Here is a 72,089-nt window from a genome sequence, read left to right as displayed (position 1 = left end):
AAAGGATGAGTCACAGTTGCAGTCCTTTTGAGGATTTGTCAATTGCTATAACAGGTTCCTGCCAAACTCGTCTACTGTGCTCTACCCCTTGAACTCATTACTACAGATTGGGAAGAAATGGCATTGTACAGATCAGTCTGAGGTGGCTTTCCAAAAGATAAAAAAAGTGGTGTCGTCAGACACTACGAACACATAATGATGCACATTGTCCAGCGAATCTTGCCTTATGGTGTAGGTACTGTGATGTCATATATTATGAATGATGGAAGCAAGCACCCCATAGACCTTGCATCTAGGTTCCTTCCTGCTGCAGAAAAAAATTATGCACAGACTGACAGAGTGGCTTTGGTAAGAGGAGTAGAACGTTTTAACCAGTACTTGTATGGGACAGATTTTACTGTCGCTACTGGTCATCAATCACTAGTGTCCATTTTTAATCCACAGAAGGGCATTCCACAAACAGCAACAGCCTGAATGTAGAGATGGGCTGTTCTGGGAGAACACAATGATAAGATCGAATTCAAGTGGACAATGTATGATGGAAATGCTGATGGATTGTCCTGTTTACCCTTGGAAAAGGAAACTCCTGAAGAATTTACAATACAGGACACTCCTCAGGATCTCAGAAGGAAAATGAAGGACAAACAGCTGAGACAAATTGAAAGCTCCTCAAGCAAGGAGGTTCAATTTCACTCCTAGACTAGCAGTCCTGGTGAGGGACGACAGAGGTGATCAAAGTAAGTACTTAGAAAAGTTAAGAACAGAACTGGTCCACTCTTCTACATAGTGGACATTGTGCCTGGTGTCATCTGGAGATGACACACAGATCAGTTGAGGACAGTAGAGTCAATCATTAGAGAAGAAGGTGTCCAAAGCTGTCAGAACCACTTCCTACAGTCCCAGAGTCAGCTCCTACAACCACCATGAATGAGGCCCCAGAACCTGAGATTGTTTCACAGTCACACATGTTACCTGCTAAGCAAAGTAATCCCCTTGTCAGGAAAGACATTATCCCAGAAGAGTAAGAAAGCCTCCATGGTGATTAAATCTTCAGGCCTGAATGGAACAATTTAAAATTTACTCGGCTGTAGATGTCTATATAGACATTGGATTATGTAGTATATATATATATATATGTTGAGATGATCTCTACTGTACATTGAGTTGGAGTTTATAGCTAAGCAGGGAGGAGTGTTGCATATTTAATATTTCAGTAATATTTGAATAATGTAAATATACTGTTTCATTAAGCATTCTTATTTGTTTATGTAATTCATTGTGGCTTGTATGCAAAAATATGTGAATTGTATATGTCATTACACCACCATGTCTTATGTGCATGCCTTGCTTAAAGTAAATATGAAACTAAAACGACCATTCCCAGTGTCATGTTTCTTTTCAATGAGCTTTATGTTTTGGAGTTATGAAACATAACATTGTTGTAAATAACTCAGAAGTTATTTTAAATTTATTCATTGTGTTTTTAGAAATTGAATTGTCAGTATTCTGTTTGGAGTAGCTCTGCAATTTTGTTGTCTTGAGCAATGACAATAAAGCTCTAAATAAATTACAATGCTTTTTCTCCACAACTCGGCTGCTGCGTTTTCTACATTAAATAGTGACAGCACTTCATTGTTTCAAGACACTTTGGGATGTATTGAAGTTATGAATGGCATTGAAAATAACATTTGTAGGAGGAGCACGTGCTCAAATTCTTCTGAAAGCAGTGAAGCTTACGTGTGAGTGCAGTCTTCATGAGTTGTATGTTTTTTACAATGCTTATCACTGATAGATAACTGCAATACCACCAATGCAAGGTCACAGTGAGCATACGTTATTATCAAAGAATGCATTTCAGGATTGCTTCTGGCAACTTTCACTACTTTTGCATTTCCAAATCAGCAACATTGTTGAGACTTGAAATTCTGATGAGGGGCACAAATTTTTAACCAGTAGCATAGTCTGTGGATTCCTCATTGAGAATAACTTCCCTGTCATTTGAATAAGTAAGAGAAGGCAATGAAACTTTAGAGTGCATGTGCTGATTGTGCTATATCATTATTAAATCACTAGGATTTTCTTATCAAGTTATTGGTATCTTTGAAATCTGATGTGCGGAGTTAATCTACCACTTCCAGAGAAAGCAAACCTTGCAGACTTACTAAAAATAATATCACTTTTTTATTACTGGGTTCTTTGTGGCACTGGTGTGTATTAGTCTACATAATATTGCTAACCTGCTGCTTTGCTATGCACAACACAGGTGTCTGCTTCAACAACTTCCATGTGACTCTTTGCAAATAACGTAGCCTCAGAACAGTTGCTAATTGGCTCTCTCTTGTGGAATCATAAGATCACTGCTGCCATTTAACAGTACTTGTTGCCAGAATTTTGGTGTACTGCTATCCCGATATACAGCAGAATGCATTCATGTTTCTGGCATGTCACTGCTACTGGGAACATGCCTTGTTTCAAAGTTTAGCAGATGCTTTAAAACTTCAGACCACAAAAGACAACTTCATTTTGTGCCTTATGCTTCAAAAACAGTAGACTAAGAATTAATGCCAGGTTACTGCTATTGGGATTTTAAGGCATTCATTGAAATTGCTACATGCTCCAGTGAATTTTTCTGCTAAACTTCAATGCATCATATGCTGAATGTCTCTTCAGTACAGAGATGAGGAGAAATTTCTTCAGCCAGAGCATGGTGAACCTGTGGAATTTGTCAGACTGGATTTTTTTTGGGTAGATGATTTGTTTACACTTAAATGACTTTGGCCACCAGACTTCTATTTTAACTGTTTGACAAAGGACTGTGGATTGAGCCCACCACAATGGGCTTCCTAGAAGGTGTAAATACCAGATGCTTCTGGCACCTGATGCTGTAGTTTCGAAGACAGTATTATCTATACATTATAAATATTAGCAACACACATCAAAGTTGCTGGTGAACGCAGCAGGCCAGGCAGCATCTCTAGGAAGAGGTACAGTCGACGTTTCGGGCCGAGACCCTTCGTCAGGACTAACTGAAGGAAGAGTTATTAAGAGATTTGAAAGTGGAAGGGGAAGGGGGAGATCCAAAAGATAGGAGAAGACAGGAGGGGGAGGGATGGAGCCAAGAGCTGGACAGGTGATTGGAAAAGGGGATATGAGAGGATCATGGGACAGGAGGTCCGGGGTGAAAGACAAGGGGGGTGGGGAACCCAGAGGATGGGCAAGGGGTATAGTCAGAGGGACAGAGGGACAGAGGGAGAAAAGGGAGAGTGAAAGAAAGAATGTGTGTATAAAAATAAATAACAGATGGGGTACGAGGGGGAGGTGGGGCATTAGCGGAAGTTAGAGAAGTCAATGTTCATGCCATCAGGTTGGAGACTACCCAGACAGAATATAAGGTGTTGTTCCTCCAACCTGAGTGTGGCTTCATCTTTACAGTAGAGGAGGCCATGGATAGACATGTCAGAATGGGAATGGGATGTGGAATTAAAATGTGTGGTCACTGGGAGATCCTGCTTTCTCTGGTGGACAGAGCGTAGGTGTTCAGCAAAGCTGTCTCCCAGTCTGTGTCGGGTCTCGCCAATATCTAGAAGGCCACATCGGGAGCACCGGACGCAGTATATCACCCCAGCCGACTCACAGGTGAAGTGTCGCCTCACCTGGAAGGACTGTTTGGGGCCTTGAATGGTGGTAAGGGAGGAAGTGTAAGGGCATGTGTAACACTTGTTCTGCTTACAGTCCACTTACAGTCCTTCCAGGTGAGGCGACACTTCACCTGTGAGTCGGCTGGGGTGATATACTGCGTCCGGTGCTCCCGATGTGGCCTTCTATATATTGGCGAGATCCGATGCAGACTGGGAGACCGCTTTGCTGAACACCTACGCTCTGTCCACCAGAGAAAGCAGGATCTCCCAGTGGCCACACATTTTATTTCCACATCCCATTCCCATTCTGACATGTCTATCCACGGCCTCCTCTACTGTAAAGATGAAGCCACACTCAGGTTGGAGGAACAACGCCTTATATTCCGCCTGGGTAGCCTCCAACCTGATGGCATGAACATCGACTTCTCTCATTTCTGCTAATGCCCCACCTCCCCCTCGTACCCCATCTGTTATTTATTTAAAAACACACATTCTTTCTCTCACTTTCCTTTTTCTCCCTCTGTCCCTCTGACTATACCCCTTGCCCATCCTCTGGGTTCCCCCCCCCACCTTGTCTTTCTCCCCAGACCTCCTGTCCCATGATCCTCTCATATCCCCTTTGCCAATCACCTGTCCAGCTCTTGGCTCCATCCCTCCCCCTCCTGTCTTCTCCTATCATTTTGGATCTCCCCCTCCCCCTCCAACTTTCAAATCTCTTACTAACTCTTCCTTCAGTTAGTCCTGACGAAGGGTCTCGGCCTGAAACGTCGACTGTACCTCTTCCTATAGATGCTGCCTGGCCTGCTGCGTTCACCAGCAACTTTGATGTGTGTTGCTTGAATTCCCAGCATCTACAGAATTCCTGTTGTTTGCGATTATAAATATTAATTGTCTTCTATGTTGGCACGTAAAATGCTAAATAAATGTATTGTGGATTGAACTGAAGGCTGTGGATACCAACCCAGACATGTTGGCGTCGGAAGGAAAGTATGAAACCCGAAGGTGTGATATTTTGTATGTAACTTCAAAAGGAAGCATTGTCTATGCATTGTCTGTAACTTCTAAGTAGCGATTGCCTTTGTGTTTAGCGTATAAATATCGAGCCCACATTGAGCTAACAGACCTTTCTGCGGAAAACGTCTCCGTCTGTAAGATGCCTGCTGTACCTTGTTGTGTCAAATAAAGAAGCTTCTTTGTATCTACCAGTGACCCTGTCTCTTCGGTGATTTCATCCACGCTACAATAGAATTCGCGCTGTAGATGATGGTGGACGCCAAGTCATTGAGAATATTAAAAGCGGAGGTTGATAGGTACTTAATTATTAAAGGTGTCACAGTTTCTAAGGAAAAGACAGGATAGGTTTGAGAGGGAAAATAAACAGAACATAGAACATAGAATAGTACAGCACAGTACAAGCCCTTCAGCCCACAATGTTGTGCCGACCCTCAAACCCTGCCTCCCATATAAGCCCCCACCTTAGATTCCTCCATATACCTGTCTAGTAGTGTCTTAAACTTCACTAGTGTATCTTCCTCCACCACTGACTCAGGCAGTGCATTCCACGCACCAACCACTCTCTGAGTAAAAAACCTTCCTCTAATATCCCCCTTGAACTTCCCACCCCTTACCTTAAAGCCATGTCCTCTTGTATTGAGCAGTGGTGCCCTGGGGAAGAGGAGCTGGCTATCCACTCTATCTATTCCTCTTATTATCTTGTACACCTCTATCATGTCTCCTCTCATCCTCCTTCTCTCCAAAGAGTAAAGCCCTAGCTCCCTTAATCTCTGATCATAATGCATACTTTGTAAACCAGGCAGCATCCTGGTAAATCTCCTCTGTACCCTTTCCAATGCTTCCACGTCCTTCCTATAGTGAGGTGACCAGAACTGGACACAGTACTCCAAGTGTGGCCTAACCGGAGTTTTATAGAGCTGCATCATTACATCACGACTCTTAAACTCTATCCCTCGACTTATGAAAGCTAACACCCCATAAGCTTTCTTTTTTTTTAATTTTATTTTTATTTGGATAAGGAATTCACAATTATCATGTACTTTTTTCACACATATAACCTTTTCCATTTTTTTATATGTATAAAACTACAATTATTTATACATTCTTAAGTACACATTGAGATGATATAAAAGGAAAATAAACATTTAAATAGATAATTATGTACTGTGGTAAATCTAACCTATTAGGCTAAGTAATGAAATTAGTTGTTAAGAAAAATGGTAATAATAGTTTCCATACAACCCTTCTGGACCATTTCCACTGGTCCAAAATGTTGTATACAAGCCTATATACCAACCATTGTAGGTGTTTATATCCCAATTTGTTCGTGCTTGTTCCTGCCCGCAGACATAATTATCCAATCCCTATGTACTTATTTACTTAATTTTTTCATTTTTTTTATCCCTTTCCCAAATCTTTCCCTTTACTTGTGTTAATTCTCTATTTTCCAAAAAAAAACAAACATTTAGACTAGGGGTGCTTACGTTAGCAATATTACTGTGTTGATGAGAAGAGCAATATAAATCATTAGGAGAGTCATCTAAAGTCTGCTCGCATTGGGGTTATATATTCAATCCATTTATTCCAGATTTGATAAAATGTTTCTTTCTGAGTTCTCAGGGAGTAAGTCAACTTTGCCATTTTAAATATTTCCAAGATAATTTCGTACCAATCTTCTAATGTAGGTGGTATTGGATTTAGCCATTTTCTAGTGATTGATTTCTTACTTGCCGCTAAGAGGGCCTGCAGCAACTTTATATCTTCCTTCTGTTCAAGGAACAATACATGCCCTAAATAGAGCGTCTCAAAGTTCAGAGGTATCTGGGACCTAAGTACCTTAACTAATGTTCTATGAATACCTTCCCAAAATAGACTTAATTTAGGGCAATCCCAGAAAATATGAAAATGATTTGCCTCCTTGGAGCCGCACCTTCTCCAACACATCACATTTGTATCTTTATATTTTTCCTGATATGGGGTCTTGAAGTATCTTATAATGTTTTTCCAACAATGTTCTCTCCAAGTCAAAGAATTAGTCGAGGACCATTGAAAGCTGTAGATTTTCCCCCAAGCCTCCTCTGAAAGTACCAACCCCGCTTCTTTCTCCCACTTCTCTTTAATATACAGTGTATTTACATTTTTAGCATGGGAGAGTGCATTATATAGGCGAGAAACTGATTTACTAGGTATTGAACTGCAAGCCGAATTCAGAATCTTGAAAAATTCTAATTCTACTGTTGATAGGTCTGTATATCTACAACTCTGGTTAACATAGTTTCGTATTTGAAGGTACCTAAAAAAGTCATTATGTTCTAGGCCATGTTTGTCCTGCAGGATTTGGAAACTTTGTAATACTCTTTTATCTATAAATGAGAGGTAGGTTGTAAGACCTTTCTTTATCCATAGCTCAAATCTTTTATCTCCTCTGTTGGGAAGGAATTCGGTATCATATGCACACCATCTAAAGAGTTTTAACATGTTATTAATTCCACATGAATTAACCACCTTCTGCCATACTTTTAATGTAAGATTTATCCAAGCATTATTAAATTTTTCCAACTGGGCCATCAATCCTTTGTCAGCTATTGAGGCCTGAAGAGGAAAACTGTCAACTAATCCAAATTCTATTTCCTTCCATCTAGCCTTATATTCCCTATTACACCAATATAACAGAGGGGTTATCTGCGAGGCATAAAAATAATTTCTCAGGCAAGGAAGAACCATACCTCCTCCTTCCTTCCCTAACTGTAAGGTGTTATATCGAATTCTAGGTTTCCTTCCTTGCCAAATGAAGCGGGAAATCCATTTGTCCCATTCCCTGAATTGATTATCATCCACCTCCACTGGTAGAGTACGGAAAAGATATAATAACTGAGGAAGAATATTCATTTTTATAGTATTTATCCTTGAATTTAAACTTAAAAAGGGGATAAGATTCCATCTATGCATATCTGCTTTTATCTCTGAGATTAATGGCCCATAATTTACCTGTGACAGTGTTGAAAGATCCTTCGGTAGGGTTATTCCTAAATATTTTAATGATTTAGCTTCCCACTTAAGATCGTATGTATCCTGCAATTTTTTGGATGGTGTATAATTTAGGGACATAACCTGCGTTTTCTTTACATTTATTTTATAACCTGATATTTTCCCAAAGTCATCCAACAGTGTAAACAATCCTATAAATGATTTTTCTGGTTCACTCAGATAGACCAAAACATCATCTGTGAATAACGCCACTTTCTGTTCAATCCCTGCCACCTTGATACCTTTTACGATTTCGCTCTGTCTTATTAGTTGGGCAAGTGGTTCAATATATAGCGCAAAAAGGAGAGGAGAAATTGGGCATCCCTGTTTAGTGCCTCTCTCTAAAATGAAGGAGTCAGAGAGGTCCCCATTTATCTTAATTCGGGCTGTAGGGCTGTCATATAGAGTCTGAATTACTTTAATAAACCTTTCTTGAAAGCCGAATCTTCCTAACACTCTGTATAGGAATGCCCAACTAACTGAATCAAAAGCTTTCTCAGCGTCCAATCCTACTACCATTGTCTCTGTCTCGTTCTTATTAACCTGTTCTAATATGTGCAGAGTTCTCCTTATGTTGTCCTGTGTTTGTCTTTGTTGAATAAATCCAGTCTGGTCTAAATGGATTAGGCCAGGTAAAAGCTTTTCCAATCTGCGCGCTAATATAGATGTAAATAGTTTGTAATCTAAATTAAGAACACTAATTTGCCGATAATTGCCACATTCTAGTTTATCTTTACCTTCTTTAGGAATAACTGAAATAATCGCTTCTCTCCAGGAAGGTGGAGTTTCTCCTCTCTGCAAGATCCAATTAAAGGTGTTAAGTAGTAATGGGGCTAACTGTGTCTTCAGGGACTTGTACCACTCTGAGATAAACCCATCAGAACCCGGGGACTTTCCAGCCTTTAACCTAGAGATGGCCACGTTCAGTTCTTTGACAGTTACTGGTTCTAATAAACTTTCAAGTTTAGGTAGATCTAAAAAATTCAATACACTGTCTATATAGGGCTCATTGGGGGCCCGGGGTTGGGAGTACGGCTCTCGATAATATGTTTCAAAACTCTCTTGAATTTTCCCTATTGTACTCTCCACAAGCTCTGTCTTTGGATTCTTTATTTTATGAATTGTATTGTCTGCTTGTTGTTTTCGTAATTTATATGCTAATAATCTAGCTGATTTACCTCCTACTTCATAATTCTTTTGTCTCAGGTAAAGAAAATTTCTTTGAGTTTCCAACGTATAAATATCATCAATTTCACTTTGCAATTTCCTAATTTCCTGTTTTCGATTTGAATTACTTTTGTTGCTATCTACAACTTGAAGTCGTTTTAATTTTCCTTGAAGGTCTGCTAATTTTTGTGCATTGATTTTTTTCATGTGAGTAGTAATGGAAATAATTTTCCCTCTCAGTACAGTTTTCAATGTATCCCATAAAATCACTGGTGATGTTTCTCCCGTGTCATTAAGGTCTAGATATTCTTTGATTTCTCCCCTTAATCTCTCCATTACTTTCGGGTTATTGAGTATATGTGAGTTTAGCCTCCATAGTATTTTCCTCATTTTCCTTTCCAGGATTAGAGACATAGAGACTGGGCTATGATCCGACAGATCAATTGTTGCAATATTACAGTTTTTTATCCTGAGTCTATCTGTATTAAAGATAAAGAAATAGTCTATCCTTGAATAGGCTGAATGAGGGAAAGAGTAATATTATAATCTTTACTAGTAGGGTGTAATTCCCTCCAGACATCTATAATTCCCAACTCCTCCATCAATGAATTCACTTTCCGAGTCAGAGGTTTATTCTGAGTAACTATTCTTGAAGAATCTAATATAGGATTTAATCTAATATTAAAATCCCCTCCACAAATTACTACCCCTCGAGAACTGACCATTAGGTCAAAAATGTGTCTATAAAATGACCATTCACTACCTGGAGGAGCATAAACATTCAGCAATGTTATTTCTGTACCTTCTATTCTTCCTGTGATTTTTACAAACCGTCCTTCTTTGTCTCTAGTCTCTGAAATATGTTCATAATTAAGAGTACTTGATATTAAAGTAGCTACCCCTCTTTTGTGACTCAATTTATATGATGAATAAAATATATGCTTAAAGCCCATTTTTAAAAATTTTCCATGTTCAGATTGGCTCAAATGTGTTTCCTGGAGAAAAGCTATTTGTGCCCTCTCTTTTTTCAATTTAGACATAATCTTATTTCTTTTAATTGGATTCAAAACCCCATTAACATTATACGAAATTATTTTTACCAATTCAGTTTGCATTTTTCTCTAGTAGAAAAAAAGCACTCTCCTTTTCTAACCAAACAGTAAGCAATCCCTTCTCAACAGTAAACCAAGACATATAACCACACCCTAGACATTTCTGAACGTATAACATTTGAAAATTTTTCCCGACTTCCCACAGTGAGGCCTGAGCACCGACCCGCCTCAGTTCAGAGGGATAACCTCTATCTTCACCCTGTGTTAGAGGGCCCTCAGCAGTTTGAATAATCATAGAGAATTTTCTCCTATTTATGTCTCGACCATATTGCTATCATTCAAGTTATTCCGCCTAGTTTATTTTCAGTTACCAGTTTTCATTTTACTTTTAAGTCCAATTTACTCTTTTCAGTCATTTCTCTTAATTAATCTGTATTCTCTGTACATTCGCGTCTGAATATTTGCAGCTTTTCCTTGTAGTTTGACACTCTGGTTCGAGTGGAGCGTCCTCGCCCCACTAACTGCCACGACTTCTGCCGAATCCTCTCCAGTAGCGACTCCGGTTGGGTGATAACTTTAATAGGTAGTCCCCGGTCCACCAGGTCCAACGTTGCCTCCTCCACCGTAGCGTAAGTTTTTGTCCCTTCGTCGTAAAAGACTCTCAGCCGAGCTGGATACAGGGTCTGGAATCTGATGTTGTTTTCCTTCAGGACTCTTCGTGTTTCCGTATATTCCTTCCTTCTGGCAAGAATCCCCGGTGCGTAGTCGTGGTCTAAACTGATTTTGCAGTTGTTCCATATGAAACCTTTCTTTTGCCATGCTCTTTAAAGCACCTCTTCCTTTGTTCTGTAACTGAGAAATCTGATCAGAATCGATCTGGGCTGGGCGCCTGCCGGAGGCTGTGGTGCCAACGCGCGGTGAGCCCTTTCTATCTGTAGGTCTTTTGCGGCCGGTATATCAAGGTTCTCTCTAAGCAGCTTCTCCACGAAGGAAATCATCAATCCGGGTTTACCTTCGATTCCTTCGGGAACTCCGTAGATCCTCACATTTTCCCTTCTCGAGCGGCCTTCTTGATCTATTAGTTTCCACTGGAGCTGGTCTTGTAGCTTCAGCATTTCTGCTATCACTTCCTCGGCGTTTTGTAGCTTCTCTTCAATTCCAACAATCCTCGCTTCGGCTTCATCTATCCGCGAGTTAGTTTTTACTATTTCTCCTTTAATATCTTCCAGCTGTTTGCTGTTATCTTGTCGGAACTCACGAATCTTTCCGAGAATCAAAGACAGAGTCACCGATTCCCCCTCATTATCTCCGTCCTGGCTTGCCGTGGGGGAGCTAGGCTCGTCGCCTTGCTGCATCTCTTTATGTTTATCAGCCTTCGAAGCGGACTTTTTATTCTTGTTCTTAGACATCATCCTTGCCCCTTTTATTAATATAGTTATGCAATATTAAGTATTTGTCTAAATTCGATTTTGGGGCAGTTTACCTTCTTTTTTGTCGAGAGACCTTTTCCTTACGCCACCATTCCCTTGATGACCGGGAAGTCCCCCCCCCATAAGCTTTCTTAACTACCCTATCCACCTGTGAGGCAACTTTCAGGGATCTGTGGACATGTACCCCGAGATCCCTCTGCTCCTCCACACTACCAAGTATCCTGCCATTTATTTTGTAAGTGGCCTTGGAGTTTGTCCTTCCAAAGTGTACCACCTCACACTTCTCCGGGTTGAACTCCATCTGCCACTTCTCAGCCCACTTCTGCATCCTATCAATGTCTCTCTGCAATCTTTGACAATCCTCTACACTATCTACAACACCACCAACCTTTATGTCGTCTGCAAACTTGCCAACCCACCCTTCTACCCCGACATCCAGGCCATGATTGAATGGTAGAGTGGGTTTGATGGGCTGAATGGCCTAATTCTGCTCCTATGTCTTTTGTTCTTATGATCTTATAATCCGTAAAGTCATTCCTTGTATCACAGGTGGAAGGGATACGAAACTCTGGACATAGTAAAAATGTAATTGGCAAAAATACGAAAATTGACATGTGGAAAGCATTGAGTGCTTGGGTGTAGTGGAAGGCAGGTTCAATTGTAGTTTCAGTGCGAGAGTGCCTATTGCTTTTAAATTCATAATGCAATGGCCTTGTTAGATGGTAAGATGGATATCAATGAAGAAAAACTTATCCATTTATTGCAACGCAGTTCCCTAATCTGTGTTTGGTCACTCCAGTTCAGCAGAGTCATCACTAACATGGAATGCAATAGACTAGAAACTTTTAAAATTATTGATTGCAATCCATCCATACTGGGAGCTTTGTTCTTTGAATTCACTTTTTATCTTTTTTCATGTATACATTAACCCTGTCTTAAATCCACTACAATTGCATTGCAGATAAACTTAGATGGATTGTTCAGGACCCATATGGTGGGAAAGGATGATGTAAAGGAGAAGCATACTGCCTTCTGCAGTTGTATGAGGAAGTACTGTAAGAAGGAAAATGGTTGTGGGGGAGATGAAAAAATAGGCCAGGGAGTTGTAAAAAATAACAGTCTATTCAGAATGGTGATTGGAGTGTGTCATTTTGTTGAAAAGGATGGAAATTCTCTTTTTATTGAATTGACTGTACATTTTTTTAACTTCATATTTCCTTTCAACCACATTTGTTCTTTGCCTTCAAACAGTGTTTTTGCTTTTCTTATCAAGCATTTGCATTCTTCCTTATCATTCACATCTGCACCACTTATATACTTTCATATACTACATACTATTTATATACTACATACTTCCCTCATTCCTGAACTCTTAGTTGTTCCCCTCGCCCCTCATTCAAGCATGGGGTCTCAGGAGTCCAATTTTTTTTCTCCCTTTTCATGGAATTGTTGCTCCACATTATTATTTGCCAATATTGTCAACTCATTGTTACTTTTGACAGTGACAAACATCTGTTTCATATTCTATGGAAACAATGGTCCTAGTGAAAGGAAATTCTGCTACAGAGATATGGCTAACACAGAGCATATTCTAACAATGGTATGATGGATGAAAATACTGTGGAAGTTGACAAATGCAGAGGATTTTCATCTGTGGGAAGACCTAAAGACAAAAGAAACGAACAAAAGTAGGAATTTCTGTTCCTTGTCTGCTCGTCAATAATATTCTGATTGATCTCATATCTCATCACCACTTTCTGTATTGTTTGATTCTCTTAATATCTAATCTTTTACTTCAATATTCTCAGTACCTGAGCCTCCGCAGCCTTTTTGGGTGGAGAATTTCAGAGATTTACTACCCTAAGAGACATTGGAGTGTAACACAGATATCGAAAATCGACAGGTAAATGGTGCCAATACTCGTTCATAAAAGAATAAAGAATGAGAATAAATTGTAGCTCATAGTGATTCTCCTGCTAATGCATCAGTCAAAATGCTTCAGGAAAAATCAGGCAGAATCATACGTGAAAGAGAGAGGAATTTTGAAGTTTACAGGAGTTTTCCCATGAAGAAACTGTGCATGAAATCAATGCAGCATGAACTGAAGCAGGGCTGAAGGCTATGAATCCAAGTGCACTCAATTTCCTGATTGTTAAGTGAAGGAAAAAAGAACTAGTCAACAATCACTAATTAAATGCGACAGCATGGTAGTGTAATGCTACTACAGTGCCGGTGACCCTGGTTCAATTCTCGTTGTCTGTAAGGAGTTTGTATGTACTCCCCTCTAGCTGCTCTGGCCTCCTTCCACATCCCAAAGATACATGGGTTAGTAGGTTAATGGGTCACATGGATTTAATTGGGTGGCATGACTTGTTGGGTCAGAGGCCCTGTTACAGTGCTGTATATCTAAATAAAGAATAAAAAGAAAAAGAAATTGGCTATGCTTTAATGTTATACAAGAATTTGATCTATAGATGCAAGTGTAAACCTTGAAAATTTGAAGTTCAAAATAAATTTATTATCAAAGTACATATATGTCACAATATATAACCCTGCGATTCATTTTCTTGTGGCATACTCAATAAATTTAATGACCATATTAGAACCAATGAATGGCTGCTTCAACTGGGCATACAACCACTGTGCAAAAGCCAACAAACTGAAAGTAGAGAAAGAAAGAAGAATAAATAAATAAATAAATAAATAGACAACAAATATTGAGAACATGAGATAAAGAGTCCTTGAAAGTAAGTCCATGGGTTGTGGGAATATTTCAGTGATGGGGCAAGTGAAGTTGGGTCTTTTGTTCAAGAGCCTGATGGCTGAGGGATTAAAACTGTTCCTGACCCCGGTGGTGTGAGTGTTGAGGCTCCTGTAACTTTTTCCTGATGGTAGCAATGGGAAGAGAGCATGACTTGGGTGGTGAAGGTCCTTCGTGATGGATGCAGCTTTCCTGCAATAGTGCTCCATGTAGCTGTACTCAGTGGTGGAGAGGCTTTACGAACGATGGTCTGAGCAGTATCCAGTATTGTTTTTGAGCGTTTTTCCATTCAAGGGCTTTGGTGATCCATATGAAGTTGTGATGCAACCTGTCAAAATACTCACTGCACACATCTATGGAAATTTGTCGAAGTTTTAGATGTCATGCTGAAATTTCACAAACTCCTAAGGAAGTAAAGGCACTGTTGTGCTTTTTTTAAAATAAATGTACTTGTGTGCTTAGGAACTTAGGAGGGTTAATGGCATCTACCAGTGACTCTTTTGCTTACATCTTCGGAAACAGCTCTATTTCCATCTTTAATACCTTTATTTTTCCCTTTCAGGGTTCTTTTGAAGACCCTGACTTGAAGTTACACACTGACTCTGGTTCTTTGCGGGAATGGGACCCGCTCTCTGCGTTCCATAAATAGCTGTGTTTGGTGTGCCAAAGGCTCAGCCTTAGAGTCTGGCTCAAATTTGGAAGCCTAGGATCTTGGGGTTCTGGAGACGAGCGGATAGAGGGTCGGTGTTACGACAGGAGACCCGTGTGTCATTGGGGGAGTCAGGATATACGCTGTGTGCTTGGAGACCTGGGATCTTTGCGATCTTCAGGCACAGAGCTCAAAAATAGTGACATAAAGGACTTTTAACATCTTAAACCAGTGAGTTGTTTGTTATGTCTCCCCACTCGCTGGGAAAATGAAGACATCTCTTTCTCCCTTATTAGGAAGAGAGAACCTAGGGCATGTCGCATCCCAGGTGAAATGCGAAGCCTTTGGGATAACTGCAAGTCTGTATCTTTGCTCTTGCTTTGCTGATGCTTGCGTGCTCGGTGGCAATGCTGATGCTTGCTTTGTTTTTGCTGGTGGGCTGAGGGGGGACGTGTTGCTCGCTGTTGCTTACGCGCGGGAGGTGGGGGGGCACTGGGGGGAGGACTTTGGGGGTCTAACATTTAAATGTCATTCATCCTTTGGGGCACTTCTCTGTTTTCATGGATGGTTGTGAAGAAAAAGCATTTCAGGATGCATATTGTATACATTTCTCTGACATTAAATTTGACCTTTGAACCTTTGACGTGGTAGGCCCAGGACAGGTCCGCTGAAATGCTAACTCTGAGGTATTTAAAGCTGCTGACTCTCCACCTCTGATCCACTGATGAGGATCGGCTGACAGACCTCTGGTTTCCTCTCCCTGACGTCAATATTCAGCTACTTGGTATCACTGATGTTGTGGCATCTCTCAGCCAGATTTTCAATCTCCCTCCTGTATGCTGATTTGTCACCACCTTTGATTTGGCTTATGACAGTGTTGTTGTCAGCAAGCTTGAATGCGGCATTGGAGCTGTGCTTAGCTGCACAGTCAAAAGTGTAAAGTGAGAAGAGCAGGGGGCTAAGTACACAGACTTGTGATGCACCTGTACTGATGGAGATTGTGGAGGAGAGGTTGTTGCCAGTCCAGACTGTCTGGGATCTGCAAGTGAAGGAATCGAGAATCCAGTTGCACAAGGAGGTATTGAGGCAAAGGTTTTGAAGCTTATTGATTAGTTTTAAGGGGACAATAGTATTGATGGCCAAGCAGTAGTCGATAAGGAACATCCAGATGTGTGAACCCTTGCTGCCTAGATGTTCCAGGATTGAGTGAAGACACATCTGCTGTGGACCTGTTGTGCCTGTAGGCAAATTGGAGCTGTCCAAGTTGCCTCCGAGGCAGGAGTTGATATGCATTGTCACCAGACTTCCAAAACCCTTCACCACGGTGGATGTAAGTGCTACTGGACAATAGTAATTGAGGCAAGTTACCAAGTTCTTCTTAGGCACCGGTATAAGTGAAGTCTTCCTGAAGCAGGTGAATACCTCAGACTGCTGTAGTGAACACGTAAAGATCACAGTGAACACTCCAGCCCGTTGATCAGCACAGGTCTTTGGTACTTGGCCAGGTACAGTAGCCCGTCTGGGCCGGATTCTTTCCATGGGGTTGCACCATCCTGAAGAATGCTTGCTGGTCGGCCCTCATGGACTAACGTCACAGGAGCATCGGGGACTGTGGGAGTCTGTGATGGTTCCTCAATGTTTTGACAGTGAAAGTGAGCATAGAAGGCATTGGGCTTATTTGGAAGTGGAGCTCTGTTGTTACCTATGTCACTTGATTTCACTTTATAAGAGGTGACAACATTCAAGCCCTGGCACAACTGTTGAGCATCCTTCATTGATTCAAGCTTAGTCCAGAATTGCCACTTCGCCTGTGAGATGGCTTTCTGGAGATCGTATCTGAACCCCTTGTAAGTTTCTTGCTTGCCAGACTTGAATGCCTCTGATACGGCCCTTAGCAGATTGTGGACCTCATGGTCCATCCAGGGCTTCTGGTTGGGAAAGATGCTGAATGATTTTGTGGTGCCATGCTTCTCTATAACCGTATTGATACAGTACATGACCTAAAGACACAAGAGGCTACAGAAGCTCTAATCAGGAACAAGAAACACGCTGCCAAAGGAATTCAGTGGATTGTGCAGCATCTGCAGGGTAAAGGGAATAGCTGACATTTTGGATTGAAACCCTACACTTAAAGTGGGGAGGGAACGTAGCCAGTATAAAGAGGAAAGGGAGAGGAGTGAGACAAGGGCCAGTAGATGATTGGTGGACCAAGGAAGGCTGAGGGCTGATGGGCAGAAGGCGCAACATGAAGGAAGAGTAGAGTTGGGAGATAGAGACAGTTGGAGGAGGACAAAGGAAGTGAAGGGTCAGATGGATCCAGGTAGCAGAGGGGAGCGTGAAGTTAGAGATAGAAGCTGGAGGGTGATAAGCAGGGACATGAAGGAACCATTAAGAGAGAGATAAAGGGCAGACAGAACCAGATGGTGGTGGGAATCTAGGGGGTAAAGTGCATGCACAGTAGATGGATGGAACCAGGAGAGGAGACGAGGTGGAAATGCCTGAATGAGGGCTGAGAAGGGAGGAACGGTAATTGGATCAAAAATGAGATGATCAGAAGATGTTCAAAGAGAGAGAGAGTGAGAGATAGAGAGAGATAGAAAGATAGATGGAGAGAGAGCTAGGGGAACACAAGAGGCAAGGGTTACCTGAAACTGGAAAATTCATTGTTCATACCACAGGGTATAAACTACCCAGGTAGAATACAAAGTCATATTCTTCTATTTTGCATTGGACCTCATTCTAGCAGTGGAGAAGGTGAGGATGAGCAGGTCAGTGCACGAATGGGAAGGGAGTTGAAACGGCATGCAACCAGAAGCTTGGAACAACCATTGTGGACAATCTGCTGTTGCCGTTAACCCAGTTGCCTTGTCTGTGCTTGATCTTGCCAATGTGGAGAAGGCCACATCAAGGGTACCAAGTGCAGCACATGAAACTGGAGGAGGTGAACATGAATTTTTACTTCACCTGGAAGAGTTGGTGAGGTTCCTGAGTGGCGAAGAGAGTGGAGCACAGGGGACAAGTGTTGTATCTCCTGTGGTTGCAGGGGTAAGTTCCATGGGATGGGGTGAGTAGTGATGAGCTGACTATGGAATCAAGGAGTGAGTTGTCTCTATGGTAGGCTGAAAGGGATGGGGAAGGAAAGATGTGGGCAGCGTTAGGAATGATTAAGCTGGTAGAAATGATTAAGTAAATTCAAAGTAAGTTTATTATCAAAGCCATATTCAACTTTGTGATTTATTTTCTCAGGGGCATACTCAATAAGTCCATAATAGATGTGGAAATTATTAGGATGAAATTTGAGAACACTATCTCAATTCTATTGCTTTTGTATAGAACCAGCATAGACTTGACGGACGGAGTGGCCTCTTTCTGTTTCACATATGTACTGCTAGTGCCACTAAAAAGTTCGCCTTCAACACCTCAGTTGCAAAGCGTCATGGCCTGGACCAGATTACCTCTTGGTTTCAAAAACACCAGAATAAAGTCTTGGATTGGTTTCAGTTATTCTCTTCAATCATGGTTAATGAATTATACTGAGCATAATCCCTTTGGTCTATTTCTAATTTTGTCTGCATTCACATACTCCAAGGGGAGTGAAGATTGATGTTGTGTTGTAAGAAATTCTGATGGTTCACAAATTAGAATGTCCAGGATTATTTCTCCACTTTTCTTTTACTTTTGTGCTAAATTTGTTTTCAGAAATTTTTCAAGTGTGCAGCAGATTCAGAAATTTTCCACCCCACCCCAGTGTGGAAGACTGCCAGGGGCTGATGACATTAACCAGATCCATGCAGAAGGTAGATGTTCCATTGTATCAGAGCAGCTAATCCAAAATCTATATTTGCTCTTCACTCTCTGCACTTCACCTCAGCTGAACATAACAATTCCACACTCTTGTAGCAGAAACTGGAGCCATTTAAATAAATCTAGGAAAAACCATCCAGGATGAAAGCTGTTTCCTTCAAAATCTTGCATTTGCCATATTTGTTGTTAGCAGATATAAATATAACCTTGGCAGAATCTCAATTTTGGTGAACTGTATATTTTCTCATTCCTGATTGCTAGTCAGTTTGAAAGCTTTATCCTGTCGCAGTGGTCCAATTTAGGAGGGAATCATGTCTGTTGTAAAGTTTTCACAATCTTAGAATTGTTCCCACATAGGGTACTGTGATAAACAGTATTAGTTCAGAGGCAGTTTATTGAAAATGGGAAAAGCTTGTGGGAATCAAGTGACAGTAATCAACACTGACATCCCGTAAGCCTGCCTTGAATCCAGCTGCATTCTTAGTGAAATGAATCACATGCTTGATACTAACTGTTTCCTGTTGCTAAATGGAAAGCATTTTAGAAGTATAATTAAGAGACTCGCTTAGGATTCCAACAAAGATTATGAGATGTAGGACTGGAGCCTTTGGTTTACTGAAACTCATGAGGCAGATTGTAGTGCCTTTTCATGACACAAGTTATTAACTGTTTAAATATTTGTCATTTCTCCTTCATCTCAGTCACAGCTGAAATATTATTCCTTTTGTTAACTGATCCAGACTTGTTTTCCATAAACTGAGTGAAACTTTCTCCAGGTTCACTGACAACTCTATCAAAGCAAACTTTTGAAATGAAATCATCAGAGCCTAATGCTGGAGTGGTGGCAATTCAAGCTCCAACCCAAGGGAATGCCAAACACAGATATTCCTGAAATAAGAAACAGCAATGTTTCCAAAGCCAGGAGAAAAAAATGTAGAAAATTGCTGTGTTCATAATTTTCATAGTTGCCCTGCAGACTCTTTGAACTTCATTTGAGAAAACACATTTCAAGAGTTATTTTGAGATTTGGCTCTGAACAATTGCAAAACTGGAAGCTTTTGAGCCATGTAAACTGGTAGACCATGTCATATAACATGGAGAAAGGCAGAATGAATGGAGTATGCTGCTAAGCAGGTTAATATGAGTTGAAGGCTGACTGCTCCTCACTACAGAATTGTATGCTTAGGTAGTAAGTGAAGCATAGGTGAAACGTAATGTAGTGTTGTGATGATGATCAAAATCACAAGATATATATTTTCTTTGGTATTTTTAAAGGATTGCATTCTGAAGATTTAACAAGCATTGCTCACTGTACCCAAATGAAAACACAAAATGCAGCATTTGAGGAATGAGTCTGGGCCTGGTTGATAAAAATGTGGTCGATCAGGCTGACAGGTGGCTTCTCTGGGTAGCTTCTGTGCACTATAGAAGTGCAAAAATGCTGGAAACCAGATACATGACCCTACAGGATCCAGTGAACCTCTAGACTTATCATTGAAGCAAGGAGTGATCAATAGCTTACCCAGCTGTGAGGCTCCTCAGCATTTTATCAGCAATACTTGGCCCATTCATCTGAAGGAAGCCGCTAGCCTTCATTAAATAAAAGTAAGATCAGTTAAGTCTTTGTTTATTTCTGTAAATTTTACTATATGTTAATGTTTTAATTAACAGCAGCTTAATGTGTTTTAAAATAAATTAATTGCTTTGATTTTTAAACTTAAAATGCAGGCCAACTTTGATCAAACATATGTATTGGAGACACTTAGCTTAAAAATGGTCTACTTTATAATTGAAACCAACATTTACTATGATTAGATTAGATTCAACTTTATTGTCATTGTGCCGAGTACAGATACAAAGCCAATGAAATGCATTTAGCATCTGACCAGAAATGCAAAGAATATGGGTGTTGATGTGGGTTGTAGAATAAGCCAGCTTCATCTTGAGTGCTAGCCTCCCCACTGTTGTGGACATTTTCAAAAGGCTTTGCCTCAAAAAGGCAGCATTCATCATTAAGGACCCTCACCAAAAAGGGCATGCTCTTTTCCCATAACCATCATCAAGGAGAAGATTCAGGAGCTTGAAGACACAGAGTCAATGTCTTAGGAACAGCTTCATCCTCTCTACCATCAGATTTCTGAACAGTTCATGAAGTCATGAACAATAACTCGCAATATGGCTCTTTCTGCATTATCTATTTTTTATAAATTCTTATTGTAACTTATAGGAATTTTGTACTGCTTCTGCAAAACAACAAATTTCATGACGTGTCCGTGATAATAAATCCAATTCTGAGTCTACTACTTTCTAACTGGGGCACATAGTAACCATTGTAAGTACAATTCCATGACATAACCTGCTGTATTACAGAGACTGCACTGTTATCATTTCAGCTTTCTCTTTCCATGGATGCTGTCTGACCTGCTGAGGTATCCCAGCATTTTCTGTTTTTATTTCAGTTCTCCAGCATCTGCATTCTTTGATTTTCATCAACCATCCTCATGAATTTTATTCTGGCATTGAACAGCACTGAAGTTGTCTCCAGTATTTTCTTATATACTGATCTATTACTCACTCATTTGATGAATCATTTTCTATCACAGAGATGATCATAAGATAATCCTCCCACTGTTGGAGTTTTCGGGCACTACGCTGATGTAAGTTAGTAAATTAATTTGTTACTGTCACATATACTGAGATACAGTGAAAACCTTGTCTCGCATACTGTTCCCATCTGGAGTAATAATTATTTTGTTCTCCTTTACACTTGTGTACAGGAAATGACATTAAAAAATCTTGAATCTTTACCGAGGCACCAAGAAATGCAGGCAGGGTTCATGGAGGGGTGGCTGGTTTCTGTGATGTGCTGCACGGTGCCCACAGCTCTCTGCGGCTTTGTGCAGTCGTGGGCAGAGCAGTTCTGATACCAAGCTGTGATGCATCCAGATGGAATGCTTTCCGTATTGTGTCTGTGTTGCCCTTAAGGCATTTATTTGACTTTGTTAGGCCTACGTTTTAAATGATTTGTTTGTAACTGTTTTCAAGTTAAAGTTCAAGGTTGATAACTATGTTACAGTTTAACAAAGGTAAGTTCATTGTCTATGGTATATCGCGGCATGCGATGACATCATCTCCGGTTTGGCCGCGTCTTATGTGTAACGTCCGGTTCAGGAAGGTGTAGAGGCGGGTGCCATGCGCGTGGCATGATCGTGAAGAGTTCCGTTTCTACCCACAAAGAAACATTATAGAAGCAATGCCGTAAGTTCATAAGAATGTATTTGAAGTAAAAATATTAACGCGGTTTCCGTTAAGGAAGCGGCGGTTGGGGCGGCGCGCGTGCTGGCTTTTCAATTTCAAACGCGGGGTCGGCTAGAGCCCGATGGTGGTTTGACGCGAGCCCCTCGCCCATTACTGGGGGCGGCTGGAGACATTCGCTAAAAGAAGAGAGCATGTGTGGTCTCCAGAATGAAACAGATGCTGTATATGTTTGTATATTTTCATCAACAGTTTTCACCATATGATGTTAATGTGGAAGAGCGAACAGTAAATAGTTAACCTTACTACGACTCTGTCTTCATTGGCTCTGGTTTAACTTGGTGTTTAGTCAGAGTTTCAACACACTGCACGAGAACACTACAGCATCAATAAAAATTGGTGAGGGTTGACATGAACGTGCCAAATTTCTTTAGCCTTACGAGGAAGTAGACGTGCTGGTGAGTTTTCTTGGTAGTGGCAACAACATGGTTGGATTAGGACAGACTACTGGCAATGTTCACTCCCAGAAACTCGAAGCTGTCAACCTCCTTGACCTCGTCACTGTTGATGTAGGCAGGAACATGTGTAACGCTCCCCTTCCCGTTGTTAAGGGACAGCTCTTTTGTTTTGTTAACATTGAGGGAAAGGTTGCAGCCATGGCATCAGGTCATGAGGTTATCTCCTTCCCATTTCTCTGACTCATTAGTACTTGAGTTGCAGCCTGCTACTGAAATATCATCTGCAATCTTGTAAATGGAGTTAGGGCAGTGCCTGGCCATGCAGTCATAGGTGTATAGAGAATAGAGTAGGGCATCTGAGGACACAGACTGTGGGGCACCAGTGTTCAGGATAATCATGGCAGAGGTCTTGCTGCCTATCTTTACTTATTGTGGTCTGTTGATCAGGAAGTCAAGGATTCAACTGCAAAGGAAGGTGCTGAGTCCCAGGTCTAGGAGTTTAGAGATGAGGTTACTTGGAATTAAAGAATTGAAGATTGAGCTGTAACTAATAAACAACAGTCTAACATAATTTACTGTCCAGATGCTCCAGAGATAAGTGTAGGGCCAGGGAGTTGGCATTCTCTGTAGACCTGTTTTCGTGGTAAGCAAGTTGCATTGAGTCTGCTGTTTTGGAGGCTGGAGTTGAGGCGTGCCATGACTAGCCTCTCAGAGCGATGGTTGATGTGGTTCACGATGGTTGATGTGAGAGCCTTCGGATGTAGCCATTCAGGCACATAGCCTTTTCTTTCCCTTAGGTACCAGGATAATAGTGGTCTTCCTAAAGTTGGTGGGAACCTCAATTTGAAGCAGGAAGAGTTTTAAAATGTCTGCAAATACCGCCACCATTCGCTCTGTGCAGAATCTAAGGTCACTGCTAAGAACACTATCTGGGCCAGATGTTTGCTGCAGGTTTTCGATCCAGAAGACTGCTCTTACATCTGTAATAGGGGCTGTGTGTTCAGGTGCATTATCAGGGTGGATGGTAACCTACTGATCACCTTCTGTTCAAAACATGCATAGAATGAGTGAAGCTTGTCGAGAAGGGTGTCATCAATGCTCCCTGATTTTGTTTTTTAGCCCGTGATAGAACGTGAGCCCTGCCACAACTGGTAGCTGGTTAGGGGACTCAATTTTGAAATGGTACTGTCTTTTGGTATCCCTGATAGCATTATGGAGGTCCTATCTTGATTTATTTTAAAGGACAGGGTCATATGATTTGAATGCTTAAGTCTTCAGAAGACAGTGGATCTCTCAGTTCATTGATGGTTTCCAGTTTGGGAGGACCCAGATTGTTCACAGTCCACAGTACACAGTCCTCAACACCTTTGCCGATGAAATCTGTAATGGTTGTGACATACTCATATAGACTGACTGCTGAGTTGTTGGACATGGACCAGTCCAGAAAATCAAAGCAATTGCATAAAAACTCATCTATTTCCTCATACCAGTACTATATGACATTCGTGCTAGATCCCTACATTTCAACTTCTGTTTGTATGTAGAGATTAGGAGCACAGTCTGGTGGTCAGATGTACCAAAGTGTGGGCAGGGATGATTGTGTAGCATGTTTAATGGTGACTGGGCCCCAGGTGGAGCAGGAGTTACGTTTTTTTAAACTCCAAAAGATAAAACTAATCGAAAGAAAAACACAAGAGCCCAGGATAACTTGTCCATTTTAGTTTTACTTTAATGAGGTGTACAGAAATGACGTGATGGTATAATGATGTATGTCATTCACGTACTTTTACATACAACCGGTAATGAATTACGTTACCAAAGAACGCTTAATCAAATGAAATACTTGCAATGTTACTCAAATAATACTGAAATATTAAATACACTACACTCCTTCCTGCTTAGCTATAGACTCCAACTTAACTTAGAATGCATTTCAACTCAAATATGTAATGTATTACTCTCTAGTCATCTATATATACAGTAGGTATACACAGTATGTGATATAATCCAACTACTATATAGACAACGACAACAGAGTTAAATTTTGAATTGTCCTGTTGAGGCCTAAAGATTTAGTCACTGGAGGATTTCTTATTCTTGTGGAATAACGTCTTTCCTAACAAAGGGGAGTCACTGTGCTTGGCAGGTGAGACTTGTGGCTGTGAAGCAATCTCAGGTCTGAGGCTTCCTCTGTGGTGGTAATAGGAGTTAATTCTATGACTGCAGGAAGTTGTTATGGAAACCACTACAGAAACATTTCTTCTCTAACAATTGACTCTGCTCTTGTCAACTAATCGATGTGTTATCTCCAGATGACATCAGACACAATTTCCATTGTGTTGGAAAGTGGTCCAGTTCTGTCCTTAATCTTTCCAAGTACTCACTTTTGATCATCTCTGTAGTCCCTCAACAGGACTGTTTGTCCAGGAGTGAAACATCAGACCCCTCTATTTGAAAAGCCCTCAATTTGTCTCAAACTGTTTGTCCTGCATAGTCCTTCTGAGACTGGGTTTGAGGAGATCCAAGAGTGATCTTAAGCGATGGCCGAGGAAGAGCATGGATGGTGAGTTGTTGGCTATGGTGTGTGCTGCATTGCAAAATGCAAAAAAGAAATTGGTGAGCTTCTGCTTCAGTGTCAGTGCATTGCTCGCAGTGTATTCTTTAGACTCTGGACAAACACGTATGCCAAGCCGATCGTAGTTGGGTAGTACGGTGTGCAGATGTAATATCTTATTCCATCCATTTTCAGGAATGACTGAAACTGTTCTGCAACAAGCTGTGGTCAATTATCATTGAATAAGTGTTCTGGAACACCAGTCCTTGAGAAGAGGCTTCTCAATACACCAACAGTGTATGACGCTGTAGTGGAGGCAATAGGGAACACTTCTGGCCTCTTCGTAGCTGCATCAGCCACTACCAAGAAATTTGTACCCAGGAACTGTCCAACAAAATCCACATGAATTGTCCGTCAGGACAAAGCAGGCAATTCCCAGGAATGAAGAGGCGCTGCTCTTGTCACCTTCTGTATGTGTTGGCATCCTGAGCAGTGCTTGGCAAGTTGTTTGATCTGCTGATCTGTCCCTAGTCAACAACAAATTCTTGAGCCAACTCTTTCATTTTGACCGTGCCTGGATGAGTGGCACGTAGCTTCTCTAACACTTTAGCTTTCAGCTTGATAGGTACAACAACTCTCGTAAGGCAACCCCTGTCAAGGGCAAGTTCATCTGGGGGCTGGTAAAAATGTGGGAACTGGAATTTCTGCTGTACATTCGAACCATTTTGGGCTGTGATGTAGACTTGAAACAGTATCGGGACTTTTCTGATTTCCCTTTCGATCATCTCAGCCATAACAAGGAGACTTTTGAGTTGCATTATGGAGAATACATCGAGGAGTGTCCTGGTATGTAATTTTATTGAGATATTTCCATTTCTAAGGGTAAACAGGACAATCCATCGGCACTTCCATGCTTAGTTGTTCCCTTGAATTCCATCTGGTAATTGTGTCCTCCAAGAAACAGAGCTCATCTCTGTATTTGCACCATTGCTATTAATGGATCATCCTTCTGTGAATTAAAAGTGGACACTAGTGGTTGATGATCAGTGATGAGGGTAAAATGCTTCCTACACGATTATTGGTCAAAACATTTTACACTCCAACCCAGACTCAAGGCCTTTCTGCCAATTTTTCTCTGCAGTGGTCAGGGAACTTGATACAAATTCTATGGGGGATTCACTTCCATTACTCATAATATGTTACATCACTGCACTTATATCATAAAGTGAGGTGACACAGGCGTTTCACTGAACGATGTGGTCATAATGTGTGAGTATAGTGTCTAACATCACCATTTCCTTTGTCTTTTGGAAAACCATCTCACATTGCTTTATCCATTTCTTCCCGATCTGCAGTAATAAGTTGAAGGGGTGGAGAAAAGTAGCCAGGTTTGGCAGGAACCTGTTATATTAATTGACTAATCCTAAAATGGAACACAACTGTGGCATGTCTATTGGCCTTGGGGCATCCACTACCACCTAAATTTTCTCAGCACACTTGTCCACCAATGGTGCGATCACTGTAAGTAAGTGATACTTGGCTTACAGAATTCATACTTGTTGCATAATGCTTCGAGCCCATAATCTTCTCATCTTTACTGCCTTGAGATTTTGGAGATGTTCCTTGTCATCCTCACTGTTAACAATGACGTCTCTCAGGAGACACTGAGAGCCTGGTTGGCTTTGCAGCACCTGGTGCTTAGCTTTCTGCCAGAGTGTAAGTGCAGATGCTACTCAAAAATAATTAGCCCATTATAGCAATAAAGCCCTTTGTATGTATTTATAGTAAGAAACACGTTGGAATCTTCTTCCACATCTATCTGTAGGTAGGCCTCAGCTAAGCCCACTTTGCTGAAGGGTTTCCCTCCAGAAATGTTTGCAAAGATATTCTCTATTCTGTGCAAAGGTTATTGATCTACTTTCTGTATTATGTTCATGGTGACATTAAAATCACCACACTCAGATTTTGATAGACTCATTCTTTTTGGCTACTGACACCACTGGCATTGACCACGGGCTCCACTCAACCTTACAAAGAATTCTTTCAGCCTCCATGTGATCCAGGTCAGTGGCTACTTTTCACAGATGATATAAGGAACTGGACGGGCGTTGTAAAACTTGGGTGTGACATTTTCATTTAACACTATTTTACCCTTGACAAGTTTGAATTTTCCAATGCCATCTTTGAACACTGCTGTGGCACATCCAGTACCTTTCTCAATTTGCTTTCAGTTGATCATTGCAGGGGATGTGGCATGCAATTTGTGGATGGATCTCCAATCAAATCGCAGTGATCTCAGCCAATCACAGCCCCACAATGCTGGCCCTCCTATTTTTACCACATACAAGCCCAACATAACTTGTTGCTTTTTGCATTTCACTGATATGAATGTCATTCCCATAGGAACACACATCAAAGTTGTTGGTGAACGCAGCAGGCCAGGCAGCATCTCTAGGAAGAGGTACAGTCGACGTTTCAGGCCGAGACCCTTCGTCAGGACTAACTGAAGGAAGAGTTAGTAAGAGATTTGAAAGTGGGAGGGGGAGGGAGAGATCCAAAATGATAGGAGAAGACAGGAGGGGGATGGATGGAGCCAAGAGCTGGACAGGTGATTGGCAAAGGGGATATGAGAGGATCATGGGACAGGAAATCCGGGGAGAAAGACAAGGCGGGGCGGGGAACTCAGAGGATGGGCAAGGGCTTCCCCCCTCTGCCTTGTCTTTCTCCCCAGACCTCCTGTCCCATGATCCTCTCATATCCCCTTTACCAATCACCTGTCCAGCTCTTGGCTCCATCCCTCCCCCTCCTGTCTTCTCCCATCATTTTGGATCTCCCCCTCCCCCTCCATCTTTCAAATCTCTTACTCACTCTTCCTTCAGTTAGTCCTGATGAAGGGTCTCGGCCTGAAACGTCGACTGTCCCTCTTCCTAGAGATGTTGCCTGGCCTGCTGCGTTCACCAGCAACTTTGATGTGTGCTGCTTGAATTTCCAGCATCTGCAGAATTCCTGTCATTCCCATAGGAGTTATCTTTACTCCAGTGTAAGTTCTTAGTTGGTTACCTGCAGGCTTCAGTTCAGTATCTTTGAAATGTCATTGAAACTCATTTTGTGCAGTGACTGAAACAGCTGAGCAAATGACCAATTCCAGTTTCATTAATTTGCTGTTCACTTCATATTGCTTGTGTCTTGTTAGTTTTCACATTGTATATCTTAAGGCTACCAAGTGCTGTGTCACTCTTGTCAGATTTTTCAACAACAGCAAGCAGATTAGTATTCTTTTTGAAACTGCAACTTGACTTTGTCTTTTTCTCTTCCCTGTGCAGTCCATTTATTTTGGTCTACCTGAGATGCTCTTTGAATGTGTCGTACTTTGTTGCATTTTCTGCTAGTTTCACCTTTAAATCTGTATTTGTCTGGTGTATGAACAAATTGTTTGACCGAGTAGGTTACTTTACTACTTACATCCTCACATACATGAGGAGCAAAAATCTTTATGTTACATCTCCATTCAAATGTGCAATGTGCAATTGTCGTAACTTATAATAAATATTACGTACAACAGGATAGTTAATATAATTTAGAAATACAATTGTATCAGCATGAATTAAGCAGTCTCTCATGGCCTTGTGGAAGAAGCTGTCCCGGAACCTATTGGTCCTGGCTTTTATGCTGTGGTACTGTTTCCCAGATGATAGCGGCTGGAACAGTCTGTGGTTGGGTGACTCAGGTTTTCAATGAACCTTCGGGACCTTTTTACACACCTGTCTTTGTAAATGTCCTGAATAGTGGGAAGTTCACATCTACAGATGCACTGGGCTGTCCACACCACTCTGTGCATTGTCCTGCAATTGAGAGGAGTACAGTTGCCAAGTTGAACAAGCAAAGAATGGATGCAAATCTCAAGATATTGTTATTGTCATGGTAGATCTTAAAGCTAAAGTAGGACAAGATGCTGATAGAAATACCATAGGAAAATTTGGACTAGGGGAAAGAAATGAAAGTAGTATGTCATGTAAAAGTAAAACTTAAAAAACTAAAGTAAAAACCTAAACAATCCCTTGACTACTTGCAATTAATTAAAGAAGAAAACTTAGGACAAAAATTTACAATTGAAGTAAGGAATAGATTTCAAAGTCTAGAAATAGAATCTGTTGAAGATGATAGCAATCATGTAGAAATGAAATTTAACTCCCTAAAGGAGGCCTTGGTAGAATCAGCAAAGTCAGCGATTCCTAAAAAAGGAAAAAAGCACAAAGAATAAATGGATGACCGATGAAATCAAAAATCTAATGGAAGAAAGGAGGTGGAAGAAAGCAAATCCTATAGAAAATAAGTTTTTCGATAAAAAAGTTAAAAGCTTATTTCAAAAAGCCAAAGAAGAATGGTTAAACCAGGAATGTGAGCAAGTAGAAAGAATCCCTATTACTGATCCAAAAAGGTTACATCAACAAATCAAGAATATCACTGGTAAAAAGCTCCTCTGTTCTTCAGGTGGATGTTTGAATGCAAAGGATGGTACCATTATCATGGAAAAAGATGAGATTATGAACAGATGGACTGAGTATATTCAGGAATTGTTTGAAGATGATTGAGGCGAAAAACCAGAAATTAAGAAAAACATTGAAGGTCCAAGTATTTTAAAATCTGAAGTTTATAATGCAATAAATAAGATGAAGAAAGGAAAGGCAGCAGGTCCTGATGAATTAGCAATAGAACAAATTATTGCCCTTGAAGATTATGGAATTGAAAAACTTACTGGTTTCATCAATGACATTTATGAGACTGGAATAATACCAGAAGAGATGAAAAAAACAGTATTTATCACTCTTCCTAAGAAACCTGGAGCAATAAAATGTGAATTACATAGGACCATAAATTTAATGAGTCCTATCACCAAGATACTTCTAAGAATTTTGATGAAAAGAGCTAATAGTAAGATACAAGCTGAAATAGGTAAAGGACAATGTGGTTTTGTGAAAGACAAAGGTACAAGAAACGCAATATTGATGTTAAGGATACTATCAGAACCAGCTATGCAAGTGCAAAAAGACTTGTTTGTTTGTTTTATCGACTACACAAAAGCATTTGATAAAGTGAAGCACAGTAAGTTATTTGAAATATTACAGAAAACTCTAGATCTAGATTCGAAAGACCTCCGCCTAATCAGAAATCTGTACTGGGAACAAACTGCCGCTGTAAGAATAAATGGAGAAGTGAGTCAGTTTACGAAAATCAAAAGAGGCGTTAGACCAGGGTGTGTTTCTCCCCTGATTTATTTTATGTGCACAGTGAAACAATATTACACAAAGTAAGAGACATCTTGTGAATCAAAGTTGGTGGTGAAAGCATCAAAAATTTCAGATATGCAGATGACACTGTGTTAATTGCAAGTATGGAGAACAACTACAAAACTTAATTGATATAATTGTTGAAAAAAGTGCAAAAATTGGTCTACCTATCAATTGCAAAAATACAGGATGTATGGTGATATTTAAAAAGAAGGAAAATCCTATGTGCAGGCTGAGAATAAACGCGGAAGACATAAAACAAGTACAGAAACAACAGGAATTCTGCAGATGCTGGAAATTCAAGCAACACACATCAAAGTTGCTGGTGAACGCAGCAGGCCAGGCAGCATCTCTAGGAAGAGGTACAGTCGACGTTTCAGGCCGAAACCTTTCGTCAGGACTAACTGCTAACTTCGTCAGTACTGTGAGGCAGGTTGTCATGCCTAGGTTAGTGTTGGTCAGTATACTCTTCATTCTCGTAAAGGTGTCTTTTGCCATCCCCATTGTTCTTTTGATGTCCATGTTGCACCTGCCATCTGATGTCACCCAGCTTCCTAAGTAGCAAAAGTTTTGTACTTGTTGCAACACACATCAAAGTCCAGTCAGCCCTGACGAAGGGTCTCGGACTGAAATGTTGACTGTACCTCTTCCTAGAGATGCTGCCTGGCCTGCTGCGTTCACCAGCAACTTTGACGTGTGTTGCAAAAAATACAGAACTTTTGCTACTTAGGAAGCTGGGTGACATCAGATGGCAGGTGCAACATGGATATCAAAAGAAGAATAGGGATGGCAAAAGACACCTTTACAAGAATGAAGAGTATACTGACCAACACTAACCTAGGCATGACAACCTGCCTCAGAGTACTGAAATGTTATGTTTATCCAGTAATGTTATATGGCTCAGAATGTTGGACAATATCTAGTAACATGAGGAAATGAATTGAAGCAGCAGAGATGAAGTTTTTGAGGAGGATGCAAAGAATATCATGGATGAAATGAATATCTAACGAGGATGTCCTGAACAGAGCAAACACAAAAAGAGAAATAATGTATGAGATCATGAAAAGACAACGTAACTTCATTGGACATGTGATTAGGAAAGAGAAGTTAGAATGCACGGTAATTATGGGAAAGATTGAAGGGAAGAAAGCAAGAGGAAGACAAAGATAAATGATGATGGAGACTGCAGCCAGAGAACTGGAAATGAATACCAATGAATTGATTCACCTGACCCGAAACAAAAGTGTGTGGGCCCTGGCAGTCAAAGCTCAAACTGGGCACAGAACCTGATGATGATGATGACAGTTGCCATACCAGGCAGTGATGCAGCCAGTCAGGATGCTGTCAGTTTTGCCCCTATAGAAAGTTCTTAGAATTTGGTGGCCATCCCAAACCTCTTCAACTGTCTGAGCTAAAAGAGGCGTTGTTGTGCCTTTTTCACCACACAGCTGGTATGTGCAGATCAGGTGAGATCCTTGGTGATGTTTCTGCTGAGGAACTTAAAGCTGTTTACCCTCTCAACCCTAGATCTATTAGTGTCTATAGGGGTGAGCCTGTCTCCATTCCTCCTGTAGTTCACAGCCAGCTCCTTTGTTTTTGGAACATTGAGGGGGAGGTTGTTTTCTTGACACTACTGTGTCAGGATGATGACTCCTTCTCTGTAGGCTACCTCATTATTATTTGAGATTGGGTCAATCAGTATAGTGTCGTCAGAATATATAATTAGTAGATTGGAGCTGTGGGTGGTGACACAGTCATGGGTATACAGAGAGTAAAGGAGGGGGCTTAATACATAGACCTGAGGGGCACCTGTGTTGTGGGTCAGAGGGACCGAGGTGAGGGAGCCCACTCTTACCACCTGCTGGTGATCTGACAGGAAGCCCAGGAGCCACTACACAAGGCAGGGAGCAGGCCAAGGTCTCTGAGCTTCCTGTTGAGCCTGGAGGGAATTATGGTGTTGAGTGCTGAACTGTAGTCCAAGAACAGTATTTTCACATAAACATCCTTCTTATCCAGATGTGTAAGAATGGTATGTAGAGCTGTGGTCATTGTGTCATCTGTCAGTCGGTTGTGTCAGTAGGCAAATTGTAGGAGGTCCAGTGTGGGTGGCAGCAAGCTGCAGATGTAGTCCTTGACCAGCCTCTCAAAGCATTTGCTTATTATTGAGGTGAGTGCAATAGGACACCAGTTGTTCAGACATGTTACCTTGGTCTTTTTAGGTACAGGGACAATGGTGGATGTTTTGAAGCAGGTGTGCACTCTACACTGGGAGAGGGAGAGATTAAAAATCAATTCCATCTCAGACTGCTGTTTCCATTGAAACGGTGATTGCAACTGCTCCTTTCTGTGCTGTAGCCCTCCATGACTCTAGGACTCGATATCAGCAAAGCAATTTTGGCTTGTTTGATTGGAGAAGTCAAACTTCTAAGCAAACTGTATGTTTTTGTACTTACTGCACTCAGTAACACTGGCATTTGCTTTTCATTGGCTATTTAATTTGTTCCAAAATACTGCTCAATTCATTCAGTATATGTCCTCCAGCTATCTGTTGTGCAATCAAACACATCTGTCTTTCTGGATTGTCATCCATTTTGGCTCCTTTTTATTTATTTATCTCATCCCTAACAATCAATTCCAACAACTTCCCACCACTGATGTCAGGCTAGCAGGTCTATAGTTTCCTTTCTGCTGCCCTTCTTAAATAGCAGAGTAACATCTGCAATTTTCTAGTCATCCGGTACAATACGAGAATCTATCAATTCTTGAAAGATCATTTTTAATGCCTCTGCCATCTTTCCAGCTACTTCCTTCAGAAATCAAGGGTGCATTGCATCAGGTCCAGGAGATTTATCCACCCTCAAACCATTAAGCTTTCTGAGCACCTCCTCAGTCATAATGTTTACTGCACATACTTCACATTCCTGACACTCTTGAATGTCCAGTATATTGTAGATGTCTTCCACTGTGAAGACTGATGCAAAATACGCATTCAGTTCCTCTACATCAGCGTCTCTCATTACAATATCTCCAGCGTCATTTTCTATTGGTTCTATACATACCCTCAACTCTCTTTTACCCTTTATATACTTAAAAAAGCTTTTAGTATCTTCTTTGATATTAGTCTTCAGCTTCCTTTCATAAATCATCTTTTCCTTCCTAATGACTTTCTTAATTTTCTTCTGCAAGTTTTTAAAAGCTTCCCAGTTCTCAATCTTCCCACTAGCTTTGGCTGACTTGTATGCCCTCTCTTTCGCTTTTACTTTGGCTCTGACTTCACTTGTCAGCCACAATATTGTCCTCCTTCCATTTGAACATTTCTTCTTATTTGGAATATATCTATTTTACACTTTCCTCATTTTTCACAGAACTCCAGCCCTTTGCTGCTCTGCTGTCCTTCCTGCTAGTGTCCCTTTCCAGTCAACTTTGGTCAGTTCCCTTCTCATGCCATTGTAATTTCCTTTGTTCCACTGAAATACTGACACGTTGGAATTTAGCTTCTCCTTCTCAAATTTCAAAGTGAACTCGATCATATTGTGATGACTGTTCCCTCAGAGTTCCTTAACCTTAAGCTCTCTTATCACCTCCAGATCATTGCACAACACCCAATCCAGCACAGCCGATCCCCTAGTGGGCTCAACAACAAGTTTTTCTAAAAAGCCATCCCTTACACATTCTACAAATTCTCTCTCTTGAGGTCCAGTACTGACCTGGTTATCCCAATCCACTTTCATGTTAAAATCCCTATGATTATCATGACATTGCCTTTCTGACATGCCCTTTCTATCTCCTGCTGTAATTTGTAATCCACATCCTGGCTGCTGTTTGGAGGCCTGTATACAACTGCCATTAGTGTCCTTTTACCCTTGTCATTTCTTAACTCAACCCATAGAGACTGCACCTTCCGATCCTATGTCATCCCTTTCTAATGATCTAATATTATTTCTTATACACAGGGCCACACAATCCCCTCTGCCTACTAACCTATCTTTCCAATACATTGTATATCCTTGGATGTTCAGCTCCCAATGGCAGCCATCCTTTAGCCAAGTTTCAGAGATGGCCACAACATCATACCTGCCAATCTATAGCTGAATTTCAAGATCGGCCATTTTATTTCTTTTGCTGCGTGCACTCAAATATAACACTTTCATTTCAGTATTTGTTGCTTTCTGTTTTAACTGCACCATGCCTCTATTGCCCTGTAAATCTTCCCACTGGCTGTGATTATGCCTCATCTCCTGCCTGTCCTTTCTATCATCTCTGTTGCACGCTATCGTTGATTTATTTCTGTTTCCCCTGAGATTACTACTCTGGAGGTCCTGCTTTTCAGCTTCCTACCCAGCTCCCTGAATTCTCTCTTCAGGACCTCCTCCCTTTTTCTACCTATGTCATTTGTACCAACGTGTACCAAGACTTCTGGCTGCTCACCCTCTCCCTTCAGAATACTCTGATAAGAGACATCCCGTACCCTGGCACTTGGGAGGCAACACACCATGCAGGCATCTCTATCAGGCTGACAGAACCTCCTGTCTGTTCCCCTCACTATGGAATCCCCTGTGACTACTGCATTCCTCATCTCCTTCTTTCCCTTCTGCACCATGAAACTAGGCTCAGTGTCAGAGACCTGATCACTGTGGTCGTCCTCTGTCTGGTCACCCCCCCCTCAACAGCATCCAAAGCAAGATAACAATTACTGAGGGGGATGGCCACAGGGGTGCTCTCTACTATCTAGCTCTTCCCTTCCCTTCCCTGGCAGTCACCCACTTGTCTAACTCTCTGTAGCTCCTCTGCATCTCCTGCTCACTTTCCCTAATAAGCTGTAGGTCATCAAGCCACAGCTCCAGATACCTAACATAGTCTCTCAGGAGCTGCATCTTGGTGCACTTGGTGCAGATGTGGCCATCTGGGAGACGGAAAGATTCCCAGGATGCCCAGATCTGACACCCAGAGCAAAGTACTAACCCTACCGACATGCTCTCTGTATGTCTGACTGAGTATTTACATGACGGACATATGCAAATGAGGAAATTGCTGTGTCACTGATAGTTTGACAATATTGTTATATTCCTGGATGATATAGCATTCCTAGACAATGGGGACTGTGGATGGACTGCAGAACATAAACGAACTGGGATGTGTTCCCAGGAAACATCTATGCTTCTAAAAGCATTAATGTGTAATATTCAGATCAAAGGCCAAGGGCTAGAACTTCCTTTGTGTGGCAAAAAAACTTTGCTTTATCATGCAGCATACGTTCATAAATTGGATCTGTGCCCTCCTCATTTATCTTGCTTACATGCAAAGAAGTGCATTTAGCGGCTGAGAATGCACATGGAAACAAGCCTTAATTGGAGAGCTGAGGTCTGCCTCTTAGTCAGCGGGAGACCAACCCTATTTGATCTGTAGTTGGCAAATTTCTAGTATTATTCATTTGACAGGTAAACCCGCGCGAGTTTAGCTGGGCATTTACTTGCACTACATCTGTTATCACACTCTCCCACCCGTCACCAATATCATTTTTGCCCTAATTATCCCTCCTATTCATGACTGAGTTTGGATTCTGGCCTTTTCACATTCCTTGAAACTTGATCCTAACTGATAACATGAAAGTTTACACCCAACCCCACTACCTGAGTACATATCTAGCTCTGATCTTTCTTCCCTCAATTCCTTTTCTTCTAATATTGATCCATCCTTCAAAGGATCTTCTAATGTTGCCCTTGGTACCCATCATTCCTCTCTCTATCTACCATTGAGTTACTTTCACATACACTCTTCTCTCCCAGTATTCTCAGCATGTCTTATACCCAATGAACTATCGAATATTGCTGCAATAGAGATCACACAATATTGATGTGTGCTGACATCTGCCAGGTGAACTTAACCTCATTCTTTAGTGATGAGGAAAACATCATGCCCTCTGATCACTGTTCAATGATGTCATAATGTAGGTGATCCCACGACCACTTCCAAAAGAATCGGTGCTGTGCATAAAGGATTGCGTTTGTATTAAAACTTTTGATTTCCTTTATGTACAAAAATGTGCTCCACAAAAGGAAATTTAGCTGAAAAAAAATTAGGACCTCCCAGACAGAATTGTAAATCGGAAGCACAGGGGCAGCATTAAGGGAAAGATGAAGGGCAGATGGAAACAAACAGAGAGAGTGGAGTTGAAGGGTGAAATGTGTGGGGAAGGGAGGTGAAAATGGACGATGGAGGGGTGGGGAGATTATGGGAAAGGAGATATGAATCGGAGGACTGACAGTGGGTTGGAAGGAGAGGTAGGGACTGGTGGTGGAAACACAGGGCTGCCTGAAATTGAAAAATTCAGTGTTCATACCATTGGGTTGTGGACTGTATCGAAGCAGAAAACGAGATGTTCCTTTGGTTTCCTTTTCGCCCTCAATGGAAAAGGCCGGGGACTGATAGAAAAACAAACTCCTTCATGATGTATATCTGTTTTGATTAACTTGTGTTTATCACCATAGTTATTGATTCTGTGGCCACGGAGTGTATATGCTAGAAGCTAACATTTGGCTCCTAGTTCCTATATGGCCGTACCTGGGGCCTGTTTGCCCTTCAAGTCCTCTTTCAAGATTGATTTCCCAGAGGGCAGTAAATATTCAAACTTCTATCTTCAAAGAGTGAAAGATGTTACAATGAATAACCAAGAGGATTCTAAACCTTGGAGGTAAAGCTCAAATGATTAGAACAACATCTGCGGAAACCAGTAACATATGATGTCGAATCTAATCCTGACATTGGCACTGAGTCAACTACTGTTCAAGAGACATAGAACAGCAGTGAGTCGAGTTAAGAGATTTCAAGTTCCTCAGTTCTAAGAACAAGTGTGCCATCAGAGACAAAGATGCTGTTGAGAATGTCAAATCAACTTATGAGGCCAGTCAGCAGGCTGAATCTGTAATGACTGTGAAAATGTGCTTACATATTGTTAGAGTGGATTATTTTTGGGTAGACGATTTGTTAACACTTAAACGACTTTGGCCACCAGACTTCTATTTTAACTGTTTGACAAAGGACTGTGGATTGAGTCCACCACAATGGGCTTCCTAAAAGGTGTAAATACCAGAAGCTTCTGGTGCCTGATGCTGTAGTTTCGAAGACAGTCTTATCTATACATTATAAATATTAATTGTCTTCTATGTTAGCATGTAAAATGCTAAATAAATGTATTGTGGATTGAACTAAAGGCTGTGGATACCAACAGACATGTTGGCGTCAGAAGGAAAGGATGAAATCCGAAGGTGTGATGTTTGTATGTAACTTCGAAAGGAAGCATTGTCTGTAACTTTTTAAGTAGCAATTGCCTTTGTGTTTAGCATATAAATATCGAGCCCACATTTTAGCTAGCAGACCTTTCTACGGAAAGCGTCCCAGTCTGTAAGATGCCTGCTGTACCTTGTTGTGTCGAATAAAGAAGCTGCTTTGTATCTACCAGTGACTGTCTCTCCGGTAATTTCATCCACGCTACAACACATATGGCTTGTTCAAAGTAGGAAATTAACGTGGTGTAATTACATATTGAATTGTTGTGGTCACAGGACTTGGTGACATTATCAGATACACTATTAAGATGAGACAAATCATCATCATCATGTGCCATACACTGCCAGAGCCTTGGCGACCACTTCCTTTCATTGCGATCTGGCAGCAGTCAAACCTCTTGCATCTCTGGCAGTGAGGCTGGTCCAGTTCTTGCTGTTGTCGATCCAGGTTGTCCTCTGTCTGCCTTGGGAGCGGCTTCCTTCTACTCTGCCTTCAAGCACAGTGCATTCCAGTGTGTCATCAGTTCTTGAGATGTGTCCAAAATAGCAAAGTTTCCTTTGGATAACGGTTTCCAGAAGTATTGGTTTCGTGCCAATCTTTTCTAGGATGAAATTGTCGGATCTCCTTTCAATGTATGATACCCTGAGGATCCGTCTGTATGTCCACATCTCAAATGCTGTCAACTTCTTTCCATCAGCTGCTTTTAGGGTCCATGTTTCACAGCCATATAGGGTTACTGGCCAGACGAGACTCTTGAGGAGGCGTATCTTGGTGTCAGTGCTCACAGACCTATCTTTCCAGATGTTCCAGAGTTTGGTAGTGCTTGTGCGTGCCATTGCTAGCCTTCGCCTTATTTCCTCGCTGCATTCGTTTGTGTCATTTAGTTCTGCATCAAGGTATATAAAGGAGGACACTTGTTCGATCTTGTCGTTTCCGATGTAGATGTCAGCTTGAATTGCAGTTTTGCAGTGACAACTATCTGTTGTAATTTCATTGCTGTCAAAGTGGAATAAAATAAAACCCTTACTTAAAGATCCTGCCTGTTCCTGAGTAACTTTTTTCCGTTCTTGCTTATCAAAAACCGATCTGCTTCTGCTTAAAAATATTCAAAATCGCCACTGGCATTTGAGGAAAATCATTTCAAAATTTCCAAGATAAATAAGTTTTCTTCAACTCTGTCTTAATTGGGTGATCCATTATTCTTAGGACAGTGAATGCTAGTTTGAGATTTTCATAAAAGTGAAAATATCCTCTACACTCCCACTGTGTCAAGACTTCTCATGACCTCATGTTTCAATCAAACCCCTTCTCAGTCAATTAAACATATAGAATGCAGGATAATTTTATGTATCAGTCAATTAAATCTTCTCTGAACTGCTTTTCCATTCTGCTTAAACAGGAAAATCAGAGATGAACACAATGTTCCACATGTGGACTCAGCAAAGTCGACCATCCATAACCACCCTACCTTTCTATTCAGTTTCCATCACAATATATGATGATAATCACTTTGCAAATTCTGATGAAGAGTCTTTGACCAGAAACATTAATTCTGTATCTCTTTCCACAGATGCTGCCTGACCTGCTGAGTGTTTTCAAAATTTTAATTTTTATTTCTGATTTCTTGCATAAGCAGTACTTTGATTTTCAATGATGTTAGTTTGTTGGCTTTCCAATTTCTTGCATCCGCATGCTTTCTTTTAGGGAATCATTCTCAAGAGACACCAAGATCCCTGTGCATCTCAGATCTCCACAGTCTCTCATATACATAATATGTTTCTTTTTAATTTTCCCTACCAACATAGACAATTTGTAAAATTTACCAGATCTTTGTTCAGTTACGTAACTCATCTATATCTCTTCAGAAATTCCTATGTCCCCCTCACAACTAATTTTCCTGCATCCATATCTCAGTAGATTTAGTGACTATACCTTCAGAGTCTTCATCAAGTTATTTTCATAAATTGTACAAAGTTTTGCTTCCAGCATCAGTCGCTGTAATACACAATTTGTCATATCTCTGCCAGCCCAAAAAAAGGCTCATTTGTGCCATTATAGAGTCATAGAATCATAGAGCTAAACGCTGTGGAATCATGCCCTTTGATCCAACTTGTCCAAGATGTCCATCGGAACGAGTCGCATACACCTGCTTTTGGTCCATATCCCTAAACCTCTTCTGTCCATGTACCTGTTTAAATGTCTTTTAAACTTTGTATTTGTTCCTGTCTTCACAGCTTCCTTTAAAGGTTGTTTCATATACCCATCAACCTCTATGTGAAAAAGATTCCCCTTAGACCCCTTTTAAATCTTTCCTATCACCTTATGTTTAGACTGATCTACCCTAGGAGAAGGATTGTGAGCTCATCTATGCCCCCCCCCCATACCGTCATAGACCTCTATATAAAGTTACCCCTCAGCCTCCTATGCTCCAGGGAATCTCCATTCTCCCTTTCCCGATAGCCACCCAATCTTCTATCTAAGCCAAAATGGTACCTTCCACATCATGCGCAATGATTTTGCACAATACCTTTGATGCAGCACCTAATCAAATATTTTCTGTAAATTTATTTGTTCACATCTTTGCACACCACATGATATTTCTTCAAAGAACTTCAATGAATGAGTCAAGCCTAATTTTCCTTTCCAAAAACAATGTTGACTTTCTCTGATTACCTTGATATTTCTTAACGTTCCTCCTATGACATGTTTAATAATAGTTTCTAGTATTTTCTCTATGACTGATGTTAAGCTCTCTATTATTGTAGTTTTGCATGTGATTAAGGTCCACCTATGGATTTCCTGTCGATCTTGTGTGATTATTTTAGAAAGAGTTTAAAGGAGACAGGATCCAAATCTTTGTAGCAAGAATACAGGTAGCTAACTTTGAGAACATTAACATTTCATTTACTTTGTACAATCCATGCATAAATCAGATGCATTTATCCAAAAAGCATGGTGTTCAGAATTAGTTATCAGAAGACTAAAAGTGGAAAAAAAGAGTGAATTTAGGTTAATTAAAAAAGGAATGGGTTGAATACCAGTTTAGGAACAAGGTTTAGAATTTCAACAAAATGGAAAAACGTTATTTTTGATATTTTATTTTATTTTGCATTTAGATTAATATTATTCACATATGTCATTAGATTCTCTCTGACAAGGGCCTTTATTAACAAGTCAGGGGGCTTACTTCCAGCCATGTGTAGTGACACTTTCTCAACTCAAAAGACATAGGGGTGCCTGAGGAGACAGTGGGAATGTGGCATTGAAGCAGCTATGATTGTATTGAATGCAGAGCTGGCTTGAGGGGCTGAAAAATCTGCTCTTCTTTCTATTTTTCTACATTTTCTGTTTGGTAAATTGCCACTGATTGACATTGTTGGTTGGAATAACTCACTCTTATGTTACAAACACGAGAAAGTTTGCAGATGCTGGAAAACCAAAGCAACACGCACACACACAAATGCTGGAGGAACTCAGCAGGCCAGGCAGCATCTATGAAAGTGAGTAAACAGTTGACATTTCAGGCTGAAACCCTTCCTCAGGATCAGTCCTGAAGTAGGGTCTCGTCCCAAAATATCAATTGTTTACTCTTTTCCATAGATGCTGCCTGGCCTGCTGAATTCCTCCAGCATTTTGCTTGGGTTGCTGACTCTTATGTTGTTCTGTTCCTGTGGTGAAGCAGCTCTTCAAGATAGATCTGTACAGTTATAACTGGTAAAAGTCAAATCTTATGACTGGAAGCCCAAATTATATTAGTGCATGATAGCAAGACAGACAGACAAGGCAACTTGTTGATATTTCTGACACATTTTACCCTCACAACTCATAAAGAGTCTTGGAATATAACTGCTAATACTTCTGGTAAGGTCTACAAAGGCCCTCTTTATTAACAATGTAGAATCATGAAAGATGTGGGATAGTTCCTTTGAAGCTGAATGCATTCTGCCTTGCTAATGCAGAAGGGAAAATTGAAGGAGATTTTCAATTAGGTTTCAATTTACTGATCAAGTAAACCTATTGTCAGAAAACACACCCATCTGAATTTGCTATTGTAGTTCATTTATAGTGAATTATAATCATCACAGTGGTTATTCCCAGTTATTCAAAATGTACTATTCCAATTATAATGCCATAAAACTTTAGGTGTACAAGAAATGATTACTTGTTATGGTTCACTGTCTTTTACCAGTTGCCAAAGCAAATGTAGTGGTATGTCCCAAAGATAACTCAATAATCTTACTGCTGTCAGTATTTTAATTGTTGAACAATTTGGTTTTCCAAATGAAGGGCGTAACTCTCTCAATAGCCACTGGTGCACCTTATAATATTATAATTACAACTTGTTTAATTATAGGTTTGAACTTTTATGCTGTATGAATACCTTTAATAAAATGTAATCCCTTGCACACACATCAGAGAAAATGGAATAAGTGAAACAATAAAAGAATATTCTTTGTTAAGCTCTGCAATTTCAAAGGTATTTACAGATAAGCAAGTATTTTTTTTAAAGTTGTACAATTATTGCAATATATGAAATTTAGCCAGGAAAACATGTACAATTCTGACAGTCAGCAGTATTCTTATGATCAGGTAACATTAGTTTTAATGACTGAGCTATTTCCTTGCTGATTGCACATTTACTCCAGGATTTCTGGCCTGGCACAATGAAAAAGCAGGTTTTCATTGATACAGCAGTTTATATTAATTTAGTTCTTTCTGTATTAATTTATGTTTGTCATGATTGAAACAAATTTTTTGCTACTGCAAAACCCAGTTTTCACGGTACTTATACTCTGCGTATCTATCGCAAACAAAAAAAAACCTGCAGGTGCTGGAAATCCAAAGCAACACACACAAAATGCGAGGAGGAACTCGGCAGGCCAGGAGCATCTCTATGGAAAAGAGTCCTGCTGAAGGGTCTTGGCCTGAAATGTCGACTGTTTTCTCTTTTCCATAGACGTTGTCTGGCCAGCTGAGTTCCTCCAGCATTTTGCATGCTTCCCTGCGTATGTATACCTTTCTCAATAACCTGACCTTGAACTTAGCCTGTTAAAATTCAAAACAGCAACATATTTTAAAAATATGTATGCATAAACTTGTCAAAGTACCTGAACATTGAACACTGCTTCAGGAGTGCCTAATTATTTCATCATTTCCAACATTATAATGCAACTGGAACAAAAACAGAATGAAGAGTTATTCATTGACAAAAAAATCTATACTTGCCTAATATCAGAATCTGTCAGGCCTGCACATGAATGCTCCTCACTGTCTCAATCCAACAAACAGGAGTCATCAGCCACTTGCTTCCAATTCATCACCTGCAACCTATTTAAACCCAACTCTCACCACGGTCCTGGTTCACCCATCGAACCAGTCAGCCTCAAACAGTTGCTGCTAGCCCTCAGTTATCTTGTTGCCTAGTTGTGTTAAGTATCCATTCTCCCTTGTGTTGTGGCTGCTCGTGGCTTGTTATTTTGCGGTTTATTACTACAGTGATCGTTTCCACTGCTCTGCTTTTGGGTTAGACCTCCACTACATTTCCTGACAGGATGAGTGAACCAACATTTAACCCAGCAGAGTATGTTCACCTAAGTCATCCATTAACCTGAGCACTCAGTCCAGAAGCAGCAAGAAACCATTGACCATCTGGTTGCCAGTCACTTCCAACTCTCTATCTCGATACGGCAGCATCGCAACAAGCAACTTCCTCTCCCTGAGGCTGATATTCTGGTGCCTGAACAAATCCTCAACTAATGCCACAACTTCTTGTCCCAGTACATCTTGCACTTCGAGCTCCAGCCATCTCTGTACTTTACCGATTGAACCAAGATCGCTTTTGTCATTTCTCTTGATTTTTTGAGCTTTGACCTGAGCTGCCGCTAACTGGGACAATAAAACCAGCATTTGCAACCAATATGAGGATTTTACCACTGAGATGCACCATGTTATTGGTCATCTGGAAAGTGGAAGGGGACCAGAGGATCGGATACTTCGCATGTGTGAAGGCTCGTGCTTGATGTTGGATTACATTGTGGAGTTCAGTAGAGTGCATCTGGATTGTGGAAATGCTGCTGGCCCATTGCCATCACGGCCTTTAAAACATGTGAAAGATGAGCTGTCTAACTGGGAGATGTCCACCGACCTCGATAGCCTCGTTACTTTGGCCCTCTGAATTGACTAACTTCTATAGGGATGACCCTCCAGATCACCAGCCAGAACCCCAGTTCCATTCCCAAGCCTCAGGACCCTCATCATCAATGTCTCCATAACCCATGCAGTTATGGAGGGCTTCCCTCACCTCCCAAGAGCATGAAAATCAGTGGAGGAAAAACTTGTGCACTTACTGCAGATCCGCTGATCATCCACATGTCAATGCCCACTGGTCCAGGAAAATGGCACCACCAGATAGAGACTGGCAGAAACAGCCATTGTCTTTTATCTGGTAAGCTCCCCCTGGCGTGTTGTTCCAGCACAATAGTCCAACTCTCTCTCTTCTCCTTCACACCCCTATGGCTCTATGGACAGAGCAGGCTCTGGGAGATCCAGCGCAGGAGGCAACCTTCTGGACCGGCCTCTGGATGTGTAGCTTGGACTCCCTGCTGAGCTGATCTCTCACTCCTTCTGTATTACAGTCATTGCCACAAGTTCCTTGGAGTCTTTGATGGTCCGAGTGTGCACACAGACTGTACACAGGAGCATCGGAGAGCACTGGGAATCCATTGATACCTCCTTATTGACTCGCCCAACTCTTCTGTCATCCTAGGTTACCCCTGATCTCCACCTAGGACCTTTATTTCACCTGGTCATCCAGTTCTCTGCTGAGTTGGGGACCCACCTGCCTGCATCCTCAGCTGACTTTACCCCGTAGATCTGTGAAAACGTAGGGAACTCTCGACTAGACTCCCACAAGAATACGACAACTCAGCTATTGCTATCAATGAACGGGAAGCTAGCACCCTGCCATTTCACAAACCACACGGTGGCTTCCTCTGGCACCAACCCGCCTGAAGGTTGTCTGTGCTCCCTCTGCCTGCCTGAGAAGTAAGCCATGAATGAGTGCATCTCTGAAGTGCTACAGCATGCCTACATTCGACCATCTCTGTCCCCCGCCTGTGCAGGATTCTTTGTCAAAAAGAAAGATGGGGGTCTTCGTCCCTGCAAGGACTACAGTGGACTCAACAAAATCACCATCAGGAACCACTATTCTCTCCCCTTGATGGATCGCACATTCGAAGCACTCTGTGCCCCCTCACGTCTTCACAAACTGGATCAACGGCGCCGATTGAATACTCGCCAGGTGTTGAGTGGAAGATGGTTTTTATAAACTCCAGGGGCCACTACGAATTCATGGTGATGCCTTTCGGACTTTCCAACAGTCCAGCCATTTTCCAAGCCTTCAGCAACAAGATCCTCCAATAACTGTTACACAAGGATGTGTTCACCTGACTCGAGGATATTCTAATCTTCTCCAAGACCCTCAAAAACCACGACTGTCATGTCCATTCAGTCCTTCAGCACCTCTTCTATATCGAACTCTCTTGCAAGTTAGAGAAATGCTAGTTCCACGCCCCTTCCTGTGTTACATCCTTTCACCCCAAGGCATAACCATGGACCCTGAGAGAGTGTACACTGTCATTGCATGGTGCCAACTGCACTCCCTCAAGCAGCAAGAGTTCTTGGGGCTTCTCCTACTTTTACCACATTTCATCTGGAACTACAGCCAAATCACCACTCATCTCACCTCACTCACCAAATCATCTACCTCACAGATAACCTGGTCTGCTCTTGCAGACCACGTTTTTGAAGGACTCCAGAGACTCCTCTTCCACCACACCCATTCTCTGGCACCCGAACCCCTCTGGACCTTTTGTGGTGGGGGTTGACGCTTCTGACGTGGGTGTTGGGCCATCTTCTCCCTGTGAGAACCAGATAGGAAAACAACGTTGTGCATTCTTGTGCAAGTTCAACTCTACACAGTGCCATAATAGAGTAGGAGACAGGGAGCTACTCACCATCTGATGGGCCTCAGAGCAATAGAGACATTGGCCAATTGTCAGAAGGGGGTGGCTGGGAACGGACCCAAGTGCAAGACACAGTCACTGAAGTACTAGGGACAGGACTAGGATACAGGATACATGGACACGAAAACCGGGAACCTGGAACAGGACTGGACAAGAGAGCTTAGAGCCTGGGCTTGGACTCCAAGCCAGAAACTGAACAAGGACTCAGAACCTGGGTCTTGCCTCTGGCTCAGACCCTAGAACTAGGCAAGGACATGACTTGGCTGGCAGGCAGGATGAGGTTGGAGACCAGAGACTTGAGACTAGAGACTTGAGGCGAGGCTTGAGACTAGAGGCTTGAGGCTTGGGGTCTTGAAGCTTGGCTTGGGGTCTTGAAGCTCCTCCTGGGCAGGGTGTGGTACTCCTGGGCAGGGTGCGATACTCCTGGGCAGGGCGCGGTACTCCTGGGCAGGGCGCGATACTCCATCCGACGGAGGCAAGGGACAGGAAGGGACAGAACCAACCGCAGGGTAACGGCAATACGGCCTGGCTTACCCGATGGAAGCAAGGGACGCAAAGGGACAGAACCAACCGCAGGGTAACGGTAAGATGGCCTGACTTACCCGGTGGAGGCAAGGGACAGGAAGGGAGCTAGGTACAGGGTGGCTCCAAGACAAGACTACAGGCGAAGCGAGGCGAGAGTTAGCGGCAAGACAAGGCAGGGCTTCAGGCGAGGAAACAGAAGGCAGGGGAAGGGATACAAGGAGTAAGGACAAGAACAATCCAGCAGCCATACCCTGGTCTCTGGAGATATTTATACAGCCAGCCCCAACGAGAATCAGATGCCTTATTAGGACTTAACAGGAACAGAAACAGGGTCGACAGGAAAACCTGGAGCAAGGATTGATGGACCAGACCATGAACCGGAATGCGGACTTCACGGACCGGACCATGACACTAATGGGAAAAACTGAGCCCTTCCTGATCCTGACTGACCACCAGAACCTCATATCTATTCAATAGACCCAGAAACACTAAACACAACCTCGCTGGATTCTTTTCTTTGAGCAATTCAGCTTCACCATATCCTACTGATGTGGCTCCAGGAACACTCAGGTGGACGCCCTTTTTTAACTGTTCAACCCAGCTGAAACAGAGATTGACCCTCAGCCCATCATTCCATCTTCTTAGATCCTCATCCTGGTCACTTGGAACATGGAGAACTAGATCCACAAAGTCCTCCTGCAACAGTCTCATCGGGCTAACACACCTGACAACTGCATGCATGTGCCAGTGGGCGTACACTCTGAAACATTCCAGTGAGCCCTTTCCTGACCCATCTGTGACTATCCCGGTGTACCACATCCTTGGATTTTCTGCAACCCTGGTTCTGCTGGCCCACTAGGATCGCAGATGTACACCACTATGTCACAATCTACACACATGGGTATGTTAACATGGCTACCAACACCAACTGTTTGCCACAGAGGAGTCAATGGTGGAGGTCCCATCTGTCAGGGACCTGATTTAAAAAATCCTAGGATGCTTGGAAGAAGGCAGGGAGGGCCATCCTACCTGTCAACTGCACCTACTACCACCACGGACTGTGTCCGGCTATCCACCCTAGATCTGCCCCTGCACACCAACCTGCAAGTCCTTGCCCCAGTTCAGTTGTCTCTTTAAGGTAACCCATTGCATCAACCTAGTCATTTAACATCTCAAGCTGCCATCAAGATCACATCTACCTTCCACGTGTCCAGCCTCAAGCCTATTGTACATGGACCACTCAACCCGTCTGAGCCAGCACCTCCGGAATCAAGGAAGATAGAAGGTAGTCTAGTTTACCCATTTTGCCAGTTGATGGATTCAAAGGTTCAAAGGTTCATTTATTATCAAAGTATACAACTCTGAAATTCTTCTTCTCTGGGTAGCCATGACACCAAGAAAGAAAAGGCAGCACAATCATTAACCCCCAAATCCCAACCCCCATGCAAAAAAAAAAGAGAAAGATTGGGGGAAAAACAGAATGCAAAAAAACCCCATAAGACTGAAAAAAGTCTATAGTCCAAGTCCACAACCAAAATGCAGAAAACCTGGGCAACATCCTCCAGGCACAGCATCAGCCTCTCCCCTCTCTGGCGGTGTAGCAGTGCGATCCTCAGTGATCAAGAGAGAGGTAGCCAGTTCTCACCCTGTGAACTTACCTCAATGCTTCAATCTCCTCCTTCTCTTTAATTGGCAAACAATGGAAGCTTTATTTGGCAAAATGGAGCAGAGCATTGGAATGCGCCCCACAGCTGTCCCATAGCCTGCCCACTTTTAGGTTCGTACATTTCCCCTGCCTCTTGAAATCCTCTCAGAGACTGTAGAGTACTGGAACACCCAAAAGTTCTTCAAACAGTAAATCACAGGCTCCAACATTTTCGGAATCTCATCTAAGTTCAAAAAAACAAACATATAAGACATAGAAGAAGTGAAATATATCATTTCATGATCCATTAAGAAGATGTCGACCTAAAGAGCGTTGTATGCAGGCACCATCTTTATTAGATTCATGTCATCACAGAAGAGGTGTGCAATACCTGATCGACTGGGAAAAATTCAGCCTGGTGGAGAGATCTTGGGGATGTCATCCAGTTACATATTGGATCCACCACTCATTCAGAAGTTCCACTGGACCTACATGGATCATCCTGAACTGTCGGGTGCTGGCTGTAGGAAGGGGGTGTCCTGTCAGGTCTCCACCCAACTAACGGCCACTCGTTTCCAACTCATCACCTGCAGCCTATTTAAACCCAGCTCTTATCCACAATCTTTGTTTACTCATATGAACCAGTCAGCCTCAGCTAGTTGCTCCTAGACTTCAGTTACCTTGCTGCCTTGTGATGTTAAAGTATCCATTCTGACTTGTTTTGTGGCCTATCATGGCTTGTCATTTTGCAGTTTCTTATTAAAGTGTTTGCTCACCACTAAATCATCTCTGCTGCTCTTTGTGTTTGGATGAAGCCTCCTCTACATTTCCTTACAGAATCAATGTATGGTGTCAGTAAGTATTAGATTAGTTATTAATGAATTTCAACATGAAATACTATGTAAGCAGTAAAACTTGTCATATATTTGATAGATCTAGAACCAACTTGGAAAATATGTCTTATCATCCAAGGATAAAAAAAAACTGCTTCAACAATAGTTGGCCTTGAGGTTTCACACACAGTGTGCAATGGATCTGGGTTGGGTCACTGGTAGAGATGCAAAGCGCAATCAGACACTTCCAGACTGAATGATTCAACCCATGATCAACAGGCCTTTGATATATGAGATTGTTGCACAATGCAGGATAATAACTGCTTTCTTCATGACCGCACCCAGTATACCGGACATGATCAGAATAGCACACAATATTAAAGAGGAAACACACATTTCATTCTAAAAGAGAAAATGTCCCAGCATAACAGAGAGATAAAAATCGACAGAGAGACGTAAACTCTTAAATATCCTCAGGGCAACCTCTTTGACTATCTAGTGAAGAGAAGACACTGAAGCTGCACATTGAAAATTAAATAATTTACTCCAATTTTCATCTCCATGAATATTACAAAACGGCATTGAAAATTTTAAGACCATTAGGGTCCACCTAATGACTTCATTGATTATGAAAAAAGAGGCTTCAATAATACTTTATGCTTCAATATCACCTCTATTTATCCTTCTGGAATTTGCAAATACATGAATTCAAGTGCTTTAATTTATGTGTCCACAATCCTCAGTATTAAATAGATCCAGCTAATCTTCTCTATTCCAGACTTTTTTTTAGTTTGTGGGTCCCCTGCTGCAGGAAGCATAGCTACCTTTCCTCAGGTCAGCTGCCACTATAAATGCTTGGTGATACCTTTTGGACTTTCCAGCAGTCCAACCATGTTCCAAGCCTTCATTAGCAGGATCATCCAAGACTTGCTATACACGGATGTGTTCATCTACCTCAACAATATCCTCATCTTCTCTAAGGATACCCAGGAACATGGGGGTCATATCCGTTCAGTTCTTCAGCATCTCCTCAAAAACTAACTCCACTGGAAGTTAGAAAAATGCCAGTTCCACACCCAAGTCATTTTGTTCCTGGGTTATGCCCTTTCAACACAAGACATAACCACGGACCCATGGAAATTGCGCACTGTTGTTGAGCGGCGCCAAGTGCACATTCTTGAACAGCTGCAGCACTTTTTTGGGATTCTCCAACTTCTACCATCATTTCAGCAGAAACTATAGACAAATTGCTACTCCTCTCATCTCCCTCACCAAATTACCTATCTTCTAGGTAGCCTGGTTTGCTGCTGTGGACCACACTTTCAAGGAGCTCAAGAGATGCTTCACCATGCCTACCATCCTCCACAATTCAAACCCCACCAGACCTTTTATGGTAGAGGTGGATGCATCTGATGTGGGTGCCAGGGCTATCCTCTCCCAGTGAGTGGGTGGGAGACACACCCTTGTGCCTTCTTCTCACACAGCTTCAGCCCGACACAGTGCCTTTATAGAGTGGGAAACAGGGAGCTGTTTAGCATCAAGTGAGCCTTGGAGGAATGGAGATGTTGGTCTTTGGGACACATTGAGCCCTTACTGATCTGGACTGACCACCAGAGCCTCATATCCATACAACAGACCCAGCAACTCAACCCACACCAGGCTCTCTGGGCCCTCTTCGTTGAATCAGAATCAGTATCAGGTTTATTATCACTGGCATGTGACGTGAATTTTTTTAACTTAGCAGCAGTTCAATGCAATGCATAATCCAGCAGGGGGAAAAAATAAACAAGTAAATCAATTACAGCATACATATATTGAATAGATTTTTAAAAAGTGCAAAAACTGTATATTAAAAAAAGGTGAGGTAGCGTCCAAAGATTTAATGTCCATTTAGGAATTGGATGGCAGAAGGGAAGAAGCTGTTCCTGAATCGCTGAGTGTGTGCCTTCAGGCTTCTGTACCTCCTACCTGATGGTAACAGTGAGAAAAGGGCATGCCCTGGGTGCTGGAGATCCTTAATAATGGTAGCTGCCTTTCTGAGACACCGCTCCCTGAAGATGTCCTGGGTACTTTGTAGGCTAGTACCCAAGATGGAGCTGACTAGATTTACAACCTCCTGCAGCTTCTTTCGGTCCTGTGCAGTAGCCCTTCCATACCAGACTGATACACCCTGTCAGAATGCTCTCCACAGTACAACTATAGAAGTTTTTGAGTGTGTTTGTTGACATGCCAAATCTCTTCAAACTCCTAATAAATTATAGCCACTGTCTTGCCTTGTTGATAACTACGTTGATATGTTGGGACCAGGTTAGATCCTCAGAGATTTTGACACCCAGAAACTTGAAACTGCTCATCCTCTGCACTTCTGATCCCTCCATGGGGATTGGCATGTGTTCCTTTGTCTTACCCTTCCTGAGGTCCACAATCAGCTCTTTTGTTTTACTGATGTTGAGTGCCAGGTTGTTGCTGCGGCACCATTCCAGTAGTTGGTATATCTCACTCCTGTACACCCTCTTGTCTACCAACAATAGTTGTATCGTCAGCAAGTTTATAGATGATACTCAACTTCACCATCTCCTATTGACCTGGCTTCAAGAAGACAAAGGCAGATGCTCTGCCAAGACGATTTGACCCGGCTGAATTGGAGACCAACCCTTAGTCATCGTTTCATCTTCTCAGATCCTTGCCTTGATCATTTGGGATCTTGAGAACCAGATCCACCAGGCTAACAGACTGGGGAGCGTGTCTGGCTGTTCGCCCAGGATCTGACCTGTGTACGGACTCTCACAAACTCTCACCCTGGTTCATTGATCCTTTCAAGATCACCCATAAAATCAATCTTGCCAGTTACCATCCCTCAGGATCACACTTAACTTACATGTGTCATACCTCAAGCCTAATGTCTACTGATCACTCAACCCACCTGAACCTGCAGCTCTGGAACCTAGGATAGTGGAAGGCGATCCAGTGTCCATGGTTCACTGGTTGATGGGTTCATCTCCCATGGATGTGTGTTCAGTTCCTGGTTAAATGGGAAGGGCATGGCCCAGAGGAAAGTTCTTGGGTGCTACGCTGATCGATGAGTTCCACTGGGCCTATCGGGATCATCCTGGGTCATTGTGGGCCAGCCATAGGAAGGTGGCCCTGTCAGGGCTGCTCCCACAGACACCGACCAACCTACACCAGTAGGCACTTCGCATTCTCCACCCAGAGGCTAGGATTCACCTGTCATCATTATCAAGGGCCTCCACCATCCAGGCCAAGCTGTCTTCTCACTGCTGCCATCAGGAAGAAGGTACAGGAGCCTTAGGACCCACACCACCAGGTTCAGGAACAGTTATTACCCCTCAGCTATCAGACTCTTGAACCAGAGGGGATCACTTCGCTCAACTTCACTTACCCCATCACTGAACTATTCCCACAATCAATGCACTCACTTTCAAGGACACAATATTTATTGTTTGTTTATTTATTTATTTATTATTTTGCTTTCTTTCTCAGTTTATATTTGCTCTGTTTGTTGTCTTTTGTACATTGGTTGTTGTCCATCCTATTGGGGGCAGTTTTTCATTGATTCTATTGTGTTTCTTGTATTTGCTGTGAACGCCTGCAAGAAAATGAATCTCAGGGTTTTGTATCATGATGTATATGTGTTTTACTAATAAATTTACTTTGAACTTTTGTCACTTGTTCCAGGCTCATCACCTGCAGCCTGTTTAACCCCAGTTCCCATCCACAGTCCTTGTTCACTCTTTGAACCAGTCAGCCTCATTCAGCTACTCCTGGCTTTCACTCTTCTAGCCTAAGGTTTACCTTGTTGCCTGAAATGTTTAGTTTCTATTCTCTCTTGTTTTGTGGCCCTGAGTGTCTTGTTATTTTGTGGTCTACTATTAAAGTTGTCATTCATCATTAAACAATTTAGGTCAAAATTCCTCTACATTTCCTGACACTTTCTCCCACTTCTTTTTAGCATCCCTCACTCCTCTCTTCCCACTCTCATTTCTACTTTGTTCACTTTCTTTACCGTTTCTGCTTCATTCCCTGTTTATAACTCATCTCCTTCCCTTCTGTGATGACGGCTTGGAGTTTCCAACTTTGGTTGAATGAATTATTGAAGAATTCACCGCAGGATTTGCTTCTGGCCACCCTAGCTTAATAACCAAAGTCCATAAATAATTGTAAAATCATCTGAAAGATTTTACTGTTGGATTTCTTGAGACTGTGTCAGGAGATAAACCTTTATTTCCTGGCAAATCCACTTCATTCCTGGATGACTAGTAAATACACAGTACTACCACATGGAAAAGAACCAGCTGGGCTTGTAGATTAGAAGCTCATATTTTTGGAAGCTATAAGTGATGGCTTGGGGATGGGGAAGCTGGTGCGGTCCGGGTGTGGTGTGGGTTGTGAGGCCAAACCAAGAAGAGCAATGAGAATGAGGAATCAATCTCAAATTAACTAGGTCCTGCTGACACTGGTTTAAAGAGTAACACATACATTGTCATGAAGTACACTAAATATATGAATATTGGTTGCAGGTCATTTCAGAAGAATGCTAACGAACATAGAAACCATAGAAACCATAGAAACAACAGCACAGAAACAAACCTTTTGGCCCTTCTTGGCTGTGCCGAACCATTTTCTGCCTAGTCCCACTGACTTGCACATGGACCATATTCCTCCATACACCTCCCATCCATGTATCTGTCCAATTTATTCTTAAATGTTAAAAAAGAACCCACATTTACCACCTCGTCTGGCAGCTCATTCCACACTCCCACCACTCTCTGTGTGAAGAAGCCCCCCCCCAATGTTCCCTTTAAACTTTTCCCCCCTCACCCTAAACCCATGTCCTCTGGTTTTTTTCTCCCCTTGCCTCAATGGAAAAAGCCTGCTTGCATTCATTCTATCTACACCCATCATAATTTTATATGCCTCTATCAAATCTCCCCTCATTCTTCTACGCTCCAGGGAATAAAGTCCCAACCTATTCAACCTTTCTCTGTTACTGAGTTTCTCAAGTCCCGGCAACATCCTTGTAAACCTTCTCTGCACTCTTTCAACCTTATTTATATCCTTCCTGTAATTTGGTGACCAAAACTGAACACAATACTCGAGATTCGGCCTCACCAATGCCTTATACAACCTCATCATAACATTCCAGCTCTTATACTCAATACTTTGATTAATAAAGGCCAATGTACCAAAAGCTCTCTCTACGACCCTATCTACCTGTGACGCCACTTTTAGGGAATTTTGTATATGTATTCCCAGATCCCTCTGTTCTACTGCACTCCTCAGTGCCTTACCATTAACCCTGTATGTTTTACCTTGGTTTGTCCTTCCAAAGTACAATACCTCACACTTGTCAGTATTAAACTCCACCTGCCATTTTTTAGCCCATTTTTCCAGCTGGTTCAAGTCCCTCTGCAGGCTCTGAAAACCTTCCTCACTGTCTACTACACTTCCAATCTTTGTATCATCAGCAAACTTGCTGATCCAATTTACCACATTATCATCCAGATCATTGATATAGATGACAAATAACAATAGACCCAGCACTGATCCCTGTGGAACACCACTAGTCACAGGCCTCCACTCAGAGAAGCAATTCTCTACCACCACTCTCTGGCTTCTTCCATCGAGCCAATGTCTAATCCAATTTACCACCTTTCCATGTATACCTAGCGACTGAATTTTCCTAACTAACCTCCCATGCGGGACCTTGTCAAAAGCCTTACTGAAGTCCATGTAGACAATATCCACTGCCTTCCCTTCATCCACTTTCCTGGTAACCTCCTCGAAAAACTCCAATAGATTGGTCAAACATGACCTACCACGCACAAAGCCATGTTGACTCTCCCTAATAAGTCCCAGTCTATCCAAATGCTTGTAGATTCTGTCTCTTAGTACTCCCTCCAATAACTTACCTACTACCGACATTAAACTTACTGGCCTATAATTTCCCGGGTTACTTTTCGATCCTTTTTTAGACAACGGAACAACATGAGCCACTCTCCAATCCTCCGGCACCTCACCTGTAGACAGCGACATTTTAAATATTTCAGCCAGGGCCCCTGCAATTTCAACACTAGTCTCCTTCAAGGTCCGAGGGAACACCCTGTCAGGTCCCGGGGATTTATCCACTTTAATTTTCCTCAAGACAGCAAGGACCTCTTCCTTTTCGATCTGTACAGTTTCCATGATCTCACTACTTGTTTCCCTTAATTCCATAGACTTCACGCCAGTTTCCTTAGTAAACACAGACGCAAAAAACCTATTTAAGATCTCCCCCATTTCCTTTGGTTCCGCACATAGCCGACCACTCTGATCTTCAAGAGGACCAATTTTATCCCTTACAATCCTTTTGCTCTTAATATACCTGTAAAAGCTCTTTGGATTATCCTTCACTTTGACTGCCAAGGCAACCTCATGCCTTCTTTTAGCCCTCCTGATTTCTTTCTTAAGTATTTTCTTGCACTTCTTATACTCCTCAAGCACCTTATTTACTCCCTGCTTCCTATACATGTCATACAACTCCCTCTTCTTCTTTATCAGAGTTGCAATATCCCTTGAGAACCAAGGTTCCTTATTCCTATTCAATTTGCCTTTAATCCTGACAGGAACATACAAATTCTACACTCTCAAAATTTCTGCTTTGAAGGCTTCCCACCTACCGATCACATCCTTGCCAGAGAACAACCTGTCCCAATCCACGCTTTTTAGATCCTTTCTCATTTCTTCAGATTTGGCCTTCTTCCAGTTAAGAACCTCAACCCTAGGACCAGATCTATCCTTGTCCATGATCAAGTTGAAACTAATGGTTTCATGAGAAGATTGACACAGGAGGTACCTTACAGCTAAGGTCACAAACGGCAGAGCTGTTAAAACATTAATAAGATCTCAAGACGTAACACCACAAGATGGATAAGCACTGCATCATCTCTTACTGAGGTGCCTTTGGATTGCATTAAGGAAGCAGTCAATGTTATCAAGGAATTGGAGACTACAATGAGGTCTTTGAGAGACATCCCTGGAAAGATAAAAGATCATATAAGCTCCATAATGACCATCTGATCAAACTGTTCTGCTGAACATAGAGAGAGGAGAGGACCTACTGTAGAAGACCCATTTTACCTATTTAAAATAATATTTTAAATAATATCAATTTGTTAAAGAGTCTCAATATTAAACAAGTTTGAAGTGGTTTAATGTTCAACAATTCAACAGATGAGGATGAAGTTTCGGGTTACTTGGAGGAACACAATAAACTAGGCTGAATTCAGCATGGTTACCTTAAGGGGAAATCTTGCTTGATAAGCCTGTTGGAATTCTTCAAGGAAATAACAGACAGGATAGACTAAAGAGAATCAGTGGATGATACTTACATGAATTTTCAGAAAGTCTCTGACAAGGTGCTACACATGAGGCTGCAGAACAAGATAAGAGCCTGTTATAGGAAAGAAAAGACTCTGGCATGGACAGAAAATTGGCAGACTGGCAGAAAGAGAAGAGTGTGCATAAAGGGGGTCTTTTCTGTTTGAATGCCGGAATTCGAGGGGTTCCACTAGGGTCAGTGTTGACTCTGCTACTTATCATGTTATATGGTGATGAATTGATGGCTTTTTATCCAAGTTTGCGGATGATACAAAGATAGGCAAAGGGTCAGATCATGTTAAGAAAGCAGGCAGTGGCAGATGGATTAAAGTGCAGAGAAGTGTGTTATCAAGCACAGTGGTAGGAGGAATAAAGGCAGAGACCGTTTTCTAAACAGGGAAAACTTCAGAAAATGGAGGTGCAAAGGGACTTGGGAGTCCTAGTGCAGGATTCCCAAAAGATTAGCTTGCAGGCTGAGTCAGTAGTGAGTAAAGCAAATGCAATATTAGCACTCTTTTCAAGAGCACCTCAATATTAAAGCAAGTGTGCAGTTCTGAGGCTTTATAATGTATTGGTCACACACAGAGTATTGCAAGCAGTTTTTGGCCCTATATCTATGAAAAGGTGTACTGCCATTGGAGACGGTTCAGAGGAGGTTTATGAGAATGAAATAATATTTGAGGATTGATTGAGGCTCTGGGCCTGTAGTCACTGAAGCTGAGAAGAATGAGGGATGATCTCACCGAAACCTACCAAATATTGAAATATTGAAAGGTCTGGACAGAGTGGGCATGGAGAGGATGTTTTGAATAGTGGACGAGTCTAGGGCTAGAGGGCACAGCCTCACAATAGAAGGATGTCTCCTTAGAACAGAGATAAAGAGGAATTATTTTTGCCACAGTGTAGTGGACCTATGGAATTCATTGCAACAGATGGCTGTGGAGGCCAGGTCATTGGGTACATTTAAATCAGAAGTTGATAGGTTATTGATTGGTAAAGGGGTTAAAGGTTCTAGGAGAAGGCTGGTGAATCGGGTAGAGAGGAAAAATAAATCAGCCATATTCGAATGGTGGAGCAGACTCTATGGGGAAATAGTCTCATTCTACTCCTATTTCATATGGTCCTATAATCTACAGTCAGTTTGAAGGAAAGAAACTTATGAGACACAGGGTCAAAATCAGGCCATTCAGCTCATCGAGTCTGCTCGATTTTTATTGTTATCCCTAACAATAATATGCCTTCAGTTCTATATTTCTGAAAGGGACTGGAAAAACCTCCTTGAACAGTTTTGCACATATATTCTGGTCATTTTCAGTAATCTCTTGTTAGCTGCTGTTTTTCTTGAGCTCAACTAGTGCAGAGGGACATTGCATCAAATTACAGTTGAACTTAGTTCATAGCTTTGCAATCTTGAATGTACCCAATGTTTTAACAATGCCACTTTAATGAAATGCAGACCCATATTGCATAAAGGAGACTTATGTGGGTGAATGGAAATTGTTGAGCACAGTTTACTCACTTGTTTTTGATGTGTGCATAATTTTCTCGAAGGACAAATGAAGTATGAGCATAAGGAAAAGATTTCCATGGAAACAGGATGACTAATGTGATCCACACAATGTTGCAATAATAACATTAACAACACACACAAGGAGGCTGAATTTTCTGTTATTGTTTGAAATCCATGTGCCTCAATTATCTTGATTATAAAAGCTGACATTCTTTAGTGTTTTAACCTTTATTGATATGAGGAGAGAGTTATCTTACCTCTTCACTCTATTCGAAAGAAGTCAGCCTTTTCATTTGTTTTTCAGTACCACTCTATCCCAGGTTACATGCCTCCAGCTAAGAGAGGAAGTGAGTCTTTCACGTTGATATATGGCTTGCATTGCCAATGTTGCTCCGTGTAACCATGCATATAAAAGCTGATTGAAGTCCAGTATTTACTTCCTGTGTTGAGAAACTGCTCATATTTTTGGTCTGAAGAAGAGGGTTAACTCTTCAAGTGCCCTTCTGTGCTACTTGGGTTTATTTATTTATTGAGACTGTGCGGATTAAGCCTTTCGAGTTGCGCTGCCCTGCAATCCCCCGATTTAATCCTAGCCTAATCATGGGACAATTTACAATGACCAATTAACCTACCAACTGGTAGGTCTTTGGACTGTGGAAGCAAACTGAAGCACCTGGGAATAACCCACAAGGAAAACGTACAAACTCCTACAGGCAGCAGCAGGAATTGAACCCAGGTCGCAAAGTACTGTAAAGCATTGTACTAATCACTGCACTAAACCCAGGAACTCCATTTTGCTGAACTGAAATACAGATAGAAGTTCTTTTGTAGGCATTGGCTTTTTGGCACTATGTGTTGGAAAAACCATGCATTCCATAGAGAAAAACAATCACACGGTTTTGCCTTGGGAAAAAATGCCATTTCAGAAATTAGGCTGTGCGCTTCCATGGCTCACTTTCTGCACAGGATGTGATTGTCATGATGTTAAACTTTCTGCAATGCCTGTTCATGGTATTACCAGAGAAGGGAGGCAACAGACTATAGCACTTTAAGACATAAGAGCAAAATTAGACCATTTAGTCCATCAAATCTGCTCCACCATTTGACCATGGCTCATTTATTTTCTCTGTCAACTTCATTCTCCTGCTTTCTCCTTTTGTGCTATGACACCCTTACTAATCATGACACCATCAACCTCCGCTTTAAATATGCCATAGTCTGCTGTGTATAGAGCCACATGTGGCAATGAACTTCACCCATCCACCACCCTCTCGCTAAAGAAATTCCTCCTGATCTCTGTTCTTAAAGGACTTTTATCCTGAGGCTGTGCTCTGGTCCTAGATTCTCCCACGATTGGGAACATACTCATTCTGTCCGCATTTCTGATTATCCAATGAGTCCTGGTGAAACTCGTGCACACTGAATTTAAGGTGTCTCTTTTTATCAGGAGAGATCATGTTGGTTTGAGGGAGACCAAGGAGATATCAAAAATAATGCCACTGATCTTTGATAAAATTGGTACATGAATTGAATTGAATTTATGACTTACATCCTTCATATACATGAGGAGTAAAAATCTTTACGTTACGTCTCCGTCTAAATGTGCAATGTGCATTTTATAGTAATTTGTAATAAATATGTACAACATGACAGTCACTATGACATAGAAATACAATTGTATCAGCATGACTTAATCAGTCGGATGGCCTTGTGGAAGAAGCTGTCCCGGATCCTTTTGGTCCTGGCTTTTATGCTGCAGTACCATTTCCCGGATGGTAGAAACTGGAACAGTTTGTGATTGGGGTGATCCTTCAGGCCTTTTTTACATGTCTGTCTTTGTAAATGTCCTGAATAGTGGGAAGTTCACATCTACAGATGTGCTGGGCTGTCCGCACCACTCTCTGCAGGATCCTGTGACTGAGGGAAGTATAGTTCCCATACCAAGTAGTAATGCAGCCAGTCAGGATGCTCTCAACTGTGCCCCTGTAGAAAGTCCTCAGGATTTGGGGACCTTTACCAAACTTCTTCAACCGTCTGAGGTGAAAGAGGCATTATTGTGCTTTTTTCACCACACAGCTGGTATCTATGGTCCATGTGAGATCCTTGATGATGTGCATGGTGAGGAACTTAAAGTTATTCACCCTCTCAAACCTAGATCCACTGATGTCAATAGGGGTTAGCCAGTCTCCATTCCTCCTGTTGTCCACAACCAGCTCCTTTGTTTTTGCAACATGAGGGAGAGGTTGTTTTCTTGACACCACTGTATCAGGGTGATGACTTCTTCTCCATAGGCTGCCTCATTGTTATTTGAGATTAGGCCTATCAATTTAGTATTGTCAGCAAATTTAATTAGCAGATTGGAGCTGCTGGTGGCGACACAGTCATGGGTATACACAGAGGAAAGGAGGGGGCTTAGGGCACAGCCCTGAGGGGCACCTGTGTTGAGGGTCAGAGGGGCAGAGGTGAGGGAGCCCACTCTTATCAGCCGCCGGCAATCTGACAGGAAGTCCAGGATCCAGCTACACAAAGCAGGGTGAAGGCTAAGGTCTCCAAGCTTCTTGTCAAGCCGGGAAGGAATTATGGTGTTGAATGCTGAACTGTAGACCAAGAACAACATTCTCACAAAAGCATCCTTCTTCTTCAGATGTGTAAGGATGGTGTGTAGAGCTATGGCTATTGTGTCATCTGTCGATCAGTTGTGTTGGTAGGTGAATTGTAGGGAGTCCAGTGTGGGTGGCAGCAAGCTGCAGATGTAGTCCTTGACCAGCCTCTCAAAGCATTTGCTTATTATTGAGGTGAGTGTGACAGGATACCAGTCGTTCAGGCATGTTATCTTGGTCTTTTTAGGTACAGGGAAAATGGTGGATGTTTTGAAGCAGGTCTGCACTCTACACTGAGAGGGAGAGATTAAAAATGTCTGTAAACATTTGGCATTGCAAGGTGAAAGAATTTCAATGGGTTACCACAGAATTTGGCAGCCAGGAATACATCAAGAAAGTTAGAGGAAAAATGTTCTTTTTAACATGATATTCTGTAGGTGCTGTAAATCTGGAGAAACATGCACAAAATCTGGAGGAACTCAGCAGGTCAAACAGCATCTATGGAAAGGAATAAACAGTCAATGTTTTGGGCTGAGACCCTGCATCAGGACTGGAAAGGAAGGGATAAGAAGCCAGAGTAAGAAGGTGGGGTGGGGAGGGGAAGGAGTACAAGCCAGAAGTTGATAGGTATAGCCAGGTGAGGGAGAAGGTACAAACAAGAGAAAATCTGCAGATGTTGGAAAACTGAGCAACACACACAAAACGCTGGAGGAACTCAGCAGGCAAGGCAGCGTCAATGGAAAAAAGTACAGTCGACATTTCAGATCAAAATCTCGACTGTACTTTTTTCCATTGATGCTGCCTGGCCTGCTGAGTTCCTCCAGCATTTTGTGTGTGTTGAGAGGGAAGGTTGGTGGGGGAGGGGAGATGAAGTACAAAGTTGAAAGATGATAGGTGGAAAAGGTAAAGGGCTGAGAAAGAACAATTGGATAGAAGAGAGTGGACCATAGGAGAGAAGGAAAGAAGAGGGGCACCGGAGGGAGTGGATAGGCAGATGAAGAGAAAAGAACAGGTGGGAGGAGAGCCAGAATGGGGAATGGAAAAAAAGAAGGGGGAGGGAGGAGAAATAACCACATGTTAGAGAAATTGGTGTTAATGCTGTTAAGTTGGACGCTACACAAATGGAATATCAGGTGTAGCTCCTCCATACTGGCAGTCATGGCAGTAGAGGTGGCCATTACATTGACATGTCAGAATGAGAACGAGAATTCAAATTAAAATAGTTGCCCTATGGGAAATTCTGTTTGTTGTGGATGGAGAGAAGGTGCTTGACAAAGCAGTCCCCCAATCTACGTCAGGTCTCACTGATGTAGGCGAGGCTGCCAGATAGAGTAGACAAAACAGACAGACTCACTGGTGAAGTGTCGCCTCGCCTGGAAGAACTGTTTGAGGCTCTGAATGGAAGTGAAGGGAGGACGCTATTGGGAAGATGCAGCCCTTGCAAGGCTAAATGCCAGGAGGGAGGTTAGGGAGTGGGACGAATGGACAAGAGAATCTCAGACAGCGATCCCTGTGGAAAGTGGAAAAAGGGGGAAAGGGTGCGAGGTAGAGATATGTTTGATTCCACTGAATATGTTGGAAATTGCAGAAAATAATGTGCTGGATGTGGGGGGTCATGGGGTGTTGGGTAAGACAAGAAAAACTCTACACCTGCCGGTGGGAAGGTAGGATGTGCATGTATGGGAAGTGGAGGAGATGCAGGTGAGGGCAGTATCAACGATGGAGAAAGGGAAACCTCCACCATTCATTGAAATTCATCCTCCTTTTAGATTTAATTTTATGGGGAGTGTGTCCTGAACTATTTTAATATGGTCGAATATGTAGAATATAATCCTTGCAGATTTCCACCAAAAACTGTTCTCAGGATGTGGCTTTCCATTCCAGGACATCAGAGATGTTCTCCTTTTTTAAAGAATGGGGTTTCCTTCCTTCTACTATCAATGCTGCCCTCACCTCATCCTCCATTTCCTGTACATCTGTGCTCAAGCCATCTTCCCACTGTCATAGTAGCCACAGAGTCCCTCCTGTCCTTATCTACCGCCCCAACAGCCTCCACCTCCAACACTTTATCCTCCGCAAAATCTGTCATCTCCAAAGGGGTTTTACCACCAAACATATCTTTACCTCCCAACCCTCTGCTTTCCACAGCGATTGCTCTCTCTGTGACTCCTTTGTCCATTCATCTGTCCACAGTAATCTCCCTCCAAGCCCTTATCTCTGAAAGCAGCCTCAGAGCTAGACCAGCTGCTACAGCTCCACCCTAACCCCCATTGAGGGCCCCCAACAGTCCTTCCAGATGAGGCAACACTCCACCTGCGAATCTGCCCGGGTTGTCTATTGTGTCTGGTGCTCCTGATGCGGCCTCTTCTACATCGGTGAAACCTGTCGTAAATTGGTTGACCGCTTCATCAAGCACCTCTACACCATCCACTATCAGTGGGACTTCCCGGTTGGCAAACATTTTAATTCCAATTCCCATTCCTGTTTTGACATGTCAATCCATGGTCTCCTCTTGCGTCAAGATGAGGCCACCCTCGGGATGGAGGAACAACTTCTTATATTCCGTCTTGGTATCCTCCAACCTGTTGAAATGAATGTTGATTTCTACTTCTGGCAAACAATATTCCCCTCTCCCCCTCATCTATTCCCCACTCTGACCTTTTACTTCTTCTCACCTGCCCATTATTTCCCACTGGATCCCTCCTCCTTCCCTTTCATCTATTATCCACTCTCCTTTCTTATCAGATTCTTTCTTCTCCAGCTCTTGACCTTTCCTACTCACCTGACTTCACCTATCACATTCCAGCCAGCCTCTTTCCCATCCTCTGCACCGTTTAATTCAGGCACCTCACCTCTTCCCTCTCAGTCCTGAAGAAGAGTCTGGGTCCAAAATGTTGACTTCGTACTCTTTTCCACAGATGCTGCCTGACCCGTTGAGTTCATTCAGCAATTTGTGTGTGTTGCTTCAAAAAAAAACTAATGATTTCTGAAATCCTTCACACCCTGAAATGTCATTTTGAAATCCTTTACACTCTGCTGCTGGATTCCTGGTGGAGAGAAGTGAAAGAGTGAGAATTTCTGCAGCTTTGTAGTAGTTAGGCTGAGAAATCTATCCATTGAACCTGTGCCAGAAAGGATGTGAAACTGGTTCAGTGATTCCATTCGTTTCAATGGAGATGTATGTCCTGAGGGAGAAAGATAGGTACCTCATTGATCCCAAAGGAAATTACAATGTCACAGCAGCATTACAAGTGCACAGATGTGCAAATATACAAATATTAGAAGAGAAGTAAGAAAGAATTTTAAAAAAGTTATCTCGAACAGTCTAACAGGAGGCCGTAATCATTTCCCCAGCTATAGTTTGACTTATTATAGAGCCTAATGTCTGAGGGTAGAAATGACCTCATGTAGCGTTCTTTGGAACAGCGCAGTTGTCTTAGTCTGTCACTAAAAGTACTCCTTTGTTCAGCCAAGGTGGCATGCAGAGGGTGAGAAGCATTGTCCAGAATCGCCAGGATTTTCTGTAGGGTCCTTTTTTCTACCACAGCATCCAGTGTGTCCAGTTTGATTCCCGCAACAGAGCCAGCCTTTCTAATCAGTTTATTGAGCTTGTTGGCATCACCAATGTTGATACCATTGCCCCAGCCCACCACTGCATAGAAAATTGTACTGGCAACAACAGACTTGTAGAACACGTCAAGGAGAGGCCTGCATACTTTTCAGGATGTAAAGGTGACCTTGGCCCTTCTTTTTCACAGTCTCTGTGTTGGTGCTCCATTCAAATCTGTCATCCAGGTGCACCTCCAAGTACTTGTAGGTCTTCATCACATCTTCATCCTCACCACATCCACATCCTCTCCATCAATAGTAACAGGGAGCATTGCAGGTTTAGTCTTCCTGAAGTCCATCAGCATCTCTTTTGTCTTACTGATGTTGAGCTGCAGATGATTCAGCTTGCACCATTTGATAAAGTCCTCCATCAGGGCCCTGCATTCATCCTCCTGTCCTACCTTTATACACCCAAATATTGCTGAGTTGTCAGAGAATTCCTGCAGATGACATGACTCAATGTTGTACCTAACGTCCGAGGTTAACAGGGCAAACAAGGAGGGAGCCAATACATTCCCCTGTGGGGCCTCAGTGCTGCTTATAGCCATGTCTGACACACAGCTCTGAAGCCACACAGTATATGGTCTGCCAGTATGTAGTCCGTTATCCAGGATACAATGGAAGGGCCAATCTGCATGAATGCAGCTTTTCCCCCAGCAATGAGGGCTGTATGGTATTGAAGGCACTTGAGAAATCAAAAACATGCTCCTCACAGAGCTGCCCTGATTAACCAAATGACAGTAGGCTCTGTTCAGCAGGTAGATGACAATACCGTCGACTCCAATGTGCTCCTGTAGACAAGTTGCAGGGAGTTGTGGGCTGATTTCACCAGGGGTTGGAGATGAGCCAGGACCAGCCTCTCTAGCATCAACATGATGTATGAGGTCAGGGCCATTGGAGAGTAGTCATTCAAAACTTTTGGTTGGCTCTTCTTGGGTACTGAGACCGCACATGATATTTTCTACAGTCAGGACTCTGTCCAGGCTGAGACTCAGATTGAAAATGTGCTGGCGAACTCCACACAGCTGCTTGCCACATTCCTTCCCAACCTTGGGGTTCGCACAATCCGGTCCCACTGCTTTGCCATGTCTGAGTTTCCACTGAGCTCTTCTCACGTGCTCAGTGGTGAAGGTGAGTCCTTAATGACTGGGGAGTTGGTGAAAGGTGGGGGCTTGGGGGACGTGAAGGTCGGTACGATAGCAGTTGGTATGTGGAGGTGTGGCTGGTAGGTGCAGGGCAAGGAGGGGATGAAGGTAGTGGTAGCCAGTGTTGTTCAGCCACCTGTTGAACTGGAGGGGGTAGGAGCGAGGAGGGGAGGCTTTGGTGCTGAGGGAATATTGGGTGCTTCACCACCTGTACCAGTGTGCTGAGGGGGGTGTGAACAGGAGGGCAATTGTCAAACCTATTAAAGAATTGGTTTAACTTATTAGCCCATTCACGGCTGCATTTCAAGGGTCTACAGCTAGGCTGATTGAAGCCAGTGACGTTCTCCATGCCTCTCCACACCTCCCGTGTGCTACTCTGCCCAAGCTTGCTCTCCAGCTCTCTCCTGTATTCCTCTTCAGCCACTTTGATCTTCTCTTTTAGCTCCCTCTGTGTATGTTTTAATTCCTCCCCATCCCCTGATCTAAAGACTCTCTTTTTGTGATTGAGAAGAACCTTCAGATCACTGGTGACCCACGGTTTGTTGTTAGGGAAGCAGTGAACAGTCCTCAGCGACCAGAGAAAGGGAAGGTTCCAGAATTCTCACCTTTCTTGATTTAACTGTACGAACTTAAACACATTAATTTTGTTTTACCACTGAAGACAAAAGAGACTGTGGATTCTGGAATATGGAATATCTTGCTGAATATTTTACCAGCAGGAAAGGGGTATAGGAGCCTTAGGCCCTGCACCACCGGGATCAGGAACAGCTATTACCCTTCAAACTTCAGGCTCCTGAACCTGCGTGGATAACTTCACTCACATTCACTCTGAACTGATCCCACAACTTATGGACTCACTTTCCAGGACTCCATAACTTATGTTCTTAGCATTATGTTTGTATGTATGTATTTATTTAATTAAAATGTATTTCTTTTTTGTATTTGTACAGATTGCCTTCCTTTGCACATTGGTGGTCAGACTTGGTGTGTAGTTTTTCATTGATTCTATTGTATTTCTTTGTTTTACTGTGAATGCCTGCAAGAAGTTGAATCTCAGAGCAGTGCATAGTGACAAATTACATACTTGAATAAATTAAATTTACTTTGAGCTTTGATTTATTTTGAACTCTCAGGATCAAGTGACATTCTTGGAGGCTAAAGTAAAGTCTTCAGTTGAAGCTCTTCATTAGGAATGAAAGGGAAGAGAAGTGATCTACAGAGGGAAACAAATAGCTGACTTCTCGGGACGAAAGGTAGATGGAACTGGTGGTGGGGGGGGGGGTGGTTGGTGAGTGTTGGGAGATGGGAGAGATGAATAACGAGAGCAGAAAACTAAGTGGACAGCAGCTGAATTTGTGTTGGATAGATAAGCAACAATCTAAAGGAACTGCTGTAAGACCTTTGGAATGTCTGTTTAGATCTGCTTCATTTGAACTGGTTTTCAACTATACCATTGACTGTTTTCGAATACGCGAGCCATACTTTGATTATGATGACTAACTGCATTAGGTGCAAGACAATTCAGAAAGGTAAACATTAGAAGGCTGAGTTGTAACAAAGACTATAACAGACAAGTATTGTTGATGATTCTCTACTTTGTTTGTAAGAATTGATTTTACTCGTAGGATCACCTCTGTAAGTTAATGCTTTAGGAGTAGGGCCACAGCATAATGAGAGTCAGATGTAAAACCTCTGTGATTACTGGGAAGTGAGTTTGATTTATAAAAATATCCTCGTTCCAATTCTAGATGATTTCTTGTCTTTCTGTTGGCTCCAATCACTACTATCTGGCCAAAAACATAGAATCTATTAACCAAATGGAATGTTGAACGAAAGCCATGCAACAATTCAAACAAAGTAGGGAATTATAAGGATTATCCCTTTTCTCCTCTACTTTCTTAGAAGTTTATGCAGGTTCAGCACGTCATCTAAAACTTTCACAAATTTCTGTAGATGCACAGGGGAGAGTAGCTGGACTGGTTGCATCAGAGCCTGGTATGGAAGCACCAGTGCCCGGGAATGGAGGAGCCTATGAAAAGTGGTGGACACAGCAAACCATCCCCACCACTGAGCACATCTACAAGGAGCACTGCCACTAGGAGCCAGCATCCATCATCAAGGATCTCCAGCATCCAGGCTGTGCTCTCTTCTCGCTACTGCCATCAGGAAGGAGGTACAGGAGCCCTGGGCCCAAACCACCAGCTTTAGAAACAACTGTTATCCTTCAGTCATCAGGCTCCTGATCTGGAGTGGATAACTTCACTCACCTCAACTCTGAACTGACTCAACAACTGGACTCACTTTTAAGGACTCTGCAACTTATGTTTTCTTTCTTTCTTTCTTTATGCATCTATACAGATTGACTTCTTTTGCAAATTGGTTGTTTGTCATTCTTTGTGTGTAGTTTTTCATTGATTCTCTTGTGTTCCTGTGTTCTATGGTGAATGCCCACAAGAAAATAAATCTCGGGGTAGCACAGTATACGTGGACGTAAATAGTACTGTGCAAAGTCTTAAGCACATACATATAGCTAGGGAGCCTAAGACGTTTGCACACTACTGTAGTAATTTTATGTATTGCACTGTACTGATGCCACAAAGAAACAAGTTCATAACACATGAAAGTTGATAAACCTGATTCTAATATTGGTCTCTATTGTGGACTGAGATTGGGAAGGAGTCAGGGGAGAGGAGAATCGTAATTAGGAAAAGGGGAAGGGAGCAGGAAGCACCAGAGAGACATTCTGTAATGATCAATTAGCCAATTGTTTGGAATCAAACAACCTTGCCTGACGTCTCAGGGCTGGGTGTGTCTGCACCCACGACATCCCTGCCCCTGGCACTCCTTTACTGCAACCTGTCCCACACCCTTCCCATGGTGCTCAACCCTCTCTATTCCCAACATCATTTGCTCCCACCAGATTTACAAACTCGCTCTGTGCTCCATGTTGGCAAATACAGTACTATGCAGAAGTCTTGTGCATGGTAAGACTTTTGCATGGTACTGTACATACTTCGATAATAAATTTTCTTTGAACTTTGAATATCTGATGCAATTTACACTGTTATAAATATTTCTAATTTCTCATGTTCTTGACGGTCATTTGTCATACAAGATGTTCAGAATTACCCCATCAGGTTTTACGTTCAGTATCGCATCATCAGGAGAATGTATGTCTTTCCTATTCAATGTCTCAGCCTGAAGCCCTAAACTCAATGTTTTAGGAACAGCTTCTTCTCTTCTGCTTTCAGAATTCTGAACAGTCCATGAACCCATTGACATTGCGTTGAACTACTGCTGCCAAGTTAACAAATTTCACCACACATGCCGGTGATAATAAACCTGATTCTGATTCTGATTCTGACTCTGACACTACCTCACTATTCCTCGTTTTCACTATTTATTGATTTTACTGTAACTTACGTCTGAACTATACTGCTGCCACAAATCAACAATTTTTGACTATTGGCAGTGACAATAAACTTGTTTCTGATTGATTCTGATCCTGATTCAGTAACGGGAACTGCAAGGAAGGGGTACCCATACAGAAATAAAATAAGGATGTTAACCTAAATTATATTAGCTTCCCACCTACCACTTACCCAGACTTTGTAAATGACGTGCATCATGCCACTATGTCCAGTAATCTCACCATTTAGCAAATGACACACCAACTCTAAACAAATACTATCAACTCAGTGAGGTGAATCCATTCATAAAGTACGATACAATGAAATGAGAAGGACATCTATACATTGTGGGCAGATTCAACAGTTTGCAATCCTAACCCTCAGGTGAACGTAAAAGCAGATGTTAAAACATTTGCAGATAATGCAGTATAAATACTGTGAATGCAAACAATTGTGTGACAAATTTTTGGAGGAACTTGACAAGCCAGGCAGCATCAATGCAGGGGGATAGTCAATGTTTTGGGCTGGGACTCTTCATCAGCTCTGGAGAAGAAGTGGGCAGAAACCAGATTAAAAAAGTGGGGGGAGAGAAAGGAGTACAAGCTGGTAGTCTCGAAGAAGGGTCTTGGCTCAAAACTTCGATTATTTTCTCTGCTCCACAGCTGCTGCCTGACTTGCTGAGTTCCTCCAGCATTTTGTGCATGAATGTTGCTCGAGATTTCTAGCATCTGCAGAAGCTCTTGTGCGTAGATGATGTAAGGCTAGGTGAGGTGGAAGGTGGGTGCATGGGGGGAGGGGGATGAAGTGAGAAGCTGTGAGGGGACAGGTGTCATTGTGTCATGTGACAATCAACATTAGAAAGGGAAATAGTAATTAAAAGAAGGTTCTGTGGAAAGCGAAGTGTGAATATATTTAAAGACCATTGTTATTAAAAGACTATTGTCTACAAATAACACAGATGTGGTATGAAAACACAGCTGGATGACTTTCAGCTCATACGGGAAAATGAGGAGGGGATAGATAGGAGCTTCAGGATGTTAGTCACCCCTCAGTTGCAGGAAGCAGATAGCTGTTTGACTGTCAACAGAAGGAAAGGGAATAGTTAGTCATGGCAGAGTGCACCTATGGCTGTTCCCCTCCGTAAAACGTATACTGCTCTGGATACTGCTAGGGGGAAGGATGGCCTACTAGCAGGAAGCTCCAGTGACCAGGCACTGAATCTGGCTCTGTGGCTCAGAAGGGAAGCGAAGAGAAGAAGAATGCAGTAGTGATAGGGAATTCCTCAATTAGAGGAGCAGAAAGCCGATACTGTGGATGTGAAATAGACACCCAGATGGTACATTACCATTCCAGGGATGTCTCAGATCGGGTCCGTGGCATTCTAAAGGGGGAAGGTGAACAGCTGGAGGTCGTGCTACATAAAGGTAATGACAGGATAGATAGGAAAATGGAAGATATCTAGAAGAGGGATATGCAGAAAGCTGAAAAGTAGGACCTCTAGGATAGGTTCTCCCTCCCCCTCCTCCCCCCCTTTTAAATCTACTTATCTTTTTTTCTCCACTCCTGCAGAAGGGTCTCAGCCTGAAACGTTGACAGTACACTTTTCGATAGATGCTACCTGGCCTGCTGAGTTCCTCCAGCTCTTTGTGTGTGTTGCTTTAATTTGGCAGATGAATGTGTGGCTGAAGAACTGGTGCAGGGGTCAGGGTTTCAGATTTCAGGATCACTGGGATATCTTCTGGGGAAAGGGTGTTCTGTACCAAAAGGCTTGGAAAATTGATTGGAAAAGAATACTGGCAGGGCTGAGAGCAGAGAAACAATGGCTGGAAATTCTGGGAGCAATTTGGAAGGTGCAGGGCATATACACCCTGAAGAGGAAGAAGTATTCTAAAGTCACGATGACACAACCATGATTAACAAGAGAAGTTAAAGCCAACATAAAAGCCAAAAAGAGAGCATATAATAGAGCTAAAAAAAAATAGTGGGAAGTTAGAGGATTGAGAAGCTTTTAGAAACCAACAGAAGACAACTAAGAATCTTACAAAGAAGGTAAAGATGGAATATGAAGGTAAACCAGCCAATAATATTAAAGAAGATACAAGAAGTTCCTTCTGAGATGTGAGAGTAGATATCAGACCACTGGAAGATGATGCTGGAGACGTAGTAATGGGGTCAAGGGAATGGCAGATGAACTGAATAAGTATTTTGCACCAGTCTTCACTGTGGATAACACAAGCAGTATGCTGGAAATTTGAGTGTGTCAGGGGGCAGAAGTGTGTGAAGTTACCATTAATACGGAGAATATTCTTGGGAAACTGAAAGGTCTGAAGGTAGATAAGTCACATGGACCAGGTGGTATACACCACAGGGCTCTGAAAGAGCTGACTGAAGAGATTGTGGAGGCATTAGTAGTGATCTTTCAAGATTCAATTGATTCTGGCATGGTTCCAGAGGAATGGAAAATTGCAAATGGCACTCTTCAAGAAGGGAGAGAGACAAAAGAAAGGAAATTATAGGCTAGTTAGTCTGACCTCAGTGGTTGGAAAGATGTTGGAGCAGGTTCCTAAGGATGAGCTTTTGGGATACTTGGAGGCACATGATAAAAATGCCCAAAGTCAGCATGGTTTCCTTAAGGGAAAATCTTTTCTGACAAATCTATTGGAATTCCTTGAGGAAATAATAAGCAGGAGAGAGAAAGGAGAATCGGTGGATGACGTGTACTTGGATTTTCGAAAGGCCTTTGACAAGGTGCCATATCTGAGGCTGCTTAGCAAGATAAGAGCTTATTGTATTATAGGAAAGACACTGGCATAGATAGAGCATTGGCTGATTGGCAGGAGGAAAAGAGTGGGAATAAAATGAGCCTTTTCTGGTAGGTTGTCAGTGATTAGTTATGTTCCACAAGGGTCGATATTGGAACCACATCGTTTTACATTGTATGTCAATGAATTGGATGACAGAATTGATGGCGTTTTCATCAGTTTTGCAGAGAACATGAAGATAAGTGGAGGGGTAAGTAGTTTTGAGGAAGTAGAATGGCGTAGACCAATTAGGAGAACGGGCAAAGTATTGGCAGATAGAATACAGAGTCAGGTAGTGTATGGTCATGCACTTTGGTAGAAGAGATAAAAGCATTTCTAAATGGAAAGAAAATTCAAAACCTTGAGGTGCACATGGACTTGGGGGTCCTTGTGCATGATTCCCTAAAGGTTAATTTGCAGGTTGACTCTGTGGTGAGGAAGGCAAATGCAACATTAACATGCATTTCTAGAGGACTAGAATACAAAAGCAAGGATGTAATGCCGAGGCTTTATAAAGCATTGGTCTGACCACACGGAGTATTGCCAGCAGTTTTGGCCCCATCTTATAAGAAAAGATATGCTGGCTTTAAAGAGGGTCCAGAGGAGGTTCATGAGAATGATTCTTGGCATGAAAGGGCTTATGTATGAGGATCATTTGATGGCTGTGGGCCCGGATTCGCTGGAGTTTAGAAAAATGAGGGGGTATCTCATTGAAACTATTTGAATATTGAAAGGCCTTGATAGAGTGGATGTGGAGAGGATGTTTCCTATAGTGGAAGAGTCTAGTACCAGAGGGTACAGCCTCAGAATAGAGGGATATCCATTTAGAACATAGATGAGGCAAAATTTCTTTCACCTGGGGGTTGTGAATCTGTGGAATTCATTACCACAGGCAAATGTGCAGGCGGAGTCATTTGGTTACATTTAAGGTGGAGATTGATAGGTTCTTCATTAGTCAGGGTGTCAAAGGTCATGGGGAGAAGCAGGAGAATGGGGCTGAGAGGGAGAATAAATCAGCCATGATGGAATGGCAGAGTGGACTTGCTGGGTTGAATAGCCTAGTTCTGCTCCTGTGTCTTATGTTTTGTGGTCTTGAAACAAAAAAAAAGCTACTTGCTATTTAGGCCTAATGTTCAATTTAGTAACTTTTCCCAGTTGATCATGCATGTGATGGCATGAATTTCTGAGTCAAATTACAAACTCTGTAGGTTATAGCCTAATCAGGG

The 72,089-nt window shown here is 42.2% G+C and overlaps 1 long non-coding RNA gene across 4 annotated transcripts; it reads right to left on the bottom strand.

The window, feature by feature from the left end:
- Window positions 1–12,947: 12,947 nt before the first annotated feature.
- On the bottom strand, window positions 12,948–57,622 carry LOC134355947 (uncharacterized). 4 transcript variants are annotated; one of them, XR_010020228.1, is made up of 5 exons: window positions 57,556–57,622; window positions 47,592–47,822; window positions 45,138–45,303; window positions 20,065–20,132; window positions 12,948–12,991 (listed from the first exon to the last, which is right to left on the bottom strand). It is a non-coding gene; the product is annotated as an uncharacterized LOC134355947 (long non-coding RNA). The 4 variants fall into 4 exon arrangements; XR_010020230.1 differs by lacking the exons at window positions 12,948–12,991; window positions 20,065–20,132 and adding exons at window positions 23,974–25,818; window positions 42,493–42,556; XR_010020229.1 differs by lacking the exons at window positions 12,948–12,991; window positions 20,065–20,132 and adding an exon at window positions 23,974–25,818.
- Between the last annotated feature and the right edge of the window lie 14,467 nt (window positions 57,623–72,089).

This window comes from Mobula hypostoma, chromosome 13 (assembly GCF_963921235.1).
Source record: "Mobula hypostoma chromosome 13, sMobHyp1.1, whole genome shotgun sequence".
NCBI classification, from domain to species: Eukaryota; Metazoa; Chordata; class Chondrichthyes; order Myliobatiformes; family Myliobatidae; genus Mobula; species Mobula hypostoma.
This window is presented reverse-complemented; position numbering and strand designations above follow the sequence as displayed.